Consider the following 71,156-nt stretch of genomic DNA (forward strand, 5'->3'; position numbering starts at 1 on the left):
TAAAGTGTGTGTGTGTGTGTGTGTGTGTGTGTGTGTGTGTGTGTGTGTGTGTGTGTGTGTGTGTGTGTGTGTGTGTGTGTGTGTGTGTGTGCGCTGTAGCCTCAACTGGAGAATATTTTCTCTTTCTTTCGCTCAGACAAGAAGCTGCTGCTGCACCTACGCACAAAAAAAAAGGATAATTGCAACTGAATTTTTAATGTGACACTAAATTGCAGAGGTGCAGCAGCAACCCCACCCCCACCTCCAACCCCACCCCCAACCCCCGACCCTGTCCTGCAGAAGTTAAGCGGCCGCCCCCTGACCGCCGCCGCCGCCTCTTGTATCACAAGACGCTCACCTGCGGATCGATGCTGATCTTCGATTCCAATTACATCTTACAGTTGCGGCACTTTTGATACTCGGGCCGAGTTTGAGAACTTGGGCGCCATCGGCTGCTGTGTCTCCGTGGAAAAAAAGCCATTTGTCCCCTCAGCGTGTCCCCGGTGAATTCCCCCACTTTAATACTTTAAACGGAGCTCAACAGCCGGGTCAGGGGGCCTCTTATTACATTGGTGACCCTTTCACACCAGATAAGACTCGACAATTTGTTGCTGCGACTTTCGCACAACCGGCATTTCCCCTCACATTTCATTATCACCTCTTGTTTTTTTCTTCTTCTTTGGTAAAAATCGAAATCTTCTTTGTCTTCTTCGCCTTCTGTCTTTGTCTTAAACCATTTTCATCATATCTACGTGAACTGATGACAATATTTTTAAGGTTAGAGTTAAAGAAGTTTTTTTTTTCCACATCTCATAAAAATGCCAGCAAACTACTTCAATCATCGTCCTCACATGCTGAATTATATTGGTCAAAGCCTATTGAAGTGTGTTTTTCTTTAATATTACTCTGTGATGGTCATTATTATCACTTTGCTTGGAGCCAGTAACGTGTTTCAACACCAGAGTGTCAGCAATCTGAAGTCTTACCCCATGAGTCGCTACTCGCTTCCGTTCTGAAGGAGCTCTAAAATATTCTGAATGGTGCAACAATGAAACAAATAACACAGCAGATTTCTGGGCTTTCCGGTGGCTTCACCACCAAAAGGTGTGTTTGTTCCGCCGGACACCACATCCCGATTAGCTCCTTTTTCTTCATTTTCTTCTTCTCCTCTCCCTCCTCCTTCTCCTTCTTCCCCGCATCTCCGCTGATTGACTCATCGGGCCGACTTGCAGCAGACATCAAAGCGTGGTTTTGATGTTTATCAGAGGAAAAAGATCCCAAAGACGGCGTAGAAGTGGGCTGTGCCTTTTTTTCTTCTTCCTGTGACAGCCACAGGATGGATGGAGATCAGTTGATTATTATTACATTTTTTTCTCCTCGTCGTGACTCGGGTGAGATTCCTCTGAAAGATTTGAGGCGTGACGCGGCGGAGATCTCCGCTTAGATTTTTAAGGATGCATTTTTAATTGATTGATGTTTGGTGGGGGGTTCTGCCTGTTGCGCACGAGTGTGTGTGCAGAGCTGGAGCTCTGGCTGGCGCAGTCATTAAATAGCCCCCTGGCCGCCGGCCTTCCCCAACCCCACCCCCCACCTCCCTCCCCTGAATTTGTTTATTCTGCACTGGGCATGAAAGTAGGTGGCAAACAGATGGGCTTCCATGAATTATGGAAATGATGGGCTTTGATTAACCACCGCACACTCTGCTGGATAAAAGTAACTCCGGGGTTTGCCAAGTTGCGCTGCGCTGTGGCTGTTTGGCCAGTCGAGATGGACCCGGTCCCTCGTTGGTGTTTAGCTACTCGAATCTGGCGCGTTTCCTCTCGCCTTCACAAATGTCAGCCGGAAGTTTGCCGCACTCCACTCCGCGAGATCCGACCCGCGATAGAGCGGCCGCGGAACGTGGCTTCGTCTGGTGTTTGTTTGTCACGTACTTCATCTAACTAGGAGCTGCTATAGCCCAGCATGCACGAAACCCTTTCATCCCCGATAGGGTGACGTCGGAATTAGGCATTCTTCCGAACACAAGTGCAGTAACATTCCCCGACGTCTGAGATCGTCACGAGATGAAAGTGTTTAATGTAGGCCAGCGTGCGGTGGCAAACGTGCAAATCCCTTCATCCGATGGGGTCTGTGAGTGCGGCCATTTTTAAATTCTCTCCCACGTCTCCGTATTTTACGAGTATTACATCAGCTGAGGAAAAAAACCCCAAAACAAAGCGCTATACTGCGACATCGGCAGGGGTTTTCGCCGCTTCCCTCTCATCCACGCACCGTAATCCGGCCATTAGGGACGCGTTTCGGGAGCTAATCAACATCTTCATTGTGTTTTTTGCTGCTCGGGGTGATTAATCAAGTTGAGCGTAATCAATTAATTTCTGGAGTTATTTTCCCTGAATGTCTAATCAAGCTGGCCTTCAGGAGGCATTTGATTCGCCGCAAAGCGAGAGCCAATTACTTCTCTTTTCTTGCACCTCGGCCAACACACGTGCACACACACACACCCACACACAAACACAGTCAGCGTCCATCCCTCCATGCTCGCCACCGCTGTCCCCATCTCTTCATTTTCATGAAATGAAGAGAGACAGCCTCGTCCCCGCAACCAACGCGGAAAAGCAATTAAAACGGAATTAAGGGTGTGCAGGGGGAGAAATTGGATATGATATCCGACGCCTATTGTAAATGTCAACGTTATTACTGTGTTGTTGTTTTTCACCCCACCCCCCAACGTTCCTTCGGACGCCACCGACGCCTTCAGGAGTGACAGGCGCCCGAGTCTCCCTCCCGGAGTTAATGAAGCCGTCTCGGCGGCCGCCAGGGCCTCGGCGTGCGAGCTGAAGAGCGCAGCTTCCCCTCGGCCGCATGCACGCCGCTCATTAAGGGCGGCTCTGCTGCTGGGTGGCGCGCGCGTGCACACACACGCGCACACACATACGCACACCTGCAGTAAATATCTGTTAAACTTGTTTAACACCCGCCGCCCCAATCTCATGTGTGAGATCGGGGCTCTATAGATTCATCTAATTGTCTCGCTTCACCCCGAGGAGCGTGATTGGTTCTGGCATCAACGAATGGGCTCTTTAATAAAGAAAATAGCCTTTAAAACTGGAGAAATGGTTCCGCGTGGCATCGACGTTAATGTGCTTTTTCTATCATTTCAGGGACTGTCAATTCGCATCCCTGAAGGAAATTTGGGCTGCGGCTTTAATTTACATAAAGATTGAAAAATAACACGTCTTCTCATCAGCGTCAGTATTGTCATTTTTTTAAGTACAACATAAAAACATGTTTGATCCTTTTTGCCTGTCAGGTAAGTTGTTTTATTCAGGAAATATTAGAATTAATGAATTAATGAATTAATTGCTTGTTTGTCTGTTTGCCTTCTGTTTTTTTTTTTTTTTTTTAAACCTTGTGATCTGGACCTTGAGTTTGCTAATAAATCTATCTATCTATCTATCTATCTATCTATCTATCTAATTCCATCACACAAGTCTTTGACATAGAGCCTAAATCAGTCAGACATAAATTGAGAAGAATAAAAGGATGTTTTTCAACCAGATAAACTTCAAATGTGGCCTGCCTTCAGTCTCCTGCCACTTTCAGTTTGTTGAGATCCAGGTGTCCGGTGAGTTTGTAGTGTCAGCGGAACTCCTAAAAGGTCAAAAGGTCGGTGCCACTGGCAGTCGCTGGTCCTCAGACACAACGATGCGGCTCCCAGTTTTGGCACTCAACACACTGATTAATGTGTAAACTAACATGTCACTCTTAGTACAGCCAATCTCTTTTCTATTTCTTTATCGATGCGCTCTATAAATGAACAAGCTCCAGCTATAATTAAAAAGAATGAAAAAAAAAAAATCTGGATGTCGGTGTGAACTGCAGGACTCTCTCTCTCTCTCTCTCTCTCTCTCTCTCTCTCTCTCTCTCTCTCTCTCTCCCCCCCCCCCCCCCTCTGTCTCTCTCTCTCTGGGTCTGACAGGAAAATCCGGGTGGCAGATTACTCTGTTAAATCTACCTGGAAATGGAAGTTTAGAGACACTGAAAAGCAATTTCACTCTGCCTTCAGCGGCCGCCGGCCCGCCCGTCCGAGCTGTCGGGGAAAACATAAGAACTGTCGGCGACGGCGGAGAGTGAGGAGAAATTGCGTCGCGATCCGGGATATCCAAGGTGAAGCCGGCCGGCCGCGTTCCCGCGTGTGACTGCCCTGTTTTATCAAACTTTAATTTCCCCGAGGGACTTTTATTTTACAGCTTGTCGCCTTGGCTTTGAATGAATATTCCCCCCTCGAGTACAGCCTTGGTTTAGATTCCCTTTTAAATATATTCTGGGACTGGTGGAGAGGGTTTTTTTCCCCCTTTTTTTCCTCTCTCCTCCTCCTCCTTCTTCTTTTTCATTTTCAGACTTGTGCCTCAAATTCATGCAGACACTCGGCCGCCGCTGCGGCCTCTCCAGCAGTCTTGATGCTGTTGGCCACTGAACAGCTCCACTGGAGCGAATTGCAGGTTTAAGTGGCTTCCTCAAGGGCACTGCAGTGGTGTTTGTTGAGGGAGCCCGGGGTGTTGCTCATTCATTTTCCACACCTCGACATCCCCGAGATTATCTGTCCCCCAAATCTCACACCGCCAGCACAGAGAATAATTCCTCCCCGGCTTCTCTGTGATGCCGGTCCAACCGGTGTGCTTGTGTGTGTGTGTGTGTGTGTGTGTGTGTGTGTGTGTGTGTGTGTGTGTGTGTGTGTGTGTCTCCACCCCACCCCGCTCCCTTTGTTCTCACACTCCTGCCGTCGCTGTCTGTCTTGCGTGTCCCACTTCAACCTGCTGCTGTATAATGGAAGCGGCTGACAGCCGCATCTGAAGTCAAGAGATGAAAGACATAATTTACAAGTAGGTGTCGTCTCCCCTAGCCCAGCCCAAGTGTGTGTGTGTGTGTGTGTGTGTGTGTGTGAGAGAGAGAGGAAGACACACACACACAGTTTGAGAGCGTATACATCACCACAACTGCAGCACTTATCTAAAAACAACACTAAAAGTCGGTCTTGTCCTCTCAAACTTAGGTGCCACAGGTGGTAAATATATGTGTAAAACATACATGTATAAATGTACAAACATTGATGTATAAATATATGTATATATGCATATATATATATATATATATATGTATGTATGTATATATATATATATATATATATATATATATATATATATTTCTTCCCTGGACCCACTGGAACAAGTTGAAGACCTGTTTCTACTTTATTTATTAACTCGTGCTGACACCCCGGCTGTCATGTCCCGCCGTGCCCCCCCCCCCCCCCCCCCCCCCCCCCGCTGCCACTGTGCCAGATTTATGAGTCAAGCATTTATAAATTTATGACCAACGTTATGTCATTAACGTCCGGCAGATGCTCCAGATGGATGTCACCGGTTAATATTTCAAGGTAGGCGCGAAGCTGAGTTGGCTAATAATGCTGCCGCTCGGCCAGCATCCCGTGGACTGGAGCCCAAAGTCCCGGACAGAAGCTCGGACAACAGAACCGGGCCTGTGTGGGTTCAAGATGATATCTTCCACTTTTTAAAACTTTAAAGTTAGTCAGAAGAAAAAATGCTGTGATCTCACGAGAATGGGGACAATGTTCAATATATTTCTGATCAATTATTTACAGGTAATTACAGACATAAACAGAACCCTTTGCTGCATCTTTAACAGACCAAACTCCCCCAGAAGTCTCCATCCAGACTCTCAAGCAGGGCGAAAATATCGCTGCAGCTGCGTGTTCTCCACGCTCACTCCGGCGGTTATTACACGCACGCCGCCGCTGCCGCCGCCGCCGTCATTTCAAGAACCTCTCGCAAGGTTCCTCGAGACGGCTGCAATCCCCCTTTTATTCCGGGATCATGCACAAGCACACATGAATAATAAACGAGTAATAACTTTTTGGTGAGCTGCGATTAAATCAAGGGGCGCCCTCTGGGTGCTAAACAATGTTGCTGCCTGCATCGTAATTTGCAATATTAAAGGCACGTCTTTTATGTAAAATTCACTTTGTTTCCGTTCCGTTCTGTTTTGCTGATGTTTTCTTACAACAATGTGTTTCTCTGTTTTTAACCGGGAAATGAACTCTGCAGGAAAAAGTCCATTTGTATTTCTTTTTGCTCAGTACACTTTTTAGAGAGCCCATGCTAAAGTGCTCACCCCTGGAAATTGGCTATCATTTGTGATGTCACAAAGGGCACTGAGAGAATATGTTGGTGTTAGCCATCAGTTTTTTTGTTGTCTATTTTATTTTGAAAACATAACATGCGCCAAGTGTTCTGCCCCTTCCTCCTCCTGCTTCTCCTCCATGCCTGGGAACCAGCGGCTTTGTGCTTCTCTCAGGTAAGATGTCCTACTGGCTCTGATACCTGATACTCTCTCTAAGATTTGAGTGCTTATTCTTTGCCTTTCTCAATGTTCCCAGTCAGACCTTTTGCCCCGTGAAGGTGATTTTTATTTCATTTTATTTTATTTATTTCACATTTGTGATATTAACAAAATTGCTCACTTTGAACTTTGCGAGTTGAGCATCTGGGTCTGTGACCACGCCTCCAGCCAGGTGTTGGCTCCGCCCGCTGACACCATGTTTTTTTGTCCTCTTGCAAACGTGGAAATTCCAAGAAAACATCAGATTTGGCAAAACCCTGAAACTGAGACTAATTCTGCTGTTTCCTCTGGGGTCTGGCATGAGAAATAAATAAATAAGTAAATAAATAAATAAATAATAATGCTGAATGAATTACATGGGACCTTTTAAAATGGAAATAGGGCACCGAAGCTTCAATTCAGTGTGCAGCTAGAGTGGGACTGTGAAATGTAGGGGGCAGCAGAGTCCCTCTGCCCTGCCGTCGCTACACCTCTCTCCTAAACTTTGGCTGTGGCTCCAGCATTTATGTCCCCAGCGTTTAGTCGTCCTATAGGTGGACGACAGATGGCATTTTTTTAACAACTTTAACAACTTGCACTAAGGACTGTAAAATGTTGAATCTCAACGTGTCCTTTTTTTTAAAGAAACGTTTTGCACAGTTTTGTCATCAACGGGTCTAAATACCGAGCGTCACTCCGAGGAGGAAATCTCGTCGTTGTCGCCTCTTCGCTTCTCTGTTGCCACACAATAGCCGTCACCTTCTCCTCCCTTTGTTTCTGCTGCGCCGCAGCGGAAAAGCAAACCTCCCCCCAATTACGAGACGCATCACCCGCCAGATCTGATTGTGTTTCCTGTAATCTGCGTCGCTGCCTCCCTCCTCCGCAGGCTACTGTATCCTGCGGCCTGCAAAAAAAAAGGGAGGTTGAGGGGGTGTTGGAGTACAACCTGCGCTGGCACCGGCTGTCCGACCCCCCCCCCCCACCCCGTCAACCCGCCCGCACCTTGTCTCGATGCCCTTGAGCAGGTAATTGGTCGAATCCCCGCAGAATCTGACTGGAGGGCACAGAAATCCACGGCTCTCCAATCAGGCCGGCTGTCAATCATTTTGCCAACTAAACTAAAGCCGGGGATAACTAACAGGCTGAGGTTGGAATTTAGAGTCGGGGCAGACATAAATCTCTCCGACAAGTTTTGTGCTGGGCCAGGTAGTGCTCTCACAGGCGGGTGGGCCAGTCGTGGCCAAATTGGATGGTAGGTATTCTGCCAGCACGGTTGTTTTTTTTGGAGAGGGAAACACCAGCATCCAATTTAGCTTTCATGGTGAGAAAAAGAAGAGGAGGTGCAATTTTATTGTACAAGTGCCGCTGCGGTGGGAGCGAATTCTGAGCGGTTATTCAGGAAGCGACTGGCGGATGAATTCAAACGGAACAGAGAGTGCATTTGTTGTTAAATATTGGTTGTTGGTTGCACTCAGTTGTGAAGCCCGTCGGGATCTACGAGATCTGGTTCTAGTCCTTCTCAACCTTTAAAGGGCCGGTGGTATCCTCGGAAGTGTCTGCCTCTCGGCCCCATCGCACTAATAAAGTGCAACTCTCTTCTGGCAGGTGTGAATATATGATGCGTTTGTTCCAGTTTTTCGTTCTCGAGCAAAACAACAGCCGAAGCCATTAAAGTCCCTCGACCCGCTTCGCACCCGGACTGCAGCCGTGGCCTTTTAATCAGCACTCTGCCGGCTTCCCGGGGAGACTGACCCTCATCACATGACCTCCACCGGGAAGGACCGAGGGAGAATTAGAGGAGATCGCCATCCAACGTTGAGCTTCTGATTGCTGATGACACGCAGTGAACACACACTTCTGCTGTTGTTATCCTCACTATTTCCAGGGCTGTCTCCGAAATAGCTTGTTGCTTATTATGAAGCGGCAGCAGCAGTCTTGAGATCCATACCAACCTCTTAAAGTGTTTTTACTCGCCGCTGCAATTTTACGGCATCACAACTGGATGATAAAGATCAACGTTCCGGTCTTTTCTTTACTTTTGCTTGACTGCTCCGTCCCACCAAAGACGAGCCGTCCAGGAGGGACCAAATCTGATTGGTGCCGAAGGGCCACTCCTTTTCCAACCTCTCCTTTCCCAGATGGGCCTGTGAATTAAATCCACTAATTTGGTGGAATGTTCCATCTGGCCTGACCGACACTGGCATCCCTCTGGCTGTGACGCACGTTTTTGTTTTGCCGAAACAGCTGCAGCAGAAACCGTTGGGGTTTTTTCGTCCGCGTGACATTTGGTCCAAACGCAGCGCCTCGCTTTGTCAAAATATCCGAAATTTTTCCAAAAGCTCGACGCCCTCCAACGCCCCGTGGTGAGTCGACGAGGCGCCGGCATTAACATTCAGATTGATCTGCCTCCCCCCCCTCACCCTCCTCTTCCCATAATTCATCTCTTCTCTGGTGGGAACATTGTCGCAGAGCACAAGTGGCCATCCAGTTGTTTAATGAGTATGATAATTATTTCAGCCATATGCCCAGGCTTTGCACAAACACCTGCTCTGGCGCCCAGCATCAGGAGGCGATGGAGCCGAGCCCACGCCGTCCACACGCCATCATTGTTGACATTCTCTTCGTTCGCCGTTTGCTTTTCCATCTCCTGCACGTTTTTGCATTAATTCCCTATTTTTGGGGGAGTGCGGCGGGGGGGAGGGAGAATTCATCCCGGCCGTTCCTCGGAGAACCTCGGCTCCCCCTCGGTTCCTTCGCCATCCACCAACCCCCACACTGATCCCATTCGCTTGATTATGGTGATCCTGAGTCGGGGGAAGTGTCACTATGGAAACAGGGGCAGAGGCAGCAGAGGGCTCTCAGTGGGTAAGAGAGTGGGGAGGCGGGGAGGGGGGTTTGGGGGGGGGAGACGGAGAGACGGAAAAGATAGAAAAAGACTGTGAACCGTCCGGTGCCGAGGAATCCACGAGTGGTCATCTGACGCAAGCCTGACTCAAACAGAGGCAGCTAACAGCTCGGCTGCTTTTCTTTTTGTTCTTTTATAGAAAAATTATTATTATTCACCCTTCAGCCACCAGAAACCTCCAGTTATGGTTATTATTATTTTTTACTGAAAAGCGACTCACTGTCTCGACTGTTTGTTCGTCCACTTGCTGCTGGTGGCGGTGGCGGCGGTGGCGGCGGCGGTGGTGGCGGGGGTGCGACGCCAGATGTGTGGAGATAAAATTTGCAGATTCCAAAAAACAAAAAACAAAACAAGAAACAGAAACGGTGTTTGGATAAAAGCGCCTCCTGTGATGTATGAGCTGCGTGAAATCACGATAAAAGTCTGTTTCGTTTCCTTTTTTATCGGAATGTCGCAACTTTGAGATTGGGATCGTCTCATTGAGGACGAGCGCCTCTCGCCTGAACTCACCTCGGGGACGCAACTGAGGCGTGAAACACCATTACATAGCCTAACTTTCAATCATCGCACGTCATCCTAAGACTGCGGCTAGCGGCTAATTAGCGCAGGCTATCTCCCGCCATGATTATCCCCCCTGCTGTCCTACTGTTTGTTGCAGCACATTGGCTCTTATGACTGTTGTTCTTCTCTCGTCCTTGAGGATGTTTATTTCGATGCCGGAGTTAGACGCTAGCCTCGTCTCACCTGCCGTTTAATTCTGCAGTAATCATCCACTCCAATCGTGTATATTTTTTTTCACTTTTTGCTGTCACACTGTGTTTGACTGTGAATTATTGTTAGGCATGTTGTATGATCATAAAATAGCCCTTTCCCCCCCTCAGTTTGTTCATCCACAGCATTAACTCCTGCGCTTGCGTGTGCTTGAGGTTCCCCTCACTCGATGCCGAACGCTGACGTTTTGATTCCACCTCTGGAAAGCTGCAAGGACGCCCGCAACGCTGCCGCCGCCGCCGCCCTGAGTTTAAGGAGTTGGGGAGGAAAAAAGAGCAAGTCGGGTCGGAAGGAGGGGGGAAAAAAGGAGGGGGAGGAGGAGTCAAGAGGTGGGGTGGAGCCAGAGAGGGGTGGGCCGACGGGAGGGGAGGTATGATAGTGAGCGGGCTGCTGAGGCGGCTGGCAGAGCGAGCCAGAGGCTGGGAGGAGGAGGAGAAGGAGGAGGAGGAGGAGGAAGAGGAGGCAGCGACGAAGCAGCTCTCCTCCTGAGTCTCCAACCCGGAGACGGAAGAGAAGACGCGAGAAGATGCCGCCGCCACCGCCGCTGCCGCCACCACTGCAAGTTCAAAGCGAGACTCTGAAGGTACGTTCCATCTTGCTGCATCCTTTCTCTCTGTGCCTCCTCCTCCTCCTCCTCCTCCTCCTCCTTCTCTTCTCCCTCCTCCCTCCTTCTCCTCCCTCCCCGTCCTCCCTGTACTGAGGTCTGTGGACCGGCAGCTGGGGATGTTTTGTGTGAGTGTGTGTGTGTGTGTGTGTGTGTGTGTGTATAAACTGCCAAGTAAAAAAAAAAGAGAATCTTCACAGCAGCAGGTTGCTCTGTATGTTTGTGTGTGCGCGCGATCGCTCGCCAGCGAACAGACAATACAAAACAGGGTGCGATTTATCCGAAGGTCAGCGGTGATTCCGCTGAGATTGTGTGGCTTCGCTGACATTTGAAGACTGAAAGATAACGTGTAGCTGCCGCAATCAGACTCTCCCGCATGCGGCGCCAGCGCAGCGTGACCCGCTGCTGTTGCTGCCGCCGCCGCCTCAGAGAACTTGGCCCCCCCAAGTGTTTCCCACCCGCCTGTTTTTATCGCCTCCCGTCGCCACTTTTCGCTCACGGCTGATTTGGTTCACGAGCAAATTCACGACTTTGTTCTCAAATTCGCGCCTTCGTTTCGAGCATTTAACCTTTGGTTCAAAGCGCCGCAGCTTTTCAGAAATCTCCAAATACACACACCAAAGAAGACTGAAAAAGAAACAACTTGCTATTCAGCAGCAGCCGGTGTTCAAAATTCACGTTGACGCGGTGAAAACGAAGCGACGGTGTCTGACACACTGAGTCGGTTTCTGCCTCCCAAGTCTCTTTAAGTGTCCGTCAGCCACTCTCTTCATTAGTGCCATTAAGGGCGCGCTAATGTTATCAGGCACGTCGGCCGTATTGATCTACTAACCTGCTCCCGGCGGGCCGCCCGCCACCACTGGCCTCTTAATTCTCCTTGCTGCTCCTCGGCGCTCGGCGGCTGTCTGAGGGCGCAGCTCCGCCTTTGTGCAGATGTCATGATGTCATACGAAACCGGAGCGAGGAACCCCGGTGCCCTGCGGTAAAAAAAAAAAAAGAAAAAGAAAAAGAAAGGGTGCGTGCGTCGTTGCGACGGAGCTGCAGAAATTATGTTGTTGGTGTGTGTGTGTGTGTGTGTGTGTGTGTGTGTGTGCGTGCGTGCGTGCGTGTGTGTGTGTGTGTGTGTGTGTGTGCATGTTTAATCATGATTGGTTTTTTTTTAGAACAGCTTTTTTTTCATCCCCAGTTGTAATTTATCTCCTGGCCGCTGCTGTGTTTTAAAAACAAGCGCCTCGTTTGCGAGTTTCGGTTAATTAGCTCGTTTCTCGTAAGTAATCTCGGCTCCAGCTGCGCAAATTGACTCGTTTTCATTATACGGAGGGAAAAAAAAAACAACTAATTCACGGGCAGTGTGTTTTGCATAATACCTGTTGATGAAACCACTAAGGCGCACGCCTCCATTTAGAGGATGCGGAACTGCCGCTCTGGGTTTCCTCAGGTTTATTTTTTTTCCTTTTTTTTTCAAATTGGAGTTCACTTTTTTGGTAAAATCACAAATTTCACAATCAAATGATTCGCTGTTTGCTTTTATTTTTATTTTATTTTTTTTAGCTCAAACTATTTCCAGAGCATGAGTTTTTCAAATGAATAAAAACACTCTTTCTGGAGTGCAAAGGTGCCGCTCAACTCCCAGATCTCAAACGCAAATAATACAGAGTTGAGCTCGACTCCGCACTGCGCAGCTGGAAAAGCACAGTTCCAAGTGGAAAGCTGTGTGAAAAAAAAAACCCATCGGATCATGAATAGATTTCAAGACGGTTGCTGCTCTCTTTTTTTTTTTCTGTTGTCGGCGGATGAAACGGTCGGAGCGACGCCTTGTTAAGGCTTCGGCCGAGGCTCCTTGGCTGCTCGCAGCGGAGATGGGGGGTGGGTGAAAGGGGAGCGGGGGGGGGAGGGGTGTACCGCGCGCTGGATGCATGTATTCATGTGCCTGTGGGCAGCATCTGTGTACGTGCGCGATGGCAGCGAAAGTATATGGAGATCAATGCGAGCAGCTGTTCCCCCTGCACTTCAAACGCCGCTCTGTTGTCGGGCGCATCAGCGCTCCGACAGGCCTCTTCGCGCGAAAAAAGGGTGGGATCAAAGGCTAATGAGACAGCCATCGCACAAACGCACCCAGCAGACCCATGAATATTGATATGACTTTCGGAGCGGGGGAGGGTTCAGAAGCCCAAAAGTGATGGAGGGAGCAGCGGGAAAGGCCCCCGAGTGGACTTTCTGGGTTGAAATGTAGCCAGAGTGTGTGTTCGCGTAGCTTCAAGTCCGTTCACATGTCACAGTTTTTACACACGAGATCCAACGTGCTGCGAATGCACCGGTGATAATCAGACCCCGTGGTTTTAGCTCATCAGCATCATCCAAAAATTTACGGCACAGAGATTTGAGCATGACAGGTTTTAAATGTTTAAATTCATCAGTTTGAAAAAAAATCAATTGACGTAGATTTGAATCTCCCACCTGGTTCCTGGTTCTTGGGGCCTTACTGGTGTCCGGAACTTCAGCTTGTACAATCCAAACTAAGCCCCTCCCCACCTTCCATTTAGAAAGCAGTCAGATTAGCATAAAGAAAAAACTAACTAGAAACAGCACAACAATCGACCAGCTTTGGTAGAACAAGTGTTTTTTTTTTTTTATCAGGTTTGTTTTTAATCAATCAGTCAATTGTTGATCGTCGTAAATCTAAACAAAAAAAAAAAATTCTGGCAGCACGACCAGATTTTTTTTTTTTTTTCAAACACACCTGCACTCAGTCAGCCGACAGCCGACCCCCTCTGAGACGTCTCGGCGGCGCTCGCTCGCCATTCGTCTTCGTCTCTGCCGAGCGCCTTTGATAGATCCCGCCGTGCGCGCGACGCCCTGCGGGCGATACGTCCTCCTTCGCAGGAATAATGTGTTGTTCCTCCCACCTCCAGGGTGGTAAGCAGCGCCCTGAACGTCGCCGGTTTGTTTCAGCCGCCGCTTTGACGAATTGGCTCTCTCTTTCCCTTTCTCTCTCTCCCTCTCTCTCGCTCTCTCGCCCCATCCGTCTCCTAAACGTGCGCAGGGCCAAAAGTCAATGCGATGCATTTTTCTTTTCATTTTCATTTTTTTCCCTCGTGCACCAGTGCTCTGTGTCATTTCAGCCCGTCCCCGCTGTCGCCCGCCAGACAGCGCAAATAGACGCCGGGAGGAGGACAGACAGACAGACAGACGGGCGGGCGGGCGGGCGGGCAGGCAGGCAGGCAGGCAGGGCGAGCAAGACTGATGTGGCAGGAAGGCCAAGCGGCGGTGGCGGCAGCGGCAGCGGCAGCGCGTGGGCAACTCTGCCTCCGTCTGGAGTCGTAAATCACGCCTCCCCTCCGGGGGCCCCTATCTTCCATTCTCAGACCTTCGCGACGGCTTGTTCCGCGGCCTGTGACGGGGGTGAGGGGTGGGGGGGGGGGAGGCCCGCCTGTTGTCATAGGAGCTATCGATCGTGCGCGATGAGTTTGTCAGGCTGGGGGATTTGGCCCATCCGAGCGTGCTCACTGGAGTGTCCCGACGTCTCGTCTCAGCGTCTGTCTGCAGGGGCTGTACACTTTGGCCTCCAGAATAAATGAACTCTGAGTCAAAAGTCTTGTCGGGGGGTTTCATTTAATTTCGGTTGTTGGCGGGGGGGTGGGGTGGGGGGGCCGAGACGCCGAGGTGTTTGTTGCTTTTTTAAATCGCCGTTTCCCGGGAGCGGGAATAAATTAGCGCAAAAGCTCTGGTAAAAAAAAAATAATTGGACACTTGGAGAAAACCTGATGTCTGCCGCCGCAGCGGTCGACAGCTGGTTAGCGTAATTTAGTACAAAATAAGCAGGAAAAATACTCCCTCTACTCAGCAGCGCCTTAGGCTGTGATGTGGGAGCTGATATAACAAAATAAAAAGGGGAAAATCTGGGCGAGGACGATGCAGTAAACACGCCAGGCCAGTAGTCGGCAGTGTAAGGAAGAATTAGCTCCGGAGCAAAACCGGAACAGAGACCTGTGGAGCCGAGCACAGCAGTACGACAATTTCAGCTTCACATTCGAACAGCGGGAATGCATTGATTGAAATTAGCGTCAATTGGCAGCACTAGCAACATTTCTTCTGAACGAATATAATTCAGACGTTTCAAACAAAACCTGCATCCACGCCGCGCTAGCCGCTCGTTCAAACCCATGAGAACACTTCACCACTGATGTCACGAGCCGTGTCTGTGGACAGAGTTGAACCGGAACTGCTGACTGGCCGTCGTCGCCCGGCGGAATCCGCACAGGAAATGCCCTTTAAGAGGTGGAAAACGGAATTCACCCCTCGTTGTTTTTAATAAGTTCCTGGACGAAGAAAGTGCACTTAAATTAAATGCTAATTTAATATCCTGATGATGCCTTTAACCCTGCGCTGTAATGGCTCTCCAGCCATATTCCACCCCCACACACCCCCGCCAAAGTCAAACTAGTTAAAAAGTAAGTAGCGTAATTATGCAGCGGCACTCACTCCACCTTTTTTTTTTTTTTTTTTTTTTTTAAAGCCAATTAGGGGAGCGTTTTCATGGAAATCAGGGACACTGTTTGATCTCCTGATGTCATTTGGAATTCAAGGGGGAATAAATTACACAGATTTGACAGCTTCAAAAATTATGGCCCCCGTCCGTCTGACATTCCTGTCGAGTGAATCCTTAACAAGCTTAAATCCACCATTATGTGATATTATTTTTTTCACCTGTGGGGGCCTAATTTTTGAACACACACACACACACACACACACACACACACACACACACACACACACACACACACACACACACACAAGCAGCATCACGTGATTTCATGGGAAGGTGTATTTTTAATTCGCAACCACTCCCTCTACTGTAAGAAATGGCACATTTTGCCCAATTATTAAAGTGTTTTACGCGGGGGCACGAATCCCTTTCACGGTGGAGAGGTGATGAATTCCAATCTCACCGGCCTCACAAGTGGCAGGCAAATGAAAATGTATTGAAAATGATAATATCTGTCTCCTGCGCCGCCGCCTCCTCCTTCCTTTGTCTCCGGGCGCTTTCACACCATTTCTTCATCTTGTTTCCTCTCACGCTAGAAGTCTAGTGTGCGGAAACTCCGCCACCGCAGCAGCAGCAGCAGCAGCAGCGGTAGTAGCGGCAGCAGCAGCAGCTCTCCCATTCAACCTCAAGGCCTGCTGAGAACACTTGAAAGCAATTTTCTTTTAATCAAGTTCACCATAAATGCCCCTCTGATGCCAACCTCGGCAACGCTACCATTTTGTTTACCCCAACCCCCACCCCGCTCCATCTGTCTCCATTATATTGATTTTTCATGAGCCGTATGAAATAGTGCTTATGGAAATAATGAGAGTTCTCTTTGAGTTTATTGCTCTTCCTGGACAGACAAACGCAGTCGCACTCCTTAAATGGTGGCCTCATCTCGCAAATCTCTTCTTTCTGCCTAATAAACAAAGCGGAAGCGGCGCCGCCACTGGGAACAAATCACATCTTCACTCAGAAGTTGCCTTGGCAATAAAAATCCTCTCCTTTATCTATTCATCAGTCAGTGTACAGGCGCTAGAGTGTATGTCGCAATTGAGGTATTAAACGAGTATTAAATTGCTAAGGCTGAGGGGATTACTTCATTGTGATGACTTTCCCTATTCTGCAATTAACTGAGAATTTAGTTTAAATCTTTAATTGAGTTCATGTATTATGCAGAGAAGACGCTGGAGAACAAACATCTTCAACTGCCTGAGCCAAAGTCTCCACAAAGCTGATTTGTGTTTTCCCCTCGATTTTCACATTAATGGACTGAGCCCCAGCTTTTTGTGGAATATGTTGCCCATAATAAACAGTGATTCAGAGGAATGAAAAAAAGAAACCACAAGGTCAGAAACGCGACATTGCCTCTGGAAAAAATGCAAAACGGCCAAGCAGTTCAGTTTACCGCCACGTAAAAACAAGCAGAAATTCAACCAATTTCCGCCGGTTTTGTTATAATGGAAAGCAGAACAAAAGAAAATGCACGTGAGGGAACACACGCGCCTAAGAGCCGCCCCCAGTGTGAATGCTGTGTTAGTTTTTTTTTCTTTCTCAAGTGCGAGCCGTGCCTTCCATCTCCGGCGTCCTCGGGCAAATAAGTTTTCTGCTGCATCATATTAGCAAAGGACACGTTTTATAAGCACTTAATAGTCGCCGACCTTGAGATTGACGCGCAAAAGTGGATCCGAGTGTTTCCCTGCTGCATCGCTAATACAGGGGAGTGTTTAAACAAGAGCACCTTGTTTGACGCCGCAGCTCGCCGTGCCGCAGTGAGGCCGCCGGGGCCACGTGACAAAACGTTGCTTGCGGGTCACGTTCCATGATGAAAGACCAGGACATAACGGCGCCATCAAACGCTTGCAAGCCGCTTTCTCTTTTAGTCTTTTGGCCAAAGTGGCATATTTTAGCTTTAACACTCAATTGTATCAATATCAATTACAATTCCTCATGTGTCTTTCCGGATTTGTTTCTCCACATCCATCTGGCAAAGAGCCTCTTGGAAGCGTTTCAAAATGGAGGGCCCATTGATTGGTCCATCACCTTCAGCAAAGCCAATCAGATTTTCACAGCCAGTTTAGCCCTGTAGCCTAAGTTTGCTTCCTTAGCACGAGGAGGAAAGTTACCATAAGCGAGAGAGTGTGACTGAATGAGACTGATTGATGAGTAAAAACAGGCAACAACAAAAAAAAAGATCAATTTGTAAGACTCACAAGCTGCTGTCAAAAAACTGCAGGAAAAAAACTGGAGGCAGAATTCTAACAAGCTATATATACCATTTGCAAAAAAGACAATCAGTAAATAATTAAATGTGGAAAAAAACATGAAATTAAAATTATTAGAATCAATTTTTGTACACTTTTCTTCACAGGAAGTGAATCATGTTCCCCACAAGCCTCTCCACCCTCAGTGCCACCACTCCATTGCCTTGATTAGCTGACAGCGTGAGGTCACACAGAGCAGGAAGTCCATTACTCTCAGGCGGAAAAAATAACAGGAAGCGAAATTGATGTGCTATAAAAAAAAAAAAACGAAAAAAAAAAACAAGGACAGAACTCGCCGCATGGCGAAAAAAAAATCCACATGAATCTGATTAATCCAACGGCTGATGAGGTCAATTAGAAGCAGCCCCGCTGATTGAGGGCTCCGCCCACTGCACCAAGCCAGCAAGGCGCAGGTGGCCTGACTGAGCCTCGTCTCAGGAAGTCCTGCAGGCAAACAAACCGGCGAAACACAGGCTTGTGCAACGGTAGGGCCGCATAAAGACACATTAACTGCTAAATCCACTGAGCGTGTTGACGTTGCTTTCGAACACACACATAAAAAAAAAAAAAACTGAGACAAATTAGCAGGTTTTGTGCCTGGAAATCTGTGAGGGGAAAGAATCTTAGTGAGTTTGACTTCCATGTAAGTTGCTGTGCAGAATATTGAGCCCTTGTCTGCTTCTGGCTGTTTGTCTAAAAAACAAAAATGCATCAAATGTTCTCATAAAAAAATAATCTCTAACGCTGTAGGGTTAGAATTATTTTTGAACCATTAGGGGGGGAAAAATGTTGATTGCAACTCTGAGAGACGCTTTCGTCAGAACTAAAACTGCAGCCTGGCAAACGCTTTTTAGCTGAGGGGGCTAAAGCCCTGCTATCCTTGAGTTTAGTTAGTTTAGTTTAGTCATGTTTATTTCCAATGTGCCAATAAAATCAAACAAGTCAGCAATTTAAATCATAGAGAAAGACATGCAAAATGAATAACAGGTTAAAATGGTTAGCAAAATAACAAAACAGTCAAACGGGGGATGACGATGATGATGATGATGATGATGATGACGATGAGGATGACATTAATGCACGTTCATAAAGTCAGTGAATTCCCTGTGTGCAGGTCAAGAGGACGTGGCGCTCCGAGGGGACGTTCAGCCGTCAGCGGAGGACTCGGAGGTGAGCCTCTCTCCATTCACTGTCTCTTGTCAGGGGTTAACAGCCATCCGCACTCCAAGTGATGGATGGTAATCCCAAGCGTAGCGCCGCCACTGCAAAGTACGAGCGGCACTTCATGCGTTGGGAATTACCACACGAGTGGATGCCCTCATGGCGTGTTTAAAGTGTTTCATGATCGCACCATCAGACTCGGCCTCGGCGAATAATACACTGGAAAATGTCCAATGCTAAAGTTAATTAGAGTCATTGAAAAGCCATGTCCACTCGTGTGCGGGTCAATATTCATAAGTATACATTCCTCTGTATATATGAGGTTTTTGCGCACGTGCAAATGTTCAAAAGGTCTCAAAAACACAAGACTTATCATCGGCTTTCAAAATGCAGTATTTACAAAAACATATGTCAATGCATAAATAAGTTGTTCTGAATGCATGATTTGAAATTAGACATTTTTAGACATTTGTGAGACTCTTCTTTCACTTTTGTAGCTGAAGCAGAGCTCCAGGATGAAAACTTGCCTCTTTTTACTTTAGGCTCATTGGCGTGAGAGGCCTCCTCGAAGTTTTGTGTGACAATGGAAATGTTTTTATATTATATGTATTATTGTCTTGTGGCAAAGAAAACATTTAAGAATATTTATACAGCAAAAGTTGAGCTCACCCCCCAGAAGTCCTTCTTATATGAGCGCGTTTGGCTTTAGCAGCTCAGCAGCCAAAACATGCCCGCGTTGATCCATTTTTTTTGCCAACGTCCGATACAATGCTTCTTGGAATAACAGGACATGGTCAGGGTAAACAAAAACAAAAACAAAAACAAAAAAAATATATATATATATATTTATGTATTTTTTTACAATTATTTTCATGAACATTTATCAACCAAAAAAAAAACTCTTGTTAATTGCACAACAAAATACAGTATGACTGGCTCACTACCAGTCGCTGGTCTAGTCTAAAAATGACTTGAATAAAAAACATAGGAAATCGCGCAGCATCTTCTTCTGTGGTATGGTTGGCCTGACTTTAAATTATGTATTATTTAAATGTGTGTAATATTACACACAGAAGAAGAAGAACGTGCTAGCCGGCGGCCATGTCTTATCAAATTTACAACAAACAAGTACAACTGGGTGCACAGGCTCTTATTTCTTTGGTCAATTTTAGCTTGGATAAAATCAAAAGATTTTATTTTATTTTTAAAAAAAAACAGAATCCTCTGATGGACATGAAAAAAATGACTGACTTTCAGATGGACACAGACCATAAATCCTCCACAACTTAAATTATCAGGCAGGACCGAGCTGAACATTTTCCCTCTATGAATTTTAAAGTGGTACACATGTAACCATCAAAGCTGCCTGGTATCCCCCGTCCCCCCCGCCGCTGTGCGGATTACCCAATGGGAGCGGAGTCTGATGGCGAGCTGTGAGAATCATCCTCCGCTGAGAGCGAAACGACTTTCTCCCCTGCAGGAGAGCCAGGACATGGAGCGATCAGCAGCTGATTGACTGGGGTTAAACAGAGAATCAGTCGAGGGAAGGAAAAAAAAAATAGGAAACCTGAGGTGAGACGACCTTGTGAGGAAAAAAAAAAACACCTTCAAGGAAGTGCGACTGATGAAAAATGAAAAATAATTCAAAGCGATAAGCGGGTTGTGTATGACAGTAGCCGATAGCTTGAGCAGCAGCCATTGGATGGAAATGACCCAGCTGGCTAATGGCTTCTAATAAAATTCCATCTTGAGTCTTTTTCTCTCCATCTTTTTTTTAATCCGCCGGAGCGCAAAAAAACACTTTTGAGCAACGCGATGGAATAAAGGCGCTCGAAACGTCATTATGAAAGCGTGTCCGCCCTTTAAACGTAAATCAGAGTGCGAGCGGGACAAAAACGCCGCGTGCGTTTCCTCGTCGTCCCAGGCTTCCCCGACTCCGTGTCTTCCCTCCCAGGGATGGAAAATTAAACCAAACTCCAAGATTAATTGCTTCGGTTATCTCCTCATAACTCTCCTCTTTTGTGTGATGAGGGCGATATCTGGCGCTCAGACGATCAGCCTCCGCGACTCGTGCAACGTCGCCCCCTGTTGGATGTCGCCCGGCGGGGCCATTAAGGCCAATCGGCGCTCGGCACCGTCCCGACCGCTGGTCCGCCCGCCTCTGCGGCGCCCCCACGCCAGGTTTTTTTTTACATTGCGTCTCCTCTCCTCAAAGCTGCTGTTTTTTTTTTTTGTTTTTTTTTGTCCACCCGGTTTTAATGATGCTGAGCTCGGGTCGCCTCACCGCCGACCCTGCTGCGCTGAGCGCCAGCGATATCGTCCGGCCCGCGTTAATGAGATGACACCGGTCTGTCTGCGGGTCACAGTGATATTTACGGCGAGCGAGAGAGAGAGTGATCCGCGCCTCCCCTGTGACACCCTCCACCCTTCTCATCCTCCCCACCACCACCACCACCACCACCACCACCCGCCTCCCCCAACCTCATTTGCATAGCTTTCAGACTCCCCCCTTTCTGTCCCGCGCTGCTCCCTGATCGACAGGCTCCTTCGCACTTCTCCCTCAGTTTGCGTCGCACATGTTAATTAAAGGCTCTAATTAGCGCACCCCCCACACACACACCCCACTAAAAGGCCGCATTAAATCAGAGCCGGGATGGCAAATGATTCCTGGCATTAGCATAATTGTGTTTTTGAAGTGTAAAGATTCGGGCATTAGGGACACCGCCGCTCGTTTTTGTTTCGGTGATTTGTTGTATTTGGGAGCCTTGGCGCCCCCGAGGGGCCCACTGGAGGTTGGCGTCGTGAGGTTGAGATGCCCCAGGACCCTACTGGGGCCGCACACTAATGAGGCCCGGCGCTGCTCCGATGGAGCTGATGCAGGCAAAACAAAACCTGTGATGTGGCACCCCCCACCCCCCCACCCCCCAGGTGGTCCCGGGAGCTCCGACAGGACACTGCTGGAATGTTTTTGCTCCTGCGCGTCTGTTTGACGGATTACCAGGGTGCGGGAAAAAAAAAAAAGTTTTTTAAAAAATGACTCTCACTCGTTGTCTTTAATAGTGAGCAAAGTTTGTTTTTTGTTTCTTTTTTTTGGAAGGTCCTGCAAAATTCAGGTAGGGGGATAAACATCTCAAGGTTTCACAGCCTCGTCCACAAACCAACCAATAAAAATGAGGCATCCACTGATCACATGACATCTGATAGCATAGATAAAATGGGCTTTTTAAGACCTCAGCATCATCGGCTCTTTGGGCGATTATTTATTTATAATTTTTAAAGGTGATTTTTTTTTTTTTTTTTTTTTGATCACCTGCAGCGAATCTGATGCCACGACTGAGTTTACCAAGGTGGTTTCCCCGCCACACTCCAGTGCAGTTTCCTCATTAAAACAGTTCAGCCGGACTCAGATATGCATCACATCCACTGCACACGAACTCTGGTGCAGTTCGTTACGTGACCTGACCTTCATCTGATCCAAGCGGTGGCGGCCGCGTCGCATAAACCAGCCTCCGCAGCGTGTGCTGCTGTGCATTATGGGCATCATTATTTTTTATTGCGTTATCAGTCGCAGTATTATTATGGCAGTATAAGCTCCATATGTGCTCTCTCGGACGATCAGCAGCTCTCTGTAATGTAGAGCAGCGCTGCTTGAAGGTCTTTTTTTTGTTTGGATTGTTTTTGCACAAATGATTAAATACTGTGACGTTACTTGCGCTGGTAGGAGTTTAAAAAAGTTAAACACGGTGGAAAAACTTGCCGGCTAACAATCAGGAAGTGTCCGTGTCACCGCGGGAGGCCCAGACTTTAATTAAAAGCCTCCATAAATTTAAACGTTGCCCATCATCTGCGCTGACATTCCTCTCCCGGGTCCCTGAACACCGCGGGCCCAGCGCTCCATTACCATGTGATATCTCCCGGATTTAACCGTGATTGGCCGTTGGTGCGTTCGCTGCTATCAGACACGAGCGACTATGTTGCTGTCCAATCAGACGGGCCCGGAGCTCAGACACCGTGCGCTCTTTCCGCCGGTCGCCTCTGGGTAAAAAAGCCGGCGCTCCGTCCGTCGGGGATAAATTACGAAGGGTCAACCAAAGGCGAGGTGCTGGAGCGGTGAGAGTCTGAGGGGCCGCGCGACGCCTCCGAGTGTTGTCACATGAGTTATTATTGAACCCGGCCTGATGTGGCACAATGTGGCGTATTCCAATTCCGGGCCTGGAATCTGCTCCAGGCATGAAATCCCATTAAGATGCATTCGAGGAAGCGGCAGAGTAGCAGAAATGATGTAAGGAGGAAGGAGCTGGAATTATCATCACTTCTTCCTCCTCCTCCTCCTCTACTTCTTCCCCTCCTTCTTCTTGTTCTTCTCCACCGGGCGACTTTTAATTTGATTAATTCCGCTGAAATCGCTTTTGTGTCACAAGTCGCCTCATTTCCGTTCCTCTGAAATGATTAGATGATTACATAAGCGCATGTTCCCGAGTCGACGGATGAAATTAGGTGGAAGGATTTTAATTTCTTTAGAGGGTTGTGAGAGGTTTTTTGTCATACGACAGGAAGGAAGAGAAAATGGGGGAGGGGAGGGGCAGAGAAATGTGAGGCAAACAGACAACAGACCTATTGTGATGGAAATATGAGAGCCGTGTCGGACTCTGCGTGGATGCCGAGCGTTCATTAGTCTCTGCCGGTCGGAGAGGTAGCAGAGCCCCGGTGACGCATTTGCACAACAAAAGTCACTTTTTCTGCTTTCTTCTTAGTTTCTTTTTCTCCAACCAGGTTCATATCGCGGCTGATCTCAGTGGACAGCCGTACCAGCTTTCAACAGGCGTGGCAACATTTGTTTTGTGTTTTTATTCGTGCAGCTCCCCTGTTTTTCTCAGTCGCTGCCACTGATTGAATATTTGAAAAGCTATCCGGCTGTCTTGTTGTGTTGAAGACTGAAGGCTGATACAATGGCTGCACCAGATGAGGGATGTCTGCAAACGCGGTAGACTTTTGCAACCGACATTCTGTGTGCTGGCTGGGACCGACCCGGTGAATGCTGGGTAAAAATCCTGCATTGTCTCTCCCGGTTTTAATGTTTTTCTGAGGTGAAACTAAAAGAAAGGCAGAGTAAAAAAAAAAAAAACCCACACACATCAGCATGCAGCCGGCAGAAACGCACACTGTCAAATTTACGAGGCTCTCCTTCTCTTTTATTACGTCCCGTCACTTCAAAAATTGCCTTTTCGGCCCCCGGTAATTATGCGAGTGCCGCACTTAGAGCCAGGTTTAGAAAACAGTCAAAAACAGCCGACCTATAATTAGAAATTACGATCTGCGTTTGCCCAATTTAACGCTGAAAAGGTGTCAGAGGCGGTTTTCTCACTTTTTCCCGCGAGTTGCTTTCAACCACCTGGAAAGCGACAACAACAAACACAGACGAGCCAGCAGTGCCTGCAGACATTTTGCATTGCCTGCACGGCTCAACCAAACATCTGTGGCCACAAATAGCTGGCTGGCGTCCCCCCCGCTGTCATATTTTCATAATAGCCTCAAACATTTGGATTGAAGTCCCAAAACGAGGCAGCTGAGCTTTTGAAACGGTCGGGCCATTTGCTCGTGTTGACACAAAGGTGCGCATAGAGAATATTGGACCTTTTTTAGGTTGTTTGGGTCGTGAAGGAAAAAGAAAATATATATAAATGTATATATTCCACTTACACAGACTGACACTGACTTTTTTGCAGTAGTCCCTGCTGCACCGGTGCGTATGTGAGGAATTCACTGCCTTCAGAACTGGCGATAAAGCCAGAAAGGGCTCTGACCAAAGTGTTGCATTCTCACGTCGTCTCTTCAATTTCTCCTCCAGCTGCTCCTGATAACACGCACTCTCGCTGTCCGCCACCAAGAGTTTCCGAGAGTCGAGTTTCAACAATTTGCGAGACTCCCCCGCCCCGCAAAAGCAACATTTTCTCTCTTTCGCCAGCTGTGGTTGTCTCGAACATTCTGCTGTGTGTGTTCGAGGGACGTCACACAGGCGCTGGGCGCCGTTGTAGACGCTGATGCTGGCGCTGTCTGCGAGCAAACCGCAGACGGCGTGAGGCAAAAACAAAAAGCTTGAGAGGCGAAGGAAGTTGCACCAAAACTATAAAACCCAACTTCGAAATTAGCGTCGTCGCTCGCTATCAACTGGCGGTAGGCCCAGTGGAGCGAGCCGGCGAGCCGCGTGTCTCCGGCGATAAGCAGCCGGACCGTGACGACAGGCGGCGGTGATCGTTTCCCCGGCCTCGGCCAGCGGCCGCAGCGTTTTACAGTACGACCTGCAGAAGTAACACGAGAGGAGCGACGTCGCGGTTGAATGTGCACCAGCTACAAATGTGCCCCGCAAGGTTCTCTCCTGAACTGAATCATGTCATCGACATAGAGGACAACGCAACGCGACATGTCTGGACCCACCCTGGGCTGGCAGATCGTCCCTGCGACAGACAGACAGACAAACAGACAGACAGAGAGACAGACACCACCGTTCTGCTTCAGCGTTCGCATTAACGAGACCTGAAATGAGGCGCGACACGCTAGCGGGTCCGCTCACGGGCCATTGGCCGATGATCTGTTCGGAGAGCACTTTGGGCGTCGCAGGTTCTCCGTCTGCACCTTTTGTCAACCGTTTAATCCTTAAACTCATTACCTGCGGATCATCGCCGCTTCTAAATCAGCTCTGCATCAATGAAACAGCACCAGGCTTTCAAGGTGCTTTTGTTTTTTTTCATGTTGTGGTTTGCGGCTGGTGGATTGATCGGACAAAGTACAATCAAAGGGAATTTGTGGAGTTTGGAGTTTAAGGGAATATTTTTCAATCTTAGGCTTTCGAAAAAGCTACAAAAAACGCAGAGGCATCACAGAGTGTGTAGTGGTCCTATGCCATGGTCGCAATGAATTCTAGAGGTCACAGACCTGAAGCTAAACAAGTGGTCGTCGCGTCAACTTTGGCAAGCCGATGTTAGCATCACGCTTTGTAATGTGTTGGGCTGATGAGATGATGAGATGGAGTAAAAACTGCTAGATGCGAAACGTGTTCCCGTCTCCCAACTTTGACTTTTTGCTGTTTCCATTGTCGTTTTACTGATACCAGACTGGTGGACAAAAAACCCAAGACAGCGTCTCCAGGTCCTTAAAAGGTAACATAGACAAAAAGGGAAGAGGGGAAAAAAAACATTTCCCAGCCTTTGTTTGTTCACCTAGAATAGATCCGACGTCTCACGAGTTTGACGCAAACACTCGCCGGATGGAGGGAGCAAAATAAACAGATTTTTTATTTGAGAGTGGAAAAAAAAAATCCCCGCAACTCATTTAAGATAGGGATTGGGGGAGGAGTGGCGAGAAGGGGTCCGCAGATAGCACGGCACACAGATATGACAGGTAAACAGACAGACAGACACACACACACACACACACACACACACACACACACACACACACACACACACACTGCGCGGGGCCTGATTGAGTGTAAGTGTCTGCGTCGGCGGTCAAGGTCAGCTGATAATGGGAGAGATTGAGGACAGGGGTGAGGCGGTGGGGGGGTGAGGGTGGGGGAGGGGGTCAGCCGCAGTCGCAGGTAATGAGATTTACGACCCCCCCCCCCAGTTCTCTCACACACACACACACACACACACACACACACACACACACCCTCCCCTCGCCCAACATGATTTATAGATCTAATAGACGTCAGCGCTGCCGCCTAAGATAGAGGCTTCACATTATAACCGAGAGAAAGTCATCCGTTCCGCGTGGGAGGGGGGAAAGGGGGGGGAAGTGGGGCGGTGAGACAGGTGTTTGTGTGTGTGGGTGTGTGTGTGTCAGTCATACTGCCACTGGTACCTTCATTCAGTCTATTTAGCTATATGAGTAGGAAGCCTTTGGAAGAAGCTTTTTCTTTTGCTACTGTCTCTTGGAAGATGCAACGATCACTCCCACTGATCCGTGGTCTATTTCTAATCAATATGATTGGGAACGAACTCGACCCTGAGGAGCGTCGGTGTCTCGACCACAGTGTGTGTCAACCACCCGCGCCGCAGCAACAGCAGAAAAACCATCGCACAGGGTTGATATGAGCTTTGTTTTCCCATCTTGGGCTCCAGCAGAGCTGCATCACATGATTGATTTGTCCCAGAAAGTTTTAGCTACCAGAGCTACCAGGCCTACTTAACCCTGTGTTCACAGCCTGCCACACAAAAACCTTTGGCTTCCTGTTAAAACATAATGTGGCCTGCACGTGTTTGGAAAGGGACCGAAACAAGGCAGCAACAAAGGGGCCCTGAGTGCCCTTTGTGACATCGCAGAGGGCAGAATTCCAAAACTGCTTGGTTTTCGTGCAGACATTCCGAAAAGTGGAGGAAACAAAAACAGTTGGATTGAATTTTCTTATCTTACAGGCTAAAGTGATATTTTTGAGTGGAAGATATTGCTGCCGCAGATGTTAATATTATTATGCGTATTAGGAGAAAACTTTAATACAGCTCTCATAAAAAAAAAAAATGCTGTTTACTCCCAAAAGGCTTCAAAAGAAATCAACAGCCCGCCGACTGTGCCGCAGCGGAATAAAAGTTTAATAGCGCCGCAGTCTTGACCGAACTGTCGAGATTATTGCTGCCATCAGTTGCAGCCGTTAATGTGCTTCAAGTGGAGTCGCACATTTGAAACATTTTAATTCGGAGCCGCAGGAGACGCTAGGGTCGCCTCCATCTCGGAGCGAGGCGATGCGGTATTTTCAATCGGATTGTGGAAGAGGCGTGGCCTCGTCTAATCCAATCACATCGCTGCCTCTCCTTCTCCCTCCTCAGGAGGGAAACTGAGGCGGCTCTAATTTGCACTCAAAAAAAACAAAACCAAAAGTAACTAGAAAGCAGACAGATTGCAGGGGTCGGAAAACCGCGAGTGGGGGGGGGGGGGGGGGGGGCGGACGCCATCAGTCTGGCGGGAGTAATGGGATTACTCCCACATGCCACCCTTCACGCTGCCGCTCCCTCACAGAGCAAAAAAACAAAAACAAAAACAAAATGACATTCAGCTGCAGCGGCACGGAGGAACAATGGCATCGTCGCGGCGAGGAAGCCGCTGAAGCCGCTGCTCGTTACCGCGTCTGTTTACCGCCGCTTCCGTTTGGCGGGAAAAAAAAACAAAACAAAGCAAAACAAAGCAAGCAAAACACAACAACGCGGAGCGCAGCGGCTGCCAGATTGCCTCCCGACCGACACGGCGCTAATATTTGCGCTCGCTTGGTGGGACGTGTCGGAAGATTTTTTTTTGCACGACCGGCGTGGCGGAGCAAACAACCGCCTCCCGTCTCGTGTGGGTTTTTTTTTCAGCAATAAACCAATAATGCACCCGCACCCCTCCCCGCCACTCACCCCCACCCCCTCCATCCGAGGGCTTATTGATGTGCTGCGGCTTCCGCTGTCTGTCTGAAGTTTTTTTTCCGTACGCGTTTCATGTTTGTGCCAGCGACGACACACAAAGGGCCCGAAGTCACATGACTGACTTCCGGAAATCCGGTTAGCCAGAGTGTGACGCTACTGCGAGTTGCACCTCTCCTGGTGAAAACCCTCAGTTCAGGGAAAAGTCGTGCAGACAGATGCCAGAACTGTGCAGATAAATCAGGCCGGAACACAGGAAATGGCGGGAGTTTTTGTTTATTTGTTTGTTTTTTTTGTTTGTTTTTTAGAGAGCTCACTTCCATTTTCTGATCTGGTGCTGGAAACGGCTTGTCACTCCTGCAGAATGCTAAAAGTCGCTCTCAGCTCTGCATTTTCAGCAGCGGAGCGCGCATTTGGGTTTTCACAAAAAATAAATAAATAAACGAAAAAACTGGAAGGCAACATGACAGCGCAGCGATCCCACGATCCTCTCGGTGCAAACATCAGAGGGGCAAAAAGGGGTGCATGAATATAGAAGATGCAATGGGTTCGGAGCATGAAAAACCCAGACATGGCAGTAAACATTATTAAAAATGAAGTTTGCGAACGCGGCCAACTGCTGTCCATTAGAGGTTCAGTTGTAAAATGATACACTTTTCCGTTTATTTTGTCAGTCAAGCCTGAAATAAACAGAAAAACATCTAATGCATGGTTTGTTTATATGGAGTGCTGAGTTTATTTTGAAGTAATAACACGCACTAAAAAACAAAAACGCCACCGATCTGGAACATTTCTTGGACGCTTTACGAGGCTGACAGCAGAGTTGCTTCATTATGACGGATCCTATCTCCTCAAACCCGCCTCTGAAACCACAACCCCATTTTGTCTTTTCATATATATATATATATATACATATATATATATATATATATATATATATATATAGCTAATTGCACTGAGCAAGGGACATTTTTTCATTTTTTTAAGCAACATCTTCCAAAAAACTAGGACTGAAAAAGTTGTTTTTAGTTTTATTTTATTTATTTTTTTTAAATGAAGTGCCAAGGTTCCCTCTTTCCCTTCGTCCTTCTGAAGTTTGAAAACAGCTGTTATTTAAAGCAGACACACACACACGCGCTGTTTTTGGAAGCTCTTGTTGATTCTACTATTTACTTGTCAGCTCCCTCCACCTTGGGCGGCGTTTCTCCGAGCGCAATAAATAGCATCGGTTAAAGTGCATCCACAAATTTTTTTGGCTCAATAGAGAAAAAAAGCAGTTTTGAATTTTCTTTCACATTTTCTTTCACTGAGGCGTCTCAGCTGCTTTATTAGCACAGAACTGAGGCTTTCTGTTTGTACCTCCGTTGGCGGAAAAAAGAAATGCATTCTGCTGAGCTCCAGCACCGAGTATGAATGTCTGGAGGTTACAGAAGTAATCAGCATTCCGCCGAGGAGGGAGGCGAATGGCAGGAGCTTTCGAGTCCTGGCTCTGTGTTCCGGTGTGACGGCGGCGCGCTATTGTCTGCAGTTTCTCATCTTGTTCATCAATTCTTTTCTCCGTTCTGCATCCGCGTTGGCCCTGAAATGCACATCTGCGCAGAGAAAGACAGACGTGCTGCCGGACATGTCGGATCCTCCGTCAGACGGTAGAATGTTCAATCAGATGTTGAATGTTGCAATCAGGCAGCCAATCGTGGGAGACAGCTAGCCACTGTTCACGAGCTAGCCCAGTTTGCAGTACTCGCATTTTGCTCATATTTTTTCGCCCCCTCTTTTCCACATTGATATTAAGGTCAAAAGCAATATTTTCTTCAGAAAGAAAAAGAATGACAGTTGTTTCTTCAGGACAGTTTGATTTTGCTACCAGATTGTTGCTGAAGAAAACTTAAAATCGAGCTGACCATTCAGACAAACACAGCTCTCACCTTGTTTGTCATTTTCCAATCCCCAAAAATCCCACCTGTCTGCAGGAAAACAATCATTTGCGAGGGTAACATCGATTTTTCTCCTGTTGCAAGAAAAAAAAAGAAAAAAAAAAGCAGTTGGTTCAGCCGTTAAAAAGTCACCCATGGCCGCGAGATGAAAAATGTTTTTTTTTCCTAGTGCGGCCGCAATTTTCTCCACCAGATTCAAGAATCTCACAACCAGATAGCCTTAAAAAAAACAAAACACGGTCAGCCAGCAGTTCTCTTCTCATTTCCCTTCTAATCAATGCTGATCTTGAACATTCCTTTCTAGATAAAAGAGAAAGAAAAAGAAAAAAATCTATCTAACTCAAGCAGGGGTCTGTACAGATTTTCTGTTGTTTCACCACTGCGTAGCGGCGTAATCACCCCCCCCCGACACCATCCCCATCTCCCACAGTCGTCCGCAGCCAGCGAGCGCATTCAAACGAGGGCGGACGCGGCGCCTAAAGCGATACGGCAGCTTTTAGCGGCTCGAGTGTTTGCCAGAGAGGAGCTCAAAATGGCTGCTGCGAGTCGGTCGGAGTCCTGGAGCCGAACCAAGCTCAGCAGACGGTGGCCGGGGCTCGTGGCTGGATGGCTGGCTGGCTGGCTTTTTCCGAGGCAGCAGCTTGTTAGGGTGGAAATGGATTAGCGGGGAAAGGGGGCACAATGGGGAGTCTGAGGCGTGTCTGCGGCGTCGTGTTAAAGCCCTGCCTGCGTTTCTGCCGGGGACTCATTTATGCCCAGCGGTGCGTGGCAGCGGCCGAGTCTCGCAACACACGCCGGGGCGCTCTTTCTAATTGCCGCGGCTTCGCGGGCCGCCGGCAGCCTCCGCTCGGCATCCATCAAAGCCGGAGAATTAACCTGCGCCTTCGGCTGTGCTTGTCATGTTTGTCACGTGCGGCCCGTGGCGGAATTAGTTTCCGCGACGCCGTTGTTGTTGTTTTCCGGCGACACAGAGGTCGACTTGTGAGCCCCCTCTCCCCCACCCCGCAAACATTAGTGAAGCTTTTCCAGCTGTTTGTCTGCCACCTTTGGTTTCGACCTTTCAGATTTTCACCACCCAGGCTTTTTGACTACGGTTCGTTCCCTTCGCTTTTGGTTATTTGCCCAAGCAACTTGACCTTTTTCTAACGGAATATAGTTCTTTTGAATTGGAGGAATCCTTCGAATGAAGCAACTTCAAACAGGAAGTCACCAGAGGAAGGTGACAGGGTTGGAGAGGAAGTCCACATTTGTGAATTTCCTCCACAAACTACATCCCAGGGAACTTAAATAGTGACTTCACCAATCAGTGTTTTTTTTTTCCAGACCTTTCAACATGGAAACGTGCAATAAGACGTCAATTAACGTGACGTCGCTTTTGTTAAATTTGGGTAAATTTGTACCTGGACAAACAGAAAATTTAAATTCTTCCCAATTGGGTGGTTTTGTCCAATGCAAACTAAATTTGATTTATACTTCCAGATGTAAGATGGCGTGTTTAACACCCAGTGTTATAGATTTCCATCTTCTAGGCGAATAATTTTTTCGGAAGGGGATTGGGGGGAGGGGTGCGGTTGAGCTCAAATCTATTGTCAGGCTGGATTTTGACGGTTTTGTTGGATTCGCTTGACAAAAAAAGGGGAATAGAACCCGACTGATCCCACCAAATCTCTTAATCAGCTGTGAATACATTTCTCCGGGTTTAAACGCCGTGGAGGGAAAGTCGCAACGATTTTCGCATGAAGGAGCCCAAAGAGTGGCGTAACCAAAAAAAAAAAAAAAAAAGAAAGATGCAGAAGAGATCGAGGCTTCTCCCGTGTGTTTCCCCGCTGGAAAAGGGGACGCCGGCGACACAATGTGTGTGCGGTCACGGATCTTAGTTTTGGTGCGAGTGCAGCCGGGCCAAATGAGGATTGACAGGCCCCCCTAATGCCCTCTGCAGCGAATAAATGGATAATCGAGAATCCTGCGGCGAAGGCCCCCTTCCCGACCGCCCCCCGCCCCCGAGATGAGACACGCGGCCATCTGAGCACTCCAATGACACAGCCGCAGATTGATTTCGGTGGCCGTGTTTTGTTTGCCGGATCGAGTTGACGGGAAGATGAATTTATTCCCCCGACTTTTGAGGGAGGGGGTAGCGGGGCGTCAGTCACACTATTTACATATTCATTTTCTTATTCGGTGATGCGCTGACAGCGGTGTCACCGCTATGTTTATTTTTTTCCCCGCATTTTTCATTTTGCATTTTGCCGCGCACCTCTGTCGCTGTTTGACTTTTTGTCATCTTATCTTTCTGACAAACTCGGGGGGGAAAAAAACGACTCGATATGTCGAGAGGGATGAAGTTTCGGCTGGAAAAAAGATGATTATTTCCTGACGTGACTGGAAAGAGTTTGACACAACCCCGCCTCTGTATTGGGTATCATGAAGCCAAAGGAGAAGTTACATTTTCAAGGTCCGTTGTTATTTAGAATTTCACTTTGCCAACGTTTTCTAACAATAGTATGTATCTCTGTCAGTTCTGCGACCTCCTAAGGAGGCTGCAAAGTCCGTCCCTTACTTGCTTTGCGAGCTCCAGTTTTTATCCAGACACGTAGTGTGAGAAATCAGCCCTTTGTGATGTCACAAAGAGGGCTGCATCCTTTGTTTACAACATTCGACTATCCTTCCTAGAATTCCCCAATTTTGCTTGGTTTCACTGAACTCAAGTGTGAAGTTTTGGAAACTGTCCCTTTTGTGATGCCACAAAGGAAACGGATGACTTTCAGTCTCATGTCCTGTAACGTGTTGAAATTCCAAAAACTTTAGAAGGACGATGAGTACCAAGCTTTTCCTGGAGGTTCTTTTTGGGTCATCTTTATTTTCTATTTTTTGTGCACCAAACAGTCATGTGATGCTGCTCCACTGGAGTCTGGGATGAAAAATAAAGATAACGGAACCTTTTTAAGATAAATCCTCAGGAGAGAAGCACCTTAAAAAATTCACTGCAAATCGATTCCACAATTGCAAACTATTCATAACAGCCATTGATTCTTGTGTATGAAGAATAATGGCACAGCAGTAATTCCAAATCAAAAAGCAGTATAATGGCTTTTTAAACATTTTTTACAGATACGTAAGTGGTAACTGCGACTGGCTAAAGACCGTGTTTAGAGCACAGCCCCAGATTTAAAAAATTTGCTCCAGTTTGATTGAACAAAAAAGGAAAAGGAAAAGAAAACGGAGGGGAAAGGACTTTGTTAGTGCGGCGAAGGGGGAGCGATAGCGAAGGCAGGAGGAGAGGAGACGGACCAGCGGGCCGGTCACGTCCGCCAAGAGATGCACTTATCAGGTGGGGATTTTCTGGACGTGTCAGTCGGTTATAGGAAGCCTTCAAGGCTGGCGCAGGAACTGGGGATGGTGCCGTAGTGACAGGGCTATCTGCCTCTGACAGCCCCAAGACCCACAGCCGGATGGCTGAGAGAGATAAGGCTCGGTCGGCACTGGACACACACAAACAGACAGGACACACACACACACACACACACACACACACACACACACACACAGAAATACGCACACACATAACGCGCACAAGCGCAGAGCCAAACACCGGCATTCACTTTGCATTTACAAATTCCCGTTTGCCCGACCACTCGCTCATTCATTCACTCATGGGCACACACACACACGCACGCACGCACGCAGGCTTCCCTGTCTGCCAGCCGGCAAGGCTTCCCATTAGCCGTGGCGCAGTGTGGCGGGGTGAGGAGCGCTGGGGCGAGAGACATCAATTTGCTTCCTCTAATGCGCTCGCTGCCCCCACAAGACATATTGATTATTTCTTCCCCGCAAAGCGACAAATAGCAATTTCGGGGGCATAATGGAGATAGATGGTCGGTTTATAAGAAGCCCCCAAAGAAAAGTTGTAACCGGGAGGGAGGGCGGGGGCGGGGGCGGAGTCGGGGATGGGGTGAGGGCCGGAGGCACGGACGGGGGAGGGGACTGATGGAGACGGAGATGCTCTTCCCTCCTCCGCCTCCTCCCCCCAGCCGCCACCTCCTGCTGTCTCCGACTTCAGCGCTGCCTCCACCTCGGCGCAAATGAAGACGAAAGCCGAGAGGGCGACAGCACGGCGGGGGTGCACAGATGCCGGGGCACATTCTTCACCCGCCCCCACCTACCCCAGCACGACCCGACTGACCCCGCCTCCCCACAGGAGCGCCGTCTCCTCCCGCCTTAATGGGGAGAGCGGCTGCCGCAGTGCTCGGCTCCACCCTCCGTCTCTCTCTCATCCACGCGGCTGATTTGCCGTCATCCTGCGACGACGACGGCATCGGCGTAACTTCTCGTGCTCAAGATTCACTCCCCACCACCACCACCACCACCACCGCATCTCGCCGCCGTTACTCAACTCACATTTGACAAGGCGGATGACAGCTTTTAATTCTTCCGACGGATTTTTTATTTTTCTCCAGGGAGATACTTTGAGAGAAAGAGGTTTTTTTTTTTTCCTCCTTCCTTCGCTGACAGGGAATTTCAGATAAATCGTGAAAATACCGCATACCACCGCCGGCCCCGTTTCCCTCCCTTGCTTTATAACATCAATCCTGAGTGTTACGATCACATATCGGCTGTTCTAAAGTGCTCTAGTTGCAGAGGCAGGATCACCCGCACGCCGCTGACAACTTGCGATTAGGCTCCTCTGCTCTGGTTTGTGCGGATAAACACAAACATTTCTGCTCGTAATGGCTGAGGGCGCCTCCGATTCTGCACTAAAAGGCACCTGGTCGATCGGAAATCGAAGTAAATGGTCTTTGGCGTGGAGACGAGCGACCCGAATGTAAACATGTCCTCAATATTGGCGCGTCTGCCATCGGCTCAGGGCCAAACATACACAGGGCGGAGTTGACACAGGTCTGCCTCCAGCAGTTTCTTGTCACTTTTCCCCGGCATGTAATTGCAGCCGAGCGTGAACTTGGAGTCGTCGTCTTGTGCGGTACATCCACAACGGCGATCGCATCGTCCTATAAGGTCGCGGCTGATAGGCAGGCGGCGGCTGAGAGAGCGCACGAGTGTGGCTCACAGCACGGTGGGCTGATTGAGGGCGTTATAGACAACTTTTTAAAGATGATTCCCAACCCAACTGATAACCCCTCAGGAGCAGATCCAGGCTGGAAACATTTAATAGACTTGGCTACTTCTGGTGGCTGGTTAAAGAAACACTCAGACCAGCGTCGCTAGCATTAGCCGCAAGCGCTGCGAGCAGATGGTTCCAATTGTGCCCATCGAGGGAGAAAACAAATATGTTGGCAAATTTTTCTGAAATTTCAATTTCCACAGATGCCGCTGTGGGAAATCTGACTGTGCAATGCATGCCATCCCATGATTATTATTATTTTTATTATTCATTTATTTATTTGTTTATTTTAGTGCAAGTCTATTCCCAACACAGACCAGTCCGTTGTTACGTGCTTCTCGGGGAGTGTTTCTCACTTTTATGGGGCACTCTGGAGGTTTTGGGTTCAATTGCGGCGCTCTAATGGTCTTGTTTATGGCACTTAAACACACAAACACACACATACACACACAAAACACCTGCTCTGCATCAAACGGTAGACAGACTTGTACGGACTAGCGTCGCAGAGCCTTTTACAATTGTTCACTTGAGTGGCGGTGACAGCCTCTCTGGCTGCTTTTTGGCAACAAACTTAAAGCCAACACCTTCTCTAGACAGTTATCAGTAACCTCAAGGAGGTGCCAGTGAGGTATCGGGCTCCCTTTGTGACTTCACAGGAAAGTGCATACTGTGCAGCCTTTAATAATATTTGTTGCACAGTTGGTCTAATTTAATTCATTTGGTGTTTTAGGTCGTGGATCTTCTTTAAATGTCACCTCAAACTGACCACTCAAACCCATTCTGCCTCATCTTGGAGAGGAAGAGCGTTCCTTTGCCTCGGAGAGAGATTTTTATGCACAAAGGCACTATCGGTTTCAGGAAGACACAGGAAACCAAGTGATACTGAGACGGCTTGCCGAATAAATCTCATTTTCTTACCGCCAGCTCTTACAGCTTGTTAGATTGGGGAGGGAAAAAAAAAGAGAAAACGAGCAGGTGAAAACCCTCTTGAATCTGCATGCCAGCCGCGTCACTCAGCAAAGGCAAGTGAGGAACGCAATTAAATTCCATGGTTTGCCAACATATCAGATCTCTCACTGAGGGGGGGATCCTGTTCCTCGCCGTCTTTGTGCTGCACCCTGAATGTGCGAAACCTTGCAGAGGAGGTTTTTCCAGGTCTTTGATCTCCGACGCTTCACAGTGAGCTGTCTCCCTCCTAAAGCTGCAGCTTCAACATCAGCCATACATCTCTTGAATATTTCATGCAACCTCCTTTTCCAAACCGCCGTCATTGTTTAGGCCCTATCACAAAAGTCTCGCGACTTGCAAAAAAAAAATCCCTGTTAAAGCCTAATTATCAATTATTTACTCGCGGGGAGCCGAGGCAGCGTGTAAGTGAAGAAGTTTTTGATTTTCCAAAGAACAGTCTATCAGGATTTTTTTTTTTTTTTTCTGATACGATTTGTGTCTTTTTTTTTTGCAGCTGAAAGTGCTGCTGCGTCTCTAAATTGTCCTCAGAAAAAGGGGGGGAAAGTATCACATTTAAAAATGCATTAGTTTTCCTCGCAGTTTGTAGATTATAATTCGACAACAGCAATAAATGTTCGCCCGCCTCATGAATGCGAATAAAGCAAGCATGACAGGCCATTCCGTTGTTGCTCGGCCATAATGGATCACTGCTTTAATTGCATGCAACAGGCCCGCAGTGGGCCATTAACCACCATAAATTATTTCCAGAGCAACTTGGGAGAATCGCAGGAAACTTTCCCTGTGCGGCGCATCTCCCGTCCGCCGCCCCGCCTGCAGCCCGCTCGTCAATTTAGCTCGGGCGGCCGAAGCTATCGCAGCCGTCACAAACGGGACACCTCCAACGGAATGGAATTTTTTAAAACACTCCGGCCAATCCGCAGCCGGCTAATAGCGCACATCCCCCAGAGAGGCTGAATTATAGGAAGCAGGGCGAGAGTGACGCGTGCGGAACGAGCTTATTATCCGTGTTAGCTGTCAGCGGCGGCGAGGGCCGAGCTGTCAGCGATGGCAACGGACGCGCGGCGGCTGATAAGAGTAATGATGCACGGCGGAGAGGTGAGGGGGAGCGGGTGGGGGAGCGGCAAGAGGAATGGGCGGTAAATATTGGTGGCTAGCGGGGGAGGGGAGAGTGGAAGGATGAAGGAAGGTGGGGGGGCGGAGCAACGGAGGGCGGTGGCCATTACCCGGCATCGATTTACTCCAGTCAGGGATGGCCGGACGCGTAATGAAGTGTGAGATCTGGCGAGGGCGTCCACGTGCGCGGCGCGGCCGATCCGGGGAGCTTTTGTGGATATATTATGGGATGATCACCTGCGCGTGAGGCACGCGGCCGTAAAGTCTGGGGAATTATGTGGAGGGTATTAAATCTAGAGGGGAGAAAAATAGGAAGGAGCGGTAAAAAAAAGTTGAAAACGTTCTTTGTTGTGGCCTGAACTTTAAAGTTGGTGAGTTTTTAACTTCCAGACGTCATCCCTCCCTGCAGTCTGAGGCACATTGCAGCTGCTTCAAGTGGAGTTATTTTCTTGGGTTTGGAGAAGGTGTGGGGGGGTTAAGATTCAACCTTAGCCACCAATGAATAAGCACGTGTATGGATTTGTTTGATAAGCCCCAAAAAAATTCTGTCTTCTGTCTCCGGAGGGCCGCATTTTTGCTTTTTAATAAAATACATTATTATTATTAATGGATTTTTCCAAATCCAAAAGCAGGATGCCAGGCAAAAGGTTAAGGCAACTGGCGGTCGGAACTCGGCAGAACCCAGAATCCCAGAAAACCACAAGCGTTTGTAGCCTCGCTCGCTTTCGAAAAATGGTGAAAAATATGTTTGTACAACAAGCGAAGAGGAAATTAAAAACCAGGGTTTGAGGCTGATCACAAAGAAATGGAGAAACATTCAAATTACTTTCAAACCAAAAAATAAAAGTCCCCGGTGTGACGGCCCTGCACTCTTTCACCCAGTCCCACTCGTCCACACACCCAACCCTTTTCACTCTTTCTTTAGAGTTCAGTACATCCCCTTCCTCTGCACAATGTCAGCCGTCCTCTGGCGGCGTACAAATCAAAACAGTCCCCGGCAATAAAACTGAACGAAATGAAAAGGAAAAATAACACTTCTGCAGTCCCAAGGCCCCGCCACATCCAACGCAAAGGTTCCTGGGGGGGAGAGGGGAACTGAACATCACAGCCATGAAGGAGACCAAGGGAGAGGAATCCCTCGTTCTTCACCACCTTGTTCACCCCCCACCCCCACACCCCCACCACTCCAACCCCCGCGAAAGCCCCCAGACTTCCTCTCGTGGTCTAATCCGCTCCTCGACATGCTCCCTCTTTGTTCTGCGACCCTGACAAGACGTCTCGTTCCCCCGGCCCTCCGCGGACGGCCCCCGGTGTGCTCGGGGATAATGGAACCAATGTCGGGGATGATAAACCCCCCCGAGGACGCTGGGAGAAAACACAGGAGTGTGTCAGGAGGGAGGGGCGGGTGATAACGCTCCATTCTTCCCCTCCGCATCCGTCGACGGAGGAGCGGGGATTATGTTTGGTTTTTTGGGGTTTTTTCCCGCTGCCCCTCCCTGCAAGGCTTTGGGGTGGAGTGGGAGAGTTTTTTTTTATGTTTTGTTTTGTCGCTGTGTTTTTTTTTTTTTACGAAGAAGCTCCAGAGTCGGAATCCGTCTCGCATAAAAGGCCTTCATTAGTTTGTTTTCCCCCGTTTGTGTGATGTGGAACAATCGTATCTGGCAGTCCAGGTGATTTAAAGTCGCCTCCGGAAAACTTCACAGCTCAAGGCCACTCGAGTTTCTGCCGGACAGCTGCAGCTATAGGCGCTGTTCCTCTTATTTGTGTCCTTTTTTCAAGCAATTCACAGTGAGAGTCTGAACCGTGCAGAAAGTTGTGTCTGCGTCAATTAAAGGGCAAGACTCGTTTTCATATCACTTCTATACGAGTCGATTTGACTTTTTTTTCCTGCTGCAGCTCGTCACTGTAAACTGCGGTATTATTATGCTACAAAGCGCCATTGTCACCCAGCAAACAATGGCAGTCACTCTCTATTGTGGCTCTGAGCATCGAGTTAATACTCACAACAGTATCAGTCGGCAGCTGAGAACAATCCCAGAAAAAAAATAAGCCAAGTTTTCGTTATTGTGAATATCCTGCAAAACTACAATAATTGTGAAAGTATTTTTTAAAGACCATAACAGGCGCCCTTTCCTGTCAATGAACTTCATTCTCATTTGAAAATAAGGATGTGATGTCCAGCAAAGTCCAGAAAGTCTGAAAGTCCGAGACGCGAGTCCATCCGTCACCATCCCGTCTACACCTGCTGCATATCACATGTAGCCAGATTAATAGAAAATGTAACTTTAAGCCACCGGGCTGCCACTGAAACCACGGCACAATGTTTTACGGGATTCTAAACGGTCTAGAAATTACCGAGCCGAACCTTTAAATCCAGGCCGAAATAAGGATTTAAAGAAGTTACAGTGGACTTAACTTGGACTTTAGAGTTCCTGCAGGGGGATTTATTACTTAGCTAAGCTTTTTTTTTTTTTTTTTTTTTCTATTACTACTCCCCGGACCCGGTCCGGCTGAGGCTCCAGACTCCTCAGCCATAACGTCACATTTTCTATTGGTTAAACACTTTCACGGCTGGGAAGGGTCGGCCGCCACCGCCCCCCCACCCCTCTGGGGATCTTGGCACGTCTCCCTCCGCCTCCGTCTTGATTACCCCTGACAGTAATTGTTCGCGAAGAGCTGAGAGCGAGTTTTTAAATACTCTCTCTGCCGCACACTCTGATTGGAACGAATGACGGCGGGGCGTTGAAACTGAGTCGTCGAGACGAGACCCTCGGCCTGGACAGCGGTCGATGGAGCCGTGATTGGTCGGGTCTGCTGCAAAAACAACAGAGACTTTGCAACCCTGTGCCGAAGTTTGACAATTTTTTTTTTGTTTTTTTTCCACTCGGGCCTCTTTTTGCGACGCAACCCGCTCTTGACCCCAATCTCCCAGATCTATCCACGACGGCGCGAGAGGTGAACGCGTTCCGTCTAAATCTGCCAAATACGCCTCCGCCTGCGCCTCGGTCCGGCTGACAATCGCACAATCTGCACGCTGACCTTCACCGGAGGGAAAAAAAAGAAGCGGGGGAGGAGGAGGAGGAGGAGGAGGAGGGTGGGTGACTCATAAGAAAAACCTACTGGGCTAAAAATAGAGAAAGGTGGCAATTAAGCGGTGATCCAATCATCCCCTCTGGTAAACGAGCCCTGAAGATTCCACCCGCGTATCACCACCGTCTCTTTTCTGCACCACCCCCTCACCCCCCGCTCCTCATCACGGCCGGGCTATCGGCTTAATTACGCCCCCGCCGTCCTCCCCGATAAGAGAGTGATAGCCTTATCACCACGGCTCATTTCCAAATCCATGAAATTAATAAAGTCATCCTCCCCGCCTCAGTTCTGGGGGCCAAACTTCCACGAGCCGTCACACAAGCAGAGACCTTCTGGAAGTGGCACCGCTGGCTCGCTGTTGCGGGCGAGGAAGGAGGGAGCTCACGGCGAGGTCTGCCGAGAGAGCCGAGCGAAGGAAATCGATGAATTCGTACAATGTAAAAAACAAAAGAAATGGCTTTATGCAATAAACACACCAGGCCTCGACCTTGACTTAACTTAAAGTTTGCCATTCCGTGGAAGAAAGTTTGGCCGACTCCCCTTCAGGGCTCAATTTACACAACACGTCTTGGCGCTCAAGTCGGATTTATATCGCCTTCATCCAATACAGTTTTTCTTCCCTCGCCTTTTGCATGCAGCCGCCTTTTGCGAACAGTTTGCGGTGTGATTTTTTTTTTTTTAACAAACTCGCCTGGCTTCGTCACAGAGCAGGAGTCAATTAAAGTAAAAAAAAGTCAATTAGTTCACGTCGGCCGGTGAAACTCCTTTATTCCACACATCATCGACGCTCAACTAATCAAATAAAGTGGAGCCGCTCCCGTCGTCTCCCCTCTTCGTCACCTGGATCCTCCGAACTCTGCAAAGTTGGCCGCCGCCGCTGCAGTCGGCGGGGAGACAGCTGCTCTCGCAGCGCCGCTCCACCTGCCCGCTTCCCCTGAGTGGAGCGGGGGGGAGCGTGTGTGTGTGTGTGTGTGGGGGGGGGAACTGCGCTCCACCGAAACAAATCCACTCCAAGCCGACGTCTCTCCGAGGCACCACTCCGCCGTGACTGGCAGGGGTCTCGCAGCAGCCAGCGTTTCAGAGAGACGAAGAAGAAGAGGCAGAAAAAGAAGAAGAAAAGGGGGAGGGGGGGGAGGAGGGGAAAAAACGATGGGCGGAACCCGACGATGCTGCTGGCAGCGGAACGAGACGAGCTCCCACCAGGTTTGGGGGGAGGGTGTGTGTATGGGGATGGGGGGGCTGTCATTTATTTCTAAACGGCGGCAGATGGCGGGCTTGGCGCTCAGCACCGAACCCTCGCCTCGGCTCCCAAGGTGCACTCGTGTGATGGATGTGGCGAGCGCGAGGAAGACGCGGCGGAGAGGGCCGAGGCACATCTGCGGCGGCAGATAACGGCGAGGGGGGGAGGAAGGGGGGTGGGCAAGGGTGAGGGGAGGGGGGGGGGGGCGCACAGAGTGTGTGTCTGGGCTTTTTTTTTTACAGCCGTCGACTGACTCGCCTACTCATGGATCACTCACCTCACCCACCCACCCCCCTCTCAGGGTAGTCGCCATTTATTTGTCTCTCACTTTTGCGGCTTTGCTGGTGTGTGTGTGTGTGTGTGTGTGTGTGTGTGTGTGTGTGTGTGTGTGTGTGTGTGTGTGTGTGTGTGTGTGTGTGTTTGGGTGGGCGTGGCGCTCTTATCGGCAGCTTTCCGTTTGCCGTACAGGTGCTGCTGCCTTTGCCGTTTGACATTGCTTGGAGGAAGGGGCGGATGGAGGGGGGGGGGGAATGGAGAGAACATCCACACACACACCCCGCCCACCAACAGCCCCGCACCCCTCCGGCATCGCGATCTACGGCCGTTTGAAAAATGATTGCTGGCACACGTATTGATGGCGCTTATCACCGGGCCTCTGGGCTGCGAGGAGACGCTCTGCTAAATATATAAATATATATCTGAAAAAGTTTTTCCCAGACTGCGAAACAAAGTGGCCAAGAGTCCGACTTCTCTTAATTGGCCGTCATTTCTCCGTTTATCCTTGTTTGCCCCGGAGTCTTTTTTTTTTCCCCCTAGAATCCCAGAAGGGTCCACTGAGGGAAAGTGGCTCTTCAGAGAGGTCAAGAGGACCGTTCTTGCATTTCTCTTGCATTCTTTTTTTTTTTTTTAACTGAAGTTATAAGAATATAGGAAATGTCCGTTTCCACAAAAAAACATGCGTTCAACACAATGGATTGAAACGCGTTCTGACACCTACCGCGTTTCCCTCCACATCCTGTGAGGCAAAGCTCTCGCTGGACACACACACACACACACACACAAACACACACACCACACGGCAGTGACAGAATTTATCGGGATGCGCATCAAAGTGAGCAATCACCGCCCGACAACGCCCCCTTTCGCTAAAGGTCACGTCGCCTTCATGGGCGCTAATCACCAAACGCTGTGATTTAGGGCCGCCGCAAAAAAAAAAAAAAAAAAAAAAACTCTGTAACCCGCCCAGAGCGGAATCCATGCCCGTAAACGTAACCATGGCAACAGAGGGGACGATCGGTCGGCTGGTCAGTGGGGCCAGCATCTCTCTCCCCCCCCGCCCCCCCATCCCGACGGCTGCATCCTTGGGATTCTGGCCGCGCCTCTGCGGGGGCTCGACGAGTCAGGCGTAAAGAGTCGATTTAGCTGCGGCATTCCGGGGGGGGCTGGGGGGAGGGAGGGGCTCGCACATTAGCGGGAGGGGAAATAAGAGGCAGCAAATACTTAGCGGGTGATTGGCTCGGCAATAACAGAACAGCCCCCTTTGGCAGCTCGTCAAGCTCGCCGCTCCGCTCGTGCCATTACAGACGGGGGAGGGGAGGGGAGGGGAGGGAGGGGGGCGGTCAGGGGAGTGTGTGTGTGTGTGAGTGAGTGAGTGAGTGTGAGGGGGGGCTATTAGCAGGCGCGCCGGGGCTTTGTGAGGCATTTCACTGCCTGCAGCCTTTACACTGCAGTAGCTGCGTTTGAAATCGGGCATGGTAGGTCGGTGCCGCCCCGCCCCCCCAAGTCAGTCAGTCAGTCAGTCAGTCAGTCAGTCAGTCAGTCAGTAAGTCAGTCATCAGGAGCCCAGAGCTCCAGGAACAACTTCCAGCAAGATGGTGAAACGTTGATTCCTCCGAGGGGCCTCGTTTTTAGTTTTTTTTTGTATTTTTTCTTGTTCTGTTAAAAAAAAAAAAAAAGTAAAAATGAGAGGCGGAATTGGAAACACGAAGCGTCTCTGAGGTTCAGCGCGACTCCGGAGGGAAAGGGAAGCCTCTGCGTTTCTGCGGCTCTCAGACTCTTTCCATCTGATTTCACAACAGCGTAAAGTTTGCGCACGGCAGTTATTTTGATTTCTAGCAGACCCGAGCCGGGAGCTTATTTTCGGTTGCCACGCGACTGTTGTGCTGCGTCGGAATCTCTGTCGTCCTCGCAGCGCCTGAGAAAAACAGAACATCGCTGCGACGGCACAGTAGTTAAATCTGCACAGAGGCACTATTTATATGCCAGCCGCTGGTGGGGTCCATGCTTTATTAGCGCGCAGGCTGGGGCGATGTTTACACTCCATATCTCTTATTAGCGCACCGCTAAGATCGTGTTGCCCTATGCCGCGGCCGCTGACCGCTCCGATCTCGCTGCTTTTACTTAACCGTTCGATAGTTTGTTTTTTTTCCCACCCTGAGCGACAGTGGCGCTCTTTGCTGCTGCTGGCAGAAAACAGAATCTGCCTGTGAATTCTAATATAAAAAAACCCCCTAAAAACAGGGAGGGTGGAGGAATATTGAAACATATTTCACTCCCGCTGTGCTCGCCATGTTCACGCTTCGCTGCCTCGCCAAAATAAAAGGCGTGGCAGGGCCGCTGCTGGTGGCAGCGGTGCTGTGAGAGGGTGGGTGGGGTTGGGGGGGTGATACCTCTTAGCCTTTTTTTTTTTCCAATGTAATATTGATGAGAAACCCTGTTCAGAACGGAGGACGCAGAGCTCAAGTATTCATCCGACAGTGGCTAATTTTTCAAATAAAGCCCAGAAAAATGCTTCTGAGGAGCGACAAAAAAGGAAAAAGGGAAAAGTCATTGCCATTGTCATTGTCATTGTCATGTCATTAGCCTCAGCGACTCGTCTGTCAGCGCACCTTGCGTCGCCGCTTCAGTGCGTTCGCGCGCATTTCAGGATCGCCAGTGCGTGAAATTCCCCCCTTGCGTAATCATTAGCATATTAGCTTTTTTCGGGGCGGAGGAGGAGGCGGGCGACAGGGACAAACATCTGGTTCTTTAGACGCAAATGGAGAACCGAAATTCTGGTTATTCACCACTGAATTTAGCAGAATGTTTGAAGCAGAACAACAGCGGCGGTGCTTCGAACCTTCCGCAGCTCGGACCGCTCAGTGAGGCACCGCCTGTCGCATGTCCTACAGCGAGGTCCCGCGTCGCTAAAAAATACAAAAAAAAAAAGATGCAGTCCAGTGCCACGCACCGCTAAGAGGGACCCGCACTGCAATCTGGATGAAAGCGCCTGCCAGATAGTGTGTTGTGTAAAATTAGCATGCTGCCGCAGCCACCCGTGGACACCCACCGCAGGATCTTTCTCTTTTTTTGACGATAATGATTATTAATTAATTAATTTCTCTCACTCTGGCGGCTCCCGCCGGCATGCCGTTCGCTGACTGGCATCTCATTAGGCGAGCGGGGCGCCGCTCTCGCCGCCAGACAGGCCGCGCCGCCGGCTGCATGCTAATTGCAGAGGCGTCACTGGCCGTGAGGCGACCTTGCGGGGTGAAGGGATGAGCGAAGGAGGCTGACGAGCGTTTTTTTTTTTTTTTTTTTTAACGCGCGCCGTCTGGCGGGGCGGGGGGGCCCGGCTTCCTCCCCTTCTTGTCCTGACCTTGGGCGGCCAAGTCGGCGCGAGTCTGACCGCCGGAGAGCGGCGATAAAGTCTCATTAAGGCAACGGGCCTGATATAAGCGGCTATCGTATCAGGGCGTAACGCACAGCAGCTTGTAATGAGCCAAAGGGTCTCGCTGAGTGACGCTAATTTGCGGCTGAGCTCATGCTTATGTCTAAATTTTTTTATGATGTTTTTTTCTGAGCTTGACAACTCATTAAGTCTGAGGCTTTGGGTCTAATCCCATTTCAAAACACATGCTGACGGTAATTTAGCACATCTTGCTGTTATTAATAGATAGGTGCTCAAGCCTTCACTTCATTGATGCGAGTGCGTCTCTGCTGCCTGGTGGTTTCAAGACTTGGGTCATCCCTTATAGACGATGTGTCATTTTTTTTTTATGAGGAATCAACCGTCTTAAAGTCAGGACCTGTCTTGTGGTTTTCTGGACATTTAACCTCCCGTGTCAGACAGCGGTCGATCTGGTGGTTTGGCCGATCGCAATCAGTCAGACTGAGCTGCTAGCGCTAGTTTAGCCTGTTGGCTGCAGCTCAAGGCTTCTTTTTGGATGCAAAGGGGGGGAACATTAGCCTCATGTTGTTCACCAAGAAAACCCCTTGGTGCTGTTAGTTGCCAACCACCTGTCTTCTGAGCCATGCCCTCTCAGCTTTGTAACAGTCTAAAGGGAGACGACTGGTTACGGAATGTGAGGCCAGTTTTCTGACCGAGTGATATTTCAGGCTTTCGGACTCAAGGTTGCTGCTGCATTCTCCAGATGACTGTATCTTAGGACCTATCTCGCTCCGTTTTTGCAACCTGATCTCAACTTCTTCTTCAGTCTGATCCTATATGGCCTTATGGCAGTTGAGCCACTAAATTCATAGAGTTCAGCTTTAAAAAAAAAATAACCGTGATGGTATTTGAAGCTTCTTTTTTTTTTCTCCCCTGCATGATAAAGAGTCAGCCCGTCGCCGGAAATAATATTGTTGTTCTTGCTGAAACTCAAATGCGGGATAAAACCCAATTTAATCCGCTGTGATAAAGAATATTAAAAGGCAGACGTATGGGGAGTCAGCGAGGCAGCCAGACTATAGCGGCCTGTCTGTTATAGCGCCATTAGTTCCTCCCTGCCACTCATTGATAAAGAGGCGCCGCCATCAGCCGAAGCAGCCATCTCCTTAGATTCTCATTAAAATGTCGTCATATTAGAGAACAATTTCAGGGCCTTTTGCTGATGAGCCTTTTATTGCCTTCATGAAAATGTTCTCACTTTGGGAATCAACGAGAGAGAGAGAGAGAGAGAGAGAGAGAGAGAGAGAGACTCCGGTGTGTAATGAAGGCAGGCCGGGACGAGCGAAGGCAGAGTTGTGGAGGGGAGAGTGGGCAATGGGGGGGGTGAGGCAGAGCTAGATAAGGCTGATTTGTGGCACATATCCTTGAGAGGACACTTTCAATATTTAGACAATTAATAAGCCCCCCTTTTCTGGCTGCGGCAGCATAAACACGTCCACTTTACAGTAAAACCGATGAGCGTTGATCTTCTGCCGTGACCTGAACACGGGGGTTCACACACACCTCGACAAATGAGCTCTTTGTTTGTCAGCTCCAGTCTGGTTAACCACGCCCAGAATTTGATTGAAATTTAATCATAAAACACAGACACATGCTAGCCTGCATATCCTTGTCAGATATGTTCATTGCAGGATAAATAAAGAACACGAGAAGACGCTTTTCTATGGTAGCGATGGAAGAGGGTTTTTTTGTTTGTTTGTTTTTAAAGAACAACAAAACGTTTTAACATCAAATATCTACAATGGCAAAAAAAAAGCTCAGTCATATTGATTCATTGAAAGATTATTCATAGTGTAGTTTTAAATTCCCCATCCCTGCACATCTTACACCTTAATTAGTCTTACTAGTGAAGGAGCAATCTGTGTCTCTATAACTGCTGCAAGCTGCCCTGGAAAACCACAGAAGAAGAAGGAGAAAAGAAAAGTAGCAGCACGCTTGTAAACAATGCCTGGCTAACGAGCTTAGCGTCGATGCTGTGGCAGCAACAGTTTCATTGTCACTGGATGGCATATTAGCGCTGAAAAGACCCACACTAATGTCTGATAGGCTCCTCTCTGCTAATGATGTTGTTGTTGAGCTCCAGACCGGCTTTCAGAACCACAAGGTGGTGCGACACTATCATCGGTTCCCCTCAGCACGGAACAGCCAAAGGTTCATCCGATTGCCTTTCAATGATTGTTGTTTTTTTTTAATGCGCTTCCCCCTTTCAAACCATTTTGCCGTTGCTCTTTTTCAAGATTAAATGTGTGGAATAACTCCAACAGATTTGAAATGCTCCATCTGGTGGGTTGGGTCGCTTCTAGCAGCAATGGATAAAGGGGGTTGAGACGGTTCTTCAGAAGTTCTGAAAGCCATTAAGGGCCTCAAGCGGAATAAATGGAAGTGCTTATGGAAAAACAGCTTGCAGAAGTAGAATGGAGGGAGGGAAAAAAAAAATTATTTATGTATAAATACCGCTGGGGTATCGGCAAGTAAATTCCTCCCGCTTCCTAATGAAACCTCAATTACAAAGCCACTTACTGCCAAGCAGTTAGCGGAATGCCCCGCCGATAAACATGAGGCCCCTTTCATCGTTATTCAATCGGGTCCCTCTCTTTCTTCCCAATGATGGGCCTTTTTTTTTTTTTTTTTTTCACAAAGAAGTGCAACAAATTAATGACCAAAAAAAACCACCCTCTAATGTCCTCTCCAACCCACCTCGCCACCTTTTTCAGACTGGTCAGATGTGGAAAAGCGCACACAAGGGGGAATGGGGGGGGCTCAGAGTTAATCTCCGGCGCCGCTCCCAAACTGCTTCCAGCAGCACTTTTTTTTTTTTTTTTTAGCTGCAGAGACGAAGAAAAAGAAATAAAGGAGGGAAAAGAAAGCAATCTTTTTCCACAGAGGCGAGCGGGCGCCTTCAGAAGCCAAACAATGGGCCGGTGGAAGTCTGCACTTCCGCTAATGGCCCCGGGATCAACAGCCGCCGCGTGGCGTCAGTTTGTGCGACTCGATAAATGGCTGCAAGGGAAAATCGCTCCAACATGCCGAGCGCTCCCACGTCGGTTTATAAGATTTCTACCTGCAGCGGCGGCTGCTTCGCTCACTTCCAAACGTCTCTGCAGCTTTTGGGTGGTCTTTTTTTCTCTCCTCGTGCTGGTGATTTGTCGTTCTGATGGAGAGACGCCGCAGGACAGACGTCTCCCTGGCAGTAGAAATTCAAAGCCTCACGCCATATGCTGAACATTTTTTTTCCTAGGCACCAGCGTTGATTAATTGTCTGTAGCGCATCTGATGAAAAATAAAAAAAAAACGTATAAGGTGGTATATATATATATATATATATATATATATATATATATATATATATATATATGGGTTTGGCACCATTTGTTACATTCCTGATTTGTTTGTTTGTTCCCCTGAGGTGTGTGTGTGTGTGTGTGTGTGTGTGTGTGTATGTGTTTTCTTTATGAGCTGCTTTAACTGTAAAATTAAAAAGAGGGAGGAAGAATTGCATACGAATCAGTCTTTTTATGCTGAGAGAGGGAGGGGGGACTCCATGAGTTATGAGAGGGAATTAGACGGCTCTCATGCAGGGGGAAAAGTAACAACAACACAAGCGCTCGCTCGGGAGTGCATTCACGTCGTCCCAGCAGAATGCACGCACGCACACATGCGCGCATGCACGCACAACGCAACACAACACTTGATTGGCCTCCAGGGATGTAATATCTACACTTTAATTTCAGATAGCAAGTAAGCATATCCTATTACAAGCCATTACACGAGTTTAATGCAAGCCGGCGTGTTTGTTATGCTCCCCCATTTTGCAACCCCCCCCCAACGCCTTAGCTCCTCGGCTGGTGATGGAGATGAAGAGATGGTTTTGCAAAAAATTTACTTGCACAATTAAGAAGCGGCTTCATTTATAAAGGAGAGAGAACCCTGCTTTGCGTGCCTCTCCTTTAAGTTCAGGAGCCCAGAGCTTTACAGCCCTCTGGGTGTGCGCCACGCTCTCTTGGATCTGTGTTGTTTCTGCTGCAGCCGCTGGACAGAGACGTTTGTTTGCACATTTGCAATCTTGCCAATCGGTGAATTTGCTCGTAGCCTACTCCTCCTTTTCCTGGAGGGAGCTGTAATACAGACGGAAGGTGCCAAAAGAGTGTTAGCTCATTACTCTTCGTGCAGTCTACAGAGAGGGAGAGAGAGAGAGTCGAGGAAAAAAGAAAAAAAAGGAACTCAAGCCAGCACGGCGAAATCGAGGAAGTTCTTTAAAGAGACATTAATTAAGTAAAAGTATCAGCGATAGTGGTCTTTCCTTTTCTTTTCTTTTCTTTTCGGTAGGTGGAGCAGAATTAAAATACTCCCTATGCTGTCAGGGATTCCCTGCAGAGGTCCTTTAAGTTGGTCCTGATATCAGCCCGTGTGGTCTTGAGAAGATGAGAGAAAGACGGTCTTTCTCAGAAACCTCTTGGAGAACTCTTTTTGGGGCATCTTATAAATGTCTTATAAACGATCATTATTATAAAGCGTTACCCTGTTTTGTTGTCCAGGGATGAACCACTTCTTATCATGCACAAACTGGGGTGTGGTGCCCCTTGTGAGGCACCACACAAAGGGCCACTTATTGGAACCAAGTGTCTCTGCACACATTTTCTAAGTAAAGGATGGTTCAGTGACGGCCTGCAGACATAGATTGTCGCTGAGGCTTAAGTGATTTTATTCTAAATAGGATATTTAAGTATCCAAAATTGATAGTTTGAGGAGAAAAAAAAACTCCCCAGCAGATGAGGAACCATGGCGGGAGGAGGTCTGGTTGTTATTGTAAGACAGACAGAGGGCGTTCTCTGAAGTCATTTCACAGTACCGATCATTTAATCGGGCAGTGCAGCCGTCCACACCACAATTAAGTTTGATTTCTGCAATTTCTATTTTTTGCCATCCCCCCATAAGTAATCTTGGAGCCCCAAGGCCAGGCCGTCAGAGATGACAGATCTGAATTACAGCACATTCATCACATCGGCGGTGAAACAAATGGAAAAACAAAGTGGGAACAGGTGGAATACGGCGAGACGACAGAAACGTTCTCGGACGCCGTCGCTCCCCCCCCCCCCAAAAGACGCGCTTTTCGTGTTAATGCCGGCTGACAGACACGAGGCAGCGGCGCGGTGGCCTGCTCATTTTGTTACATTTCATATTCTCGCCGGTTGGGCATCGCCTCCGTTTTTTTTTTCTTCCTTTACTTGAGACGTAATATAACTGCTGCCAGATCAGCGGTCGCCCCATTACTCATCCCCCCTCCGCGACGTCTGCTGGCTGCTGCGCCGCTGCTAATGCAGATTACAGGGATGTATGAGGGCTATTTTGTTCGCCGCAGGGTGGAAACGATAGCGCGCAAGAGGGGAGGGAAGAAAGTTGAAAAAAAAAAAAAAAAAAACATCCCTACATCTGCCTCCTCCCCCCAAACCCAAACTATCTGGAGATCCATCAGGGCCTCCTGTCGTATCTGAGGCGCTTCACGCCGATTGCGCATCAATTATAAAAACGGCAAGAGTCGGCGGGGTGGGGTGAGGGGGGGTCGCTGTATCAACAGGCGCAGACGCTGTTTGGCAAAGTGATTAGTGGCTCCGTCTTAAATACAGTTTGCGCTTGTTGCCGAGCGTGAAACGATGCCTTTGTGATACTCAAGGCGAGAGTAACGGGCGGATAATAATAGTTTTTTGCTGCGGCGATAATGAGGCGCCAACTTTTTCCCCGCTTCCCAGAAAGCAGGATTAATCACCGATCGCAAAACGCTCGGCGGCACCCCTTGTGTTTTGTGGGGGGCGGCAGAAGGTGAAACCCTCACAGGTGTGATGCCTCATAATCGATAAACCCATTTTTTACCTCCACCCCCCCCCCCCCCCCTCCTTGAACCCCACCCCACCTTCACCTCCCCCCCGAGACGATGCAGAGTGATAAATGAGCCGAGCCGCGTTATTTTCAATTCGGAAAAATGGCTCTCAACTTTAAATTCGCACCACTCTCTCCCTCCTCCCCCAACTCGATGGGGGGGCGAGAAACGCAGACGTGTTATTCAGAATCTGTAATCTGTTCCGTGGACGAGGCGTAACCCAAGGAAAGAAGGGGAGGGTTGGTGTGTGTGTGGGGTTTGGGGGGTGGGGAGCGGTTCGAATCATGCACGTCTAATCTCCACGCAAGCCTCCCACTCATGTGCTGGGCAAATAGGCCATTCATCATATTATTGGGCTTTTGCAGCTTGACTGTTTGAGCGATCCGTCTGTCAAACCTCTCCTCTCCCTGGCAGCCGCATCAATCATCTCTCAATGAAGACGTCACTGCTCATTGTCCGCCGCATCGCTCCGCCCCCGCCAGAAAAAACAACATCAACAACAAAACGGCTTCTTCGATGATGAATTCATAGCCAAACTTTTCTCTTTTCTTTTTCATTTAATGACTAGTTTAGTATTATTTTGGGAGGTGGCGTTCTTAGAGCGCCCCCCGCTGGCTGCTGGCCTTCTGTTCACTCGCTGTCAACAGTTTCACCCGGCGCAGCGCTCGCAGGTGCAGCAATGTGCTCAATATTAACTTTTCATTAGGCGGAGAAAAACCGCAGCAGTCATCAAGAAGTAACTGCTGCTCAACAAGGGACTTAATTGGTTTGTGGTTAATGGCTGAACAATGGCTGGGCGGTCCCCTTAAAAAGCACAGCATGGCTTTTTCTTTTCCTTTCTTTTCCGCGAGTCCTCAGGCCGGGGACACAGACTTTTGACATCGATGGATCTGGGAGGGAAGGTTTTAAACTCACGTCTCTTCTCTCCTGTGTGTGTTTGCTTGCAGGATCCTCCAGGAGTCGAGCCAACGCCGGGGAACATGAACACCACCTGAACCAGATGCAGAAAGTTGTGCTCCAAACCTGAAATCACACACACACGCACACACACGCAGTAGCACAAAGCCTTAGCCATCGTGTTTAAGCCAACTAATGAAAATCACAACGAGCCTCCAGACAGTGTTTAGTCGCACCGTCACACCAGAGTCCCCGTCTGGCATTAATATTCTGCAGGCTGGATCTCGAAGCAAACTGTTCTAAAACAAAACAAAAAAACTTGTCTATACTGAATTTTTTTTTGTTGATCATTTGGATTTGCAATGCAAGAGCCCGGACATGACAAAAGACATCAGACCTTTTTTAGTTTATGAAGCACAGAAAAGTATTTTACTGATCTGCAAGTAACTATATTGCAACAAAGTACAGGTAGGCGGACACTTTCAATCGAGACATTCATTATTAGTGCACACATAAATGCTTTATTTTTACATTTAAATTCAAGTGCATAAAAAATGAAAAGATTTCCTCAAAAAGCAGGAAGTGCTGACTGCGCTCAATCCATAATAAATGGCTCATAAGAGGCGACGCATTAACATGAAGCAGCATTTTAATGTGCTATCTGGCTGAGGACAGTCTTCAGCTGCTTTTGTATTCCGAGTGCCTCCTGTCGTCATAACGCTTCATAATTTCATGGCTAGATGACATGGCAGGAGAGTTTTCATTTACTACTTGAATTTCATTAAAAAAAAAGAAAAAAAAAAGCAAACAGCAGCTAAATGAGCAAAAAAGCAGAAGAATGCCTGGGAAATCGTGTTTCGGAGGCTGTTAGTTTGTTGTAATCACCCCCACGCACTGTGCACCATAATGATCTGCGCTACTATTTTAAAGCAAAGGCGCTTCAATAACCACATGCTGGTTCTCCGACGATAGAAACTATAGCGGCATCGTTTTGATGTTGTCTTCATGTCGACGTTGACGCAGGCGACATGCAGGCCGTAAGCAAGAGCCGAGCAACGAACCACTCCCAACGTTCCCCCACGAACTTCCCGCCTTCAAATATAGAACGGCGGCGACCTATTTTATCGGCCGCAACCTTTCGACTCATTACGCCGAGGCGCGGTGAGATCCCGTCTTTTTCCCCCGCCTAATTAACGAGATTAAGTGCAATCTGTTACATCACATCGCCTTGCGCCTCCTCTCGTGAGGCCTCGCAGTGCTGGAGGAGGAGGAGGTGGTGGGGGAGATGTTGGGGGGTGGGGAGGGTGGGGCTTTGCGAGGATCTGCGGGTCGGATCTCCTCCTCCGCCCCTTTGCCTCTGCCTCCGCCGCCACCTCCACGCTACCCTCTGCACGGCTGCGTTATTAAACTTGTATAAGATCATTAGCATACAAAGCAGGAAACCTACCGCGATGGAGTCATACATATTTATCTGACTCGGTGTGTGTGTGTGTGTGTGCGTGTGTGCGTGTGTGTGCGTGCGTGCACACTCCTACTGTAACCCCTTTGCAAGCTGGCACGACTCTCTTCTATCTCTCTCTCTCTCTCACCGCTGCGGAAAAAAAGAGAATATGAAGTGGGTATCAGCCAGAGCTTGTTTCCAAATGAAATAGAGCCTTTTTGTTTTGGTATTTTGTTGTGAGCGTTTTTGTTTTTTGAGAGAGGCAGCAGGCACGCCGTAAAGATGTGAAATAAACAAATAAATAAATACCCGTTGCCTGAAAGACGGAGCAGATGGAAGTTTGCTCGGGTTCATCGAAGCCATTTGCTCCGAGCGCATCAAATATGGTTTACACACAGAGGAATTCCTCCGCTGCCGCTGCCGCCGCCGCCGCCTGTGATGCATATTCATCCGCCTGCTCACAGAGGCTCATAATCAAACAGAGGCAAAGACAAACAGCGAGCGTCGCCCTGTAAATACCCCCCCCCCCACTCCCCTCTCACCTGTGGGTTACCTCTGCCTGCTGTATGACTGCTACACCTCCTCTTCCTCCTCACAGCCTTGTTCTTCACTTCTCCACCCCGTACCCCCCACGCTACCTCCAACTCCTCCTCCTCCTCTCCTCCCTCCCTGCTTGGAGCTCCACACCCACCCCAACCACCCTTTTCTGTTGCAGGCACGGACTCCTCCTCTTTTCCTCCCCCTCCAACTCCGTTCCTCTCTTTTCGCTTTCCTTCCCTCCCTCCTGTGAGATTGCTGTTGTGTCTTATGGCTTTTTATTCCTACGTGATGGTAGATGGGCTCATGTAGGAGTAGAAGCCACTAAACACGCGGCGAGCTGCATCCACGCCAGACTTCCTGCGGATTCCACAGCTGCCACCGCTCCGCTCCGCTCACGTCCTCTGGCCTTATCCAGACTGTGCACGCTGGTGAAATTTTAAAAAGGGTGGGTGTCGGGGGGGAGGACGAGAAGAGGAGGTGCACCAGCGTGTAAAACGACTCTGTTAAACACTGTTCAGAAGAAGTTCAGGGCCGAGCGCTTGTCGAGAAAGGAAATACTTTCACCACCTGCGTGCCGGCAGCACGTGCTAAGAATTTTAAGCTCTCACCAACTGCGTCCCCCCCCGCCCGATAGAGATCTCTGAATTGGAAAATCAGTGATTCATGCGCAGCAACGTGCAGCCGCAGGTTCGTCAGAGCCACTCGATGAATCCGCCCGAGCAAAAGTAGTCGGGGAGAAGCCCCGATGTGACGGCTTAAATGTGATAAAATCCGGCTTTGCTGTTGTTGTTGTTGTTGTTGTCGTTGTTGTTGCTGTTTTTAATCTTCCTAAATTGGATTAAATGGCTGGAGAGCAGCCATGCAAACACGTCGGTGCGGAATCACAGGGAGACGCCGCCAATGTTTTTTTTTTCCGGATGCGCCGGGAAATGGCAGGTTTTAGCAGCAGCATCCCGACCTGGCGTGACTGCTAATTGAGTCTAATGCCAGGTGAAGGTCGAGCAGCGAGCGCAAGGTCGTTTTTAATCCCTACCTACAAAAAAAAAACAAAATAATCCCCTGAGGTGTTAAAATGTTGAATTTTGTCTATCGTGTGAACTCGATATCCCGTAAATCCTTTATATTGCGGCGCAGCTATTCCCCAAAACTAACATTTTGTGACCAATGAAAGGATCTTTCTGGCCTAACTAGACCAATCACGGTGTTGATGTTCAGTTTTATTTGATCAGCGTCTCGCGCTCAGCCAAAGAAACTTCCAAACTCTGAAATGGCGCCACTCTCCGCTCGCAGCAAATTGGATTCAGAGCGAGTTGGCCGGGCTCGACATGGCCAGCCGTGCTCGGTCTCGCCGCTGACCAATTAAGCAAGAAATTCAAATGATCCGTCTCCCGCCGGGGGGGACCGCCGAGGCTCTGGGTTTTAAATGTCAACCTTTTGTTTGTGTTCGCCGTAAAAATGAGCCGCTCCCCCGAAACACAATCTGCCTGTTGTTGTCGCCGGGTAACCGGGCGGAGGCAGGGAGAAAAAAAAACTGAATTATTGATCCCCTGGATGTTTTGCAGAATATGACACTTGGCGTTCGCCAGTTGCGTGACATTAGCGGCTCGGCGCTACGAGGTGGGTAATTATCGGAGATGAAATTGCAATGGATACGGTCCGCTGAGGCTTAATGATTTATTTAAGGCGGCGAGATGTTGTGATCTAATATTCCGTGGGTGGGATGGGAAGTTTCTTTAGCTTGCATTATCGGTTTAATTTATTTTTCAGGTTCCCACTCCTACGAGTCTCTCACCACCAGCACTGGCAGCATCTTTATAGAGACATGAGAGGGTCTGAGAGAATAGCAGAGCAGGGGAGGCACATTAGTGGAGGCTCAGAAAAGGATTTGATTCCAGACCAGTGTGGGGGAGTCGGTGGGCGAGGGGGGATCGTGGGGGGGTGGTCCATGGGAACCTAAAGGTGGGAATCAACATTTGCGGCGTCTATGGGAAAAAAAGCGCCCTGCATTATTTAAAAACAGTCGGCATATGAAGGGGAGGGAGGCTCCAATTGATTGCAGCCATCCATCCCCGCTTCTTCGCCCGAGGGCGCGTTCGCTTTTTTTTTCTTTTCGCGTTGCACTGCCTCAGTTTCCTTTCTGCGCGCCCCTCGCCTGTGATCCCGCCTGTGAGTTGTAAACCTCACGTTTCCAAAATGTCAAAATATTCGGCGGAGCAACGCACCGCAGACTCATTTCCACCTTGACAGCCGCGCGGCTCCATAAATTATGCAATGGCACTTTCTTTTTTATTCCTATTATTTAGCTTTTTTTTCCCCTCCAGTAGGAGGGAAAGGCACCGCTTGTACAAGGTCACCAAATCTCCAGGTTCAGGTAAAAACATGAAAATCATCAGAAGCAGAGCAGTGGGATTTTTTTTTTTTTTTCGTCCAACAGACGCCATAATGTGTTAAATTTGTGTTCAGTTGTGTACAGTTGTGGGGCTGCTACTGTATCCAGCCGTCTCCCCTTCCCCCGCCGCAGGTACCACTTTTATTCTCGTAATAAATAATGCTCTTTTGTGTTCTCTGCTTCATTTGTCCCCTGTTGTAACATCAATGCTGCTCAATAAATTATGAATGCCGCCTGTTCAACCTGCCGCATCTCCTTTAATTTGTCCATCACCGACTCTCTCTTTGTCTTTGTGGTGGGTGTGTTTGTTTGTTTGTCTGTTTGTTTGCCTGTGTGCTTCCTCAAATTTCATGCCGCCAGCCCACACCTGGCTGCACCGCCGCCAGCTCTCTGAAATCCAGTTAATCCTGTAGGTCGCCAAGTTTAACTTCCAGGTCTCGTAGCTGTTTTCAAGTCCTTGGGGATTTTTTTTTCTCCCCCCTCAGATTCCAGTGCAGCTCCCTTGCATTATTAATCATCTAAATAAAATGTCTGCAGCTCACCAGAAAACAGATTATAAATATTTAGCTCTCTGTTTGCAGTCTCCAACAGAATCTTTCCGTTTGGTCTAATTCATTGTATTGTACGCACATATGAGTAAATATCCAAAAACAACTCTACAGAATGCAAATCTCCAGAAAACAGTGTGTCATACAAAAACACAAGATTGTTGTCTACTGTTGTCTAATCTCCCCACATAGCTAATTTCCACACAAGGCACTCACATAAAAATGTCAAGGATGATTTTTTTTTTTCCTATTTTCATTTTACCAACAGATTACAGGCATATTGTAGCATCGTGAATTGACAAATGGATTCTGGATGAATGCCTTTAAACGTGTTAATCAGCTGAGGGCAAAGATGTACATCGATAATAGTAATTTTGCATAGCGAGGGAGAATTCAAAAGGGAAAAGCCAGCAGCAGGAACGTCATCATAAAACATGTTAAATTGGGCCCATTAGTGACAGTAAGTAAGCCCCAAATAAAAGGTTTCTAAGTGAATCCTGATTCGTCTAATCAATCCAAAAAAAACAAAAAAACAAAAAAAAAACGTTTGGGATTTGCCTGTCACCGACACAATTGCTCATGTTAAATCTGCCATAAGCCGAGAAATTGCCGTACATAACAGCACAATTGCGTGCCGGCTCATTAAAGCGTAACGATGTCACACTTGCCGCACCAAATTGGCTGACAGCGGGGCGGCGCGCTGAAGGATTGTTTAGGAGCGACTCCGAATGCTGGAGATGAATTGCAGAGGCGCAGCGTGATTCGTGCACTTTTCTTTCTTTTTTTTTTTTTTTGGGCAGGCAGGCAGGCAGGCAGCGGCGCTCGCCTACATGCGGCAGCTGGCTGATGTCTGGGGGAATCGCCTCAGCCATCTTTTTTTTTCTGATGAAATCAGAGGAAACCCACGAGCAGCCCAAGGCAGGCCACATATCCTGCTTTTTTTTCTCCTCTATTCAATAATTCTCAGTGATAGGGCTTCTCCTTTGAGCGCCGACAGCCGCGCCTCGTTCCAATTAGCGGGCGGCAAAGGAGGCCCCCTTGTTTGTCGGCACGCAGGCGGTAATTGGATAATCCCTGAAATTTGGGCGAGTGCACAAATGGAATCTGTAATTAAAGCGGAGAGCGACGGTCAAATATTGACACAGACGAGTCCTGCCACGTCCAAATGCAGAGGGTGAGTCAACAAAACCAGATTTTTATGTTTTTTTCTCACAAATCTGTCTCACCAGAGGAACTTATGACACTTTTGTCGGGAAGTTTGAGTCCTATTAATTCGGATGACAACAAAAAAATGATTGAAAAATGATTTTAACGTTATTTGGATAATCCCTTTGTTTGACTTGCTTAACAACCACCTTTGGTTGGGTCTTCTTATTGGATTTGCATTCATGAGACAGAGTGAGCTCTGCCCAGGCTGCTACAAAATCTGCACTGCACGGTTGCATTTCAAAGACCAAAAGAAATGTGCACGTAGCAATAGAGTGCATAAAGGTCGTTGGTGTGAGAGAAGAGGATGTATGGCGTTGTGTAAATCTGCATTTACAACAACGAGGATCGTCAAATAGAAAATGACCAGTCTTTTAGCCCTCGTAGCACATATCAAGCTAAACGCTAACAGAGAAGAGGCTAAAGGCGCGGGCCGAAAAACTTGCACCATCTTACGCTTCACTTTAAAGCTTGTATGTGTAAAAAAAAAAAAAAACGAGCATCAAAAATCAAAGCGGGCTAGAGCCAACGCTCGTCAGCGATAATCAAATTTTTACGCGCTCATTTGGCAACACCGCACAGTGCATAAATCTTCAGGCAAGTTTTTATGACCCTGAAAAAAAAGACAAATGATATCAGGGCGGGCCAGCAAACCCGTCGTTTAGCCCCAACTTCCCAGGTTCTTGTCCTGGTAAAGCTTGTTTACGCTGCCTGGAAACCATCCCGCCGCCTTGACGCTGCGACCTGTGGACTTCCATCCTGATAACGTTTTGCTGACTTGTCAGAGATTTTTTTTTCCTCCCTCCTCAACATTTCACGGAAAAAATAAAAGCCCCATTGCAACGCAGACGAGCCTCCGCCTAATGAGAACGTAGCATCAGCATTCTGGCTGCAATTACGGTGCTTAGGACTCTTTAATGATATGTTAATGGCTTGGCTGTAATACCTCTCAGCTGCCCAAACAACATTACGCACCCTGCGGCTGATTAATCCCGCGTACGGCAAAGAAAAAAACATCCAATTAGTGGGAAAATGTTTGAATCGGGTTCTGTCAACAACTTAAAGAGCAAAAAATGGACACGCAGCGAAACGAGGCGCCGCAGGACGTATTTCTTACATGAAAATGCAGTTTTCCGCTGGCTCCTCCTACGACACGGTTTGCTCAAGGGCACTGTGCTCGCACGCGCTGCTGATGAACGGCGTGCAGGCCAATTGTCAAAAATGTCTTTCCAGTGGCAATGAAGCGCTGGTGGGGTCTTCAGAGAGGTGGAGCAGCCTCCATCCCGGCCTGGAAAACCCACAGTGAAGTCGTGTGTGTGTGTAACAGAGAGATCAGAGGCGTTGCTCCGTGATGTCTTGTCTTAATTTGTATGATGATTGGTTTGTGCACTGTGTGCTTATGGTGAATAAATAAAAACCCAATCAAAAGTCTCTGCAAGCGTCTCGCTCTCTTTTGTTTTGACGAGTCCTGAGCTGAAGGAGACGGTCCCGCTTTACAGCTGACTGGGTCATCGCCTTTAGAGAGGACTTGATATGGACTTGATAACGTGTAAATCATTTATGTTGTGGCTAAACGGGGGTGTCTGTGTGGACAAGAAAACACACCTGGAAGCCACAGAAAAACACCCCTTCAAAGTAATGGCCACTTATCAGAGTCTTATATAGTGTCAAAACTTCCTTAAGGTGTTTAGTCTCTTTGGATTTTCACAGCTGCAAAGCCTAGCCAAGCCTAGCCTAGCGAAGTGAGATAGGCAGGTGGATGGATAATGAGGTAAATACTCCTTTATCCAGTCCTGCACAGAGTACATTTTTAACATTGCGGGAGCAAGTGATGTGGCTTTCGCAATAAGTATGAAAAACGTGTATAAATGATATTAAGAATCTGGTTGGTTAGTCACAAAACTCGCCTCAGCTGCAGTCGCTCCCCGCTCATATTCTCCCATTCTGCCCAGTTCCCCATCCCGCATGCGTCCCATTACATCAGCCCCAGGAGGACTAATGTTTGCACGGCAAACCATGTACACCAGTTTGCGTCAGCCGCAGCTTCTCTTTTCCCCCCGCAGCCTTCTATTTTCCAGCCGTGTGCCCATTAACCCGTCCCCCTCAGATTGATGATCCTCCGCCTGACCCCCCACCTGTTCTGAGTCATTACCCGGTTTTCCCCCCACTCCGTTCTTCACCTCCACATCCGCACCCTCGACGCCCTCAACAGACACAAGGAGAACTTTTATCTTAAACTGATTGTGTGTCGCACTCCCCACTCGGCGCTCATCATTCCACGCCACAATTACAGCCCCTCCCAGACACCGTCGTTTTATCATGCGCAAGCTCTCCAGGTTTAACTCATTAATGCATCCCGCTCTTTTTATTTTTGGTGCGGTGGCGAGGCATCATGTTCTCGAGATGATCGTTTTCGCAAATGAAATTTGGCAAATTGCTTCAATCACTTTGAATCTGCCACAAAATTGCACATCTACTCAAGCCGGCAGATCTTTTTTTTTTGTTGGCTAGATTCTGTTACATTTTCGTCCTTTTTCCGAGAGCAGCTGATCTTTTTTTAAACAGTGTGACAGACGGCTTACCAGTCAGAGATGCTGTGATTATGTGCGAAAAGCCCTCAAACAACAGGATCGACGGAGGCAGATAGTCAATACCAGACTCGACAGGGAAATCGGACAAAAATCCACTAGTGTGCCGCAAGCGTTACCTGTGTATTGCAGTGAGCACAGTTAATCGTGCCGCTGCTTCATTATGTCCTGCGGAAAAGTCAAAGCGATTATTTTTTTTCCCCAGAAAGTCTGTGAATGGTGGGGGGTCGCCAGGAAACGCAAAGAAAAGGGTCTCTTTCCCAAGACCAGACCACCAGATTACACAGTAAATCACTACCTGCTCACATTGTTCCTTTCAGCTGCTGGCTTCATGGGATAGTGGTCGGCTTTACCGCATAATCCCACCCTTCGATCCGTATCGTTCGCTCGCGACCTCGAAATGAGATTTGCCTCTGTCCCTGAATGAGAGGCTGCTCGGGACTTTGCAGAACTGGGCTGTCATGGAATCGTAGAACGTGATTTGTCACACTTCTTAACCAACGCGGCAGTTGGGAAAACAGTCGACCAGAAAAAAAATGTCTGCACTCTTGTTTGGTGGTTCTTGCGGAGCTTTCAGACAATGGTGGAGGTCTCAGAGAAACCTATTTCCAAGGAGAAATATGGAATGATACGCCTCCAGTCTCTAGTTCTAAACTGAAGGATCACATGCCAAATCCTACTGAAACATAGTAGCAGTGTAGCTCTGGAAACTGTGGCCGCCTTTACCCCGACCACCCATGAGCTCCAAACTGAACATTGTGTTTCCTATTAGGCTTTTGAAAAAAGGTTTGCCACCCAAGAAAAGCATTGATAGCTTTTATACCAGGCAGCATTTACACATGTAGAAAGAGACCAAGATAGATTTTTTTTTTCACGACGACAGTGCTCAGCCAAAAGCAAAGTCATATTATATCAGCCGTGCTTTTAGCCAGAGTGCCAGAGTTAATCGTCCTAGCAAGGGGAAAAGTGGCATATTTAAACGCCAGTCTGCCTTTGTCTAACAATATAAAAACGCACGTGGCTCTCACTGCTCGTCATTCGACTTTGTAACAGTGCTGACAATCATCACTCCCTCCACCACACGCAAACCATGAAAAGCCTCTTTCAGGGGTGCTAGGCAGGTCTGTCCTTTTTTTTGTTGCTTTTTTTTGCTTTTTTTTTTTACCTCCGTCTCGTCAGTCTGTTATCGCCTCTCATCAGCAGTGGGGGAGAAAGAAATCGGCGGGAAAGAGAAGGCAGCATCCTTATCAAAGGCCCAGGTTCTGAGCCCGGGATAAAAATAGCAACCGGGGGAGATTGGCATCGATTTCTGCAGGCGTTGACGGCCCGATTGACAGCACCGGGGCTGTTGAGCCATCGAGGGAATCCGCCAGACTGGCTATGATGAGATGAGATGGGGAGATAACTTCTGACAAGCCCTCCACCCGCCACCCATCTCTAATCACCCAGTCTCCTCACACACACACACACACACACACACACACACACACACACACACACACACACATGCACGCGCGCAGCGAAAAAGTAATTACCACATGCATGCAAGTGCACAGACAGACACACACAAGCGCTCGCGCACACGTGTATGCACACACACACACCACTGGCCTTCCCCCCCTGAGCAAGTAATGGGACTTTGGCTGGCTGAGCATCCACCTGTCCGGCTCCTCCTGCCAAGCCAAAGCTCAGGCGCTCGCGCACATACAAAATAGCTCTGGATGTCCCTCAGCAGTCAGCAGCCACCGTCCTCAAGGGTTTGCTCGCTAAATTATACCGCGCCAGTAAATAGAGTCTAATATCTGTGAGATTCCCAGACCGAGGGAAGTCGCTGACCTTTATTTTACTGCCGCAAATAGACTCCATTAAGCGATCACTGTTGTTACACTGTCTGCCTCGCCGCACTTGGATGTTATTCATCTGAGTCAGGTCGAGAAGTCTAGGAAAAGGGCTTCTTTTCACTTTCTGAAAAGAGACGTTTGCACTGTTGCTTCACAACGAGAGCATTTCTGCTGTCAAACTCTGACCTCTTGCTGTTTGAAGCGCTACAATTGTGTATTCTAGGTAGATTGTCCAACAGGCTACCTTGACGAAGGCAGTGGCACAGGCCTGGATCTAGCTCCCATGTTGTCACGGTGCCGGTTGCCAATTGTTTCTCAGAAGGAGACGGTCACATCTGCTCGAGCTGCCCTTTCCATTACAGCTGCGAAATAATGCAATTGAATTGCTCACAGAATGCCATAGACTTTTACCAACAAGGTCAAACAGACAAATAATGTCTGCTGGGTTGTTTTTTTTTCTACAGAAGAGTGCATTTATCTTGTAACTGTGCGCCATCTTTCTTGTTTTGACAGTCACTGTTGTGTTAGATTAAGAGATATTTGATTTACGCAACATTTAGAGCAATATAATTTACTCCCTGTCCCCAACTAATTGTGGCTTCACTCTGCCTTAATATTAACATCATCACCAATACATAGATTATTTTAATAAGGGAATTCCCAGATGGTTTAAATATCAGCAGCCACTACTGCAAACACAAAGAGTCATATTTCAAAAATAGGGGGAGGCTCCCATTAAAATGGAAATGTCACATCAATCTGGGACATTTGTCACGCATGGTACTCTCACAAACTTTTCTCTCACCCTTCTCCTTTCTGTCAGCCGTAAAATTATCCAATAAAGACCAAATAATCATCATTTAAAAGCCCAAAGTTTGACTTTTACTTATAATTAGGTGATTTGCAACAATCTGCCACAAGGACTCTGTCAGTCTGTCAGCCTGATCCTCCTCCTGTTAAGGCTGCCTCAGAGACAATTACTCAGGGCTCCGCCTAATTAGAGACTCATTGCAATTTATGAGCGCCTATTATGAATTATTGAGCTCGGTTTTCAGCGGAGGGAGGCCAGGAGTGAAGTTTTTCAGCAAGGGGACGTCGCGTCTGCTTTGACGTGGCAAAATCATGTGGCAATGTCTCCCTCTCGCGGAGAAGGTGTGGAATGCGCGACTTTGGGTAACTCAGTTTCATGGTTTCAAAACAGGTAAAATAGTTTTATTCATTTTTTTTAATTAAGTGAATAAACAATTTAATAGATTATTATCATTATACTATATTTTTTAAGTCCTTGGGTCTGCAGCTATTAGGACACAAAAAAAGAGGCCCACTATACCCTAAGGTTCCTATGTAGCGCTTCCGGTTTCCGGTTTTCGGAATCGAAGACCACCTCGGCTCTCCCGGGCAGCGCCGATCATCTGGCGCCATCTTGTGGCGCTCCGGCCGCGTTGCCGGGGTCCATCCGGTCTTCACCAGCCAACCAGGAAAGAGGGCTTGCCATGATCTGGACTGAGGCGGATGAGACCAGAAAACCATTGTTCCTGTGTTTCCTCCCAATGCGAGACCAAAAAAATAAATAATAGGCAGCGCGCTGTGCGTGCGTTCTTCCGAACGGCGCGAGGAGTGCCGCGCGATCAATTAGCGCGAATTTCATCTTTCACGCGTTCTGTTTAGTTTTTTCGGTTTGTGTTTTTGTCCCTTTACCATCCGGATCGCGTGGGGGACAGCCGGACGAGGGTTTTTTCTGTTGTGGTTGTTGCTTGTCAGCAGCTAAATGGAAATAAAAGGATTGGCTGAGAATGGAAGCGACCGAGGTGCGTGCACGCTCATGAAATACTCCTTGTTTTCTCTTTTTTTATTTACGCATTGACGGCGCCGTTTGTTGTTGCCGGATCCCTACTTCCTGTAGCATGGCTCGTGCAAGCGGCGCCAGCCAGGATCTTGCTGCTGCTTCTTCTTCTTTTTGAGGTTGCTCGGCTGCAGATGCGAGTTTGTTTGAATCGTAATGGATGCTGCACCTGACAAGCGCCTCCGTCCTGTCAGCAGTGTCTGACAACCGCTTCACAGTTAAACAAAACCACAAGTTCACTTGCGCATAATGGGCTTCGTCGGCCAGCATTTATGCCGTAGTCGCGGATTGCTCACAGGGGATGAATTAAAAAAAAAAAAAAAAAAAAAATCTAAAATTGCACTTTCACTTTCCTGCAATTTCTCCATCATGTCAACAGTTCGCCGATGAGACGCCTCAAGAGGAAGAGGCGAGCAGCGCAGCAGCTAGGCTGGCTGGAATAAATCATGAAAGAGCATGCGCAGGCATTGTTTTTGGTGAAATTCTGTCAAGAGCGATTGACCTGTTAGATTTGGCTTGAGTCACAGATATTGAACAAGGTTGGTGTTGTGCGGCTGTGAGTCGAATGTAGTGCAAATCAAGAGAAAACTGCCCGTTCTATACTTAATTTATTGTAATTGTTAAAACGAGAGTTTTTTTGAGGAATTGTTTAAGGATCATTATAAGGGCTGAGCCTAAGAACTTAATGCAAACATGAATGTGTGATGAAGGCAGCGTGAGGCGTTTGCTGCGACTGGCCTTGACCTCATCGTTGAAGGAGCACCCCACCAGATGGTGGTGGAGGTTTTGGTGCTAGAGGTGATGGAGGTTTGGTGTTCTGCTGCGCTAACGGGTGTGTTTTCCACAGGGCATAGCAAGGCGAAGATGCACAGCTCGCTCTGAGGTCCTTGTTTTGGACAGAGCTGAGGGGCTTGCACGAAGGCCACATGGAGCTTGTGAGGCTCTCTGATCAGAGACCTCCTCCACTGCCTTTAGAGCCATCCGAGGTGGTCTGTAGAGGCTGGAAAGCAGTAGAAAGTGGAGGCCTACGGCTTTGAGAATTGTTTCCACAGGCCTCCCGCGTGAATTATTGGCCACAGACAGGAACTCGTGTGACCCACTGGGGGAAGACACGAAAGGGGAAGTCCGAAAACAGATCAGGCAGCAGATGTTCAACAGAATCTTTAGTATCGTATGTACCTTTGTAAAGTTCATGTTAAAAGTCCCGTACCACACTCACTTTTTTTTAGGTTTTTATTTTTATCCAAAGGCGCTGCGTCACCCAATCAGTTGAGACGTAGAGCCGCGTGTTATTGTCACACAGTAATGGTAGAGTAGGTTTTTCACAATAAGCAGATCATCCAAAGGCAACATTAGTCTCGATGAAACAGACAGAAATGGCTTTTTTTGTGACGAGCTAATCTCCATGTGTCGTTGCTGGACATTGCAAACAACTGATCCCCAAAGTCTTTGGTGGTGGCCCTGCCTCCGGGTTAAGTCTTGTTTCTAAGGATCCTCTCACTTCCCATTTGTAGTTTTTTTTATTAGTGGCGGCTGCTTGTTGTAAATTTCCTTTGTGTCCACTTGGTGAGTTAATGGGAAAAGAGTGAGCACTGGCTGATGCAAGTAAATAATAAAGTCTTGCAAGAGACAGGCCCAACGGCGGTGTTCTGCAACAGTGTTCATAGAGTACAAGATGTAAAGGACGTACACAGCGTGGAGTAAACAAGAGAATGTATGAGTAGAATAACATCTGCATGCTGAACCCCCTGGGTGTTCGACTGAGGCGGTGAAATGAGCTTCCTTGGGTGATGGGAAGAAGACACAAAAACACAGGGAATTGACGGCCTTGCCCGAGGAGATAAAGGGATCGGAATGTTAGTCTGGCTAAGAAGCCCACAAATCAGGAGGCTCCAGCTCCGGTCAGGCCGACATTCCCAGATAATGGAAGGTACTCGCAGGCGCAGTAAAGATAGGACGAGACAGGGCCACAATTTATAGAGGACTAAAAGGACCAGAGTTTATACCGCAGAACTTCTCCACCACACCAGTTGTTGTCGCACCTTGTTTGTCTCAACGTCTCCATTGTGTGCCTCCCATCCAGGTACCAATCTCCCAGTCCACTATCTGCGCCTCCTGGCTCCGCCTTTGCAGCTCTTATCAGCCGCAGTGTGGCAAGTGGTGCAGCAGGGACTCGTGGACCACTACGGGATGCTGGAGGAGTTTGTTACCATGGTGACGGAGCTGGTCCCGGAGCTGATGAGCTACAGCCAGAGGGCTCAGCTCATCATGGGACTCAGGGCCAAGGTTAGTGACAATCCCGGCGTGTCGGGCTTGTTGTTTTGTTTCAGTGTTCCACAATGTTGCAAGTGGACACGTAATCGTACACAGGCGATGAATGACCTCAAAAATTCTGATTTTATTTCAAAAGGAAAAGACAGTGTCATGGATTTAAACGACAATGACCATCATTTGACTTTTCTCTCTCAGGAAGGAAAAAATTAGTTTTATTCATCGGAAGGCGTTGTGGGAAATGAATAGATTAAAAAAGCACACCCATCTTATCTGTCCTGCTCTGCAAAGACTGTCAGACTTTAATATTATTATTCTGAGTAAAATGTAAGTTGCGTGCGTGCGTGCGTGCGTGCGTGCGTGTGTGTGTGTGTGCAGTTGGTTTTGGAGATGTGTCGAGGAGATCATCCAGCCGACATACAGACCATCCAGCCACACCTGGACAGAATTAAAGCTCCCATCAGCACAGCCAAGGATCCCCAAGTAAGGAACCACACACACACACACACACACCCACACACACAGGTTTGATAGCCTTGTTCTCTTCAGCGTTGTACATTCTTCCTGTCTTGTTGCTCTTTGTAAAAGAGGTGCAGAGACATAATGGGGCCAGCGTTGTTTCCGTGCCTGAGCCAGCAGTGGAGTTTGAGCAGACTTGTGTCAATTGGGGAGGGATAGGAAAAAGTCGACGTGGCAGGACAAGACCTGGAAAGACTGCCCACAGTTGTGGAGGCGTCGTTTCAGTCAATGGAAAACAAGCACCTACAGAAACCAGTTGAGCCACTGCGGTGTTGCTGGGAAATTTACGCTCTTCGGATCGTATTGAGATGAGCACTAGAGATTATTTGGGGTGACCCAGTTTGACCTTGCAGCCAGGGAAAGCAACCCAGGACGGGAGTCATGCTCAGCCAGCCTGAATTCCTGCAGTGGCTGCAGGCTCGTGTCAGGTTTCAGGGAAGTGAAGTGGCTGCGGACTGGATTCCAGCCAACAGAATATCAGAGAGGTTTTCTATTTACACACCAACAGTTTTCCACCGTGGCGTCGGAGATGAATTGCCTCTGTATTTACCTTGTGGTACCATCTTCACAACCTTTCAACAGCAGTGTGTCTCTGTCTCGTCAATGATCTACCCAGAAATGAGAGAAAGTCCATCGCTTACTTCTAATGCTCGTACCAATATTCAAAAAGCCTGTGCTCAAACACATAGCGCTAAAAATAAGCCCTTTGTGATGTCACAAATGGCACCGATTGGTACCTCTCCATATTTATTTTTTTCTAAAGATCTATACTGGGTTTTTCTTAGGAGATTAATCATTGCTGGACTGGAGCTAAAAAAAAAATGAAAGTTGATCATTAAGAAATGTGATTCTCAGTTTGGATTGGATGTTGAAGAAAAAAAAACTAATCAAAACTGCATGCTCACAAAGTTGGTGTGTCCCTTGCCAGGTAACCATTAACCAAGTGGAGGAGTCAGAGGTCAACTTTGTGGAACTGGTGCATTCGCTGCTGGAGGATCCCTCGGAGAGAAAATATTTTTTCCAGGTGAGAGTCGTGCAGCTCCCAGCTTATGCAGGTTCATCAGCCTTGGTGTTAGTGGCTCACAACAGAATTATTTATGTATGAATTTTAATCATGAGAATGAAGAAAATAATCAAAACACAGTGGCGTTCCTAGGTGTACCTGAGTCACTTATGCATTATACATACTGTGTCCAAAATAAGGTTGCATATACACTACCAGTCAATAGTTGGGACACACCTTCTCATGCAGGTTTTTTTTTAATCTTTCCAACTTTCTCTACTGCAGATAGATACTGAAGACATCAAATATATGAGCATGATTCCTGCATAATTCCATGTGTGTCCATACGTAGTTTTAATGCCTTCAGTGAGAAACTGCAACGTCACTAGTCATGAGAATGAAAGAAACGACATTCAATTCATTGGGTCCCAACTGTTGACAGCTATTTAATAACAGCCTTGTTCTGGACATAAGAAGCTGTTGTACACTCTGGCTTCTCTTGATTTTAAGCAGATGCATCTCCAGTCTTAACTAACAGCGTTTTCTCATGCTACTCTGGCTAAAGGCCTTGAAGCAACCGTAACCATCCGCTTGTTCTCATTCCGCCCTCTCACTGTTGCAGGAATGCTTCCCGGATCACTTCGGCTCAAAGTTTGAAACGGCCTTGGAGATGCTGGTGTGGGAATTCATATCCAGGCTGGACGAGCTGCTGCCCGTCCCAGACTTCACACAGGTGCCTTGTGATAAGCTGTTTTGTTTTAGGTTTTTCTTTTTGAAATCTAATTTCTTCCTCACCGTGGACCATGAAATAATCCTCGTGTTGCCTACAAAAAAGCAGGAAAACAGGGAAAGCGTTTAATCAGAGAGAAGCTCTGGCACTCCTCCAGGCTGAACGTTGCCCCCTGTGCTCGGCGCCAGGGCCCCATCTGTCTGCGCCACTGACCCAGAGACAGATTTAGAGGAGGACGAACTGGGCACAGGTGCAGCGCTGCCATGCAGCCGACTGCCCTTCTTCACCCGCTCATCTCCCTCCGCAATGAAACGGCATCACAGCTGAACAAAAAATAGCACGTGGAGAGAATGAAATGTTCCAGAACTGCCAGAATATTCCCTCTTCATGTTTTGTACAATGAGGTTTTGCTTTTTGTCTCAGTTGGCAGATCTGCTCGGAGACAGGCCGTCTGTCCTCGACGACTGCTTGCAGTCCTTCTTCCCGCCGGAGGACGTCAAGGCCGTGCTGGAACACCACAGAAGGCTGGGACACTTTAAAGAGAAAGGTGCCGAAGGCGTTGAAAGAAGTGCTCGTTTAACTCCGTAGCTTGTTGTGGAGCGTTTTTGCATCTCTGCGTTGTGAGTGAAAGGACGGCTCTGAACTCCAGCTGATGAAAAAAGCGAGCGTTTAATCTCGCGAGAGGAACAAGGGTGTCCGAGACAAGCGGCCGGTGCTTGTGTCTGACACAGTTGTTCCCCGAGCATCAGGAGTACAAGTCTTATATACTAGGGATAAAACACGAGCATGAGATGAATAAACATGAGCAAATATATATCGCTCAGCCTGACTTAGTCTTGGTGTGGATTGCCACCTAGCCTGCACACACAGAGGCAAAAGACCCTGTTTAAGGCTTGCTTGAGAGGCCACATATAGTAAAGGTTTGCTCATCCCCAGTAAATGTCCCTAAACGTCCAGTTTTCACAGATCACAATGGTTCGACAATAACTTTTCCACCCCAATCTCTCCGGATTTCGATGCTGAAATCTCACTCGTACAGCAACAACCTTCAGTAAAACGTTTTTAGTTTAAATTTGGGCTCAGGGAAAAAAACAGCTTTGCTTGCGAGGAAGCAGAACGCAACTGTGAATCTCACAAACGCTCAATTTTAGTGAAGTGTTAAACTGATCATTCCATCCAATCAGCTGCCAAGCAAAAAAAAAAAAAAATTGAGAACACTCTATGTGGCGTGCTAATGAGTTTCTTTCAGCCAAGGTGAAATTGAGCTAAGCACCACTAAGCATCCTTTCCCCTGTCGTCTTTTTTCCCCAACAGATCCCAGATTATTACCGATGGATGACTGCATCCTCTCCTCCCTGTCTCTGCCACTCGGGGCCAAGTCTGAGAGCCCCTCCTCCTGTTCACCGGCGCTCAAAGACTCAAACTGTCAGGAGCGCGCAGGCCGCCCAGGCAGCCTAGAGAGGGCGGGGGGGCAGCAGCAGCAGCAGCAGCAGCAGAGGGATGCCAGCAGGCAGCTGGGGGTGGGGCGGGCCTCCCAGGAGAAGAGGAGGGCCGCCGGAGCCGCGCCCTGCGACAACACCATCGACCTCACTGCCTCCAACGAGAACGCCGACTCGAACTCGGGTGACGACGACGACGACGACGACAGCAGTTCACACCTGCGGAAGCGGAAGCTGTCGCAGGGAAGCGAAGACGTTCCCGCCAAGCGCCCCTCGGAGGTGCCGGCGTTCCTGTAAGACCACGAATGTTCTCATGAGCGGCAAAGCCATGAATAGGACAGATTAGAAACAAAAATTAAAAAAATATTTCCTGCTGCCAAGCATGTTTTAATTTGTGCTGCACTCCAGTCCATAGTTGCATTAGATGTGTCAATCAGCCACTTTTGGTAATTGTGTTTTTCCTTTTTGCCAGGAATCCGTCCGAGGATGACGTAAATACAAATTCTCCGCTCATCTCAATCTGGGGAGATTACACAGGTGCGGAGACGTGACCAAAGGTCGGCTTCACGGTCTCTCACTCCCAGCTTTGACCACACCTTCTGTTTTTTTTTCTTCTTTTCTTTCTTCTCTAGACTCACAGGGAGGCTCCCTCCCTGTGGTGTTGGACACAAAGGCCCCCTGGTCGGACGAGGAGACGCTCCACCTGCTGGACATCTGGGGGAAGGACTCAGTGCAGCGCGCCCTGAAGGGCTGCCTGAAGAACCGCCACATCTTCACGCAGATCGCACAGAAGATGACCGAGAGGGGCTACATGAGGAGCGTGGAGCAGTGCCAGACCAGGATCAAGCG

At 48.3% G+C, this 71,156-nt stretch overlaps 1 protein-coding gene and 1 long non-coding RNA gene across 3 annotated transcripts in view; both read left to right on the forward strand.

Annotated features, from left to right (window-relative positions):
• The first annotated feature begins 10,472 nt into the window (after positions 1-10,472).
• LOC142890908 (uncharacterized) lies at positions 10,473-53,212 on the forward strand. The gene is made up of 3 exons (XR_012927151.1): positions 10,473-10,634; positions 18,562-18,617; positions 52,000-53,212. It is a non-coding gene; the product is annotated as an uncharacterized LOC142890908 (long non-coding RNA).
• A 10,751-nt stretch (positions 53,213-63,963) lies between these two features.
• Positions 63,964-71,156, forward strand: part of LOC142890909 (uncharacterized) — a 12,779-nt gene continuing 5,586 nt past the window's right edge. The window contains exons 1-9 of one of the 2 annotated variants that reach the window (XM_076030235.1): positions 63,964-64,310; positions 66,429-66,631; positions 66,995-67,099; positions 68,064-68,159; positions 68,761-68,871; positions 69,292-69,415; positions 70,183-70,600; positions 70,780-70,844; positions 70,940-71,156. The exon at positions 70,940-71,156 is cut by the window's right edge and continues 27 nt beyond it. In XM_076030235.1, coding sequence (XP_075886350.1) covers positions 64,271-64,310; positions 66,429-66,631; positions 66,995-67,099; positions 68,064-68,159; positions 68,761-68,871; positions 69,292-69,415; positions 70,183-70,600; positions 70,780-70,844; positions 70,940-71,156 — 1,379 coding nt within the window. In that variant the 5' untranslated portion in view covers positions 63,964-64,270. The remainder of the gene's footprint in view (positions 64,311-66,428; positions 66,632-66,994; positions 67,100-68,063; positions 68,160-68,760; positions 68,872-69,291; positions 69,416-70,182; positions 70,601-70,779; positions 70,845-70,939) is intronic. The other variant, XM_076030234.1, reaches the window with a different exon arrangement.

The sequence above is a fragment of the Nelusetta ayraudi genome, unplaced genomic scaffold (genome assembly GCF_046127955.1).
Source record: "Nelusetta ayraudi isolate G7.1 ecotype Tasmania unplaced genomic scaffold, CSIRO-AGI_Nayr_v1 ptg000027l, whole genome shotgun sequence".
Lineage (NCBI taxonomy): Eukaryota > Metazoa > Chordata > Actinopteri > Tetraodontiformes > Monacanthidae > Nelusetta > Nelusetta ayraudi.